Source organism: Musca autumnalis, unplaced genomic scaffold (genome assembly GCF_047663935.1).
Source record: "Musca autumnalis isolate F117 unplaced genomic scaffold, ASM4766393v1 scaffold_2, whole genome shotgun sequence".
Classification (NCBI taxonomy): Eukaryota; Metazoa; Arthropoda; class Insecta; order Diptera; family Muscidae; genus Musca; species Musca autumnalis.
The window spans coordinates 176073427-176145515 of NW_027411755.1; the positions used below are offsets into that span (position 1 = coordinate 176073427).

Below are 72089 nucleotides of genomic sequence, written 5' to 3' on the forward strand. Positions count from 1 at the left end.
TGAAATAGATTAGTGACACCATCAGCTACAGTTAGAATCATGATTTGATTTGAGAATTTGAAAAAATCGACAGGCGTTCGTGGATAGCGGTACTATAAAGGCAAGAAGTGTTAAAAATCTAGGAATTACGGTATCGGAAATATTCCCCCAATGTTATCTTGTCTTATCTGACAACCTGATTGGAATAGAGTGGTGTGAACACCTACATCTTCCAACCAAGTACACGGTGCGCCTGAAGTAACTTTTAATTAAAGGAGCTTATACCTTTAAAGTTTTTTGCGAATTCCTAAACTACAATGTTTATAGATGAGAAAAATCAATAAACAAAAAATCGCAGATGGGATTTTTAAATAAATCGCGGTCAAAGGTCCCTTTTTTAGGTTTTCATGATTTTGCTTGTAAACCGCAAGTCCTATCGAAATGGGTTTAGATAAAATATTGTAGCTGTAAAAATTCTCTACAAGATTAACCCATTCTAGGTTTTACCATTTTTGAGATATGGAAGTTCAAACTGGGGAAATACACTGACTGTATCGCCTCCTTATAAAATAATGTCATTCACCGTGCGGTGCGCCTTAACTATCTGTAAATGAAAAGTGCTTACACCTTAAAAGTTTTTGCGGATTTTGAAACTACAACAGGTATTCAAGTAAAAAAGTATCAGTCGGCTTTGCCGACAGAGATATACCCTCAGCCTATGTGAATTGAAACACTTTGTAGGCATTTGAACTTGCCGACAAAAATGTGGATTAGGATTAAAGTTCAAAAGTGTTGCGGAGGAGATACTTAAAGAAATGGACCGACATGGTGCATTATCTAAGTGGATCTTATTTTGGGAGTCATATCTTTTCGATAGATATGGCGCCCACTAGTCATTTCAGTAGGTCATCGTATAACTTTTGGACCAGAATGCCAGGAAGCATTGACTTGTCCACGGAAAACATAATATCGCTGTAAACAGGACCATATCGAACTTTTGTGGCGGAGGTATCCTAAGGAGAGGACCGATCTTGGCCATTTTAGAAGTTTAACTAAATTTGGACAAAATTTTTTGGTTTTGAAAAAATAAGGCCAAATTTTGGACCAAATCGGTTGATCATTTCGAGAGTTATCGTGCTCTCCAGCCACTACATATGGTGCCATAGGCGTTTTTACACCTTTCGGGCTGTTTTCTCAAGAAGTATGGACTTGCCCATAAAAAAACTTTTACGCCGTAATTGAAGCAGCGAATGCAACTTGCTTCAACAAAAATCAAAGCGATTCGGAAGCAGCACCCACACAAAATGTTGAACATTTGTGTGGGTGGTACCCCAAGGATTGGACAGATAGAGCCAAATTTGAACATAAGCTAAGTTTCGACAATATTAAGGGATCCAAAGTTTGGACCAAATCGGTTGCTATGTCTATGAGATATCGCGCGTACTATTTTAGCGAATATTTTGGAACTTTTGTAGTAAAGGAGGGGACCTACAAGCACCACCTTCGAATTTCATTTAATATTCGAAGAAATATTACAATATCCAAAGTGTGGAGAACGCAGAATTCGATTCGAGCTCTCCAGCAACTACTGTTTTCTCAAGAAGTATGAACTTGCCCCTGAAAAACTTTTACTGTCGTAATTGAGGCAGCAAATGCAAGTTTCTTCAACAAAAATCAATGTGATTCGAGAGCAGGTCTTTAAGTGAATTTATCCAAAATTTTGTGTGGGAGGTACCCGAAGGAGTGGACAAATATAGTTTATATTCGAACCTGACCTATATCTGGTAGATGTATTAGGATCAGTAAAGTATGGACCAAATCAGTCACTCGTATCAAGAGTTATCGTGCGCACAATTTTTCCGAATATTTTTGAACTTTTGTGGGGCAGGTACCTGGAGGAGTGGACCGATATGGCTTATCTTCGACCTTAAACTAAGTTTGCACAAAATTTTGGACCGAATCGCAGATCCGTTCGAGAGATATCTTGCGCTCCAACCACTACACATGGTGTCACGGTGGTTTTTTTTTTTTGCAGCTTTCAGGCTATTTTCTTAGGAAGTATGGACTTGCCCCTGATGAAACTTGTACCGTCGTATGGGGGGCAGTGAATACAAGTTCTTACAACAAAAATCAAAGCGATTCGAGACCATGACCTAAACTGATTTTTTCCGAAATTTTGTGTGGGAGGTACGCCAATGAGTAGACAGATTGAGTCCATATTGGAACTTCATCTAAGTCTGTTAGAAATTTCACGATGTGCAAAGTATGGACCAATTCGGTTACTCCCGAACATTTTCGAACTTTTGTGGGGAAGGTACCGGAAGGAGTGGACCGATAAAACCCATCTTCGAACTTAAACTAAGTTTGTACAAAGCATTGCCAAAGCCAAATTTTGGACCGAATCGGTTGAGCCGTTCCGGAGTTATCGTGCGCCTCTGTCAGCCAGACAAACCAAAGATAGTAAATGTATCTCTTTGCCGCATGGTAAATATCTGTTTAATGGTGAAAAGGCGCACCTCTATGTATGGCCCAATTTTTTCACTCGTCGTTTACACAATACTGCAGAGACTATCTTATAGGTACTGTGACCAATATTTTTTGATGACAAAAGAGTACACATACAAGGGTTACTACATAAGTTTCTGGCCTAGACAACAATACGAGTTGCCAAGCGCCATTTCACATTTCCACTGGAAAGTTTGACACGTTTTAGCATAAACGTACTCAGTATGGTTTGACGTTTATTTGTGAACATTTTCGTCCAATAATTTTTTACACAACTTTCGACGTGGATTGTCCGGGAAAGAGGGTATCGATCAGCGTACGTAAAAAATACTTTAAATAACATTTCCAATCGTTTCGTTTCGTATTTTCCATAGGAACAATACAAAACGAAACATAACCCACGTTGGCCGAGCTCGCTGTTTAGCTTTGTTTTGTTTACATTCGTGAGTGCGAACAAAACGAAAAGCGAAAAGTACTCAACTCCACAAGAGCAGATAGAAAACGGAATAGTACTAAACACATGTGAATAAATCAAAAACGTTTGGTGGTTGATAAAATTCACTGTGGTATGCTGATGCTAACTAATAGGGTTGTTTAGCAATCACATGTGTGTGTGGCTGAGTGTTTCATTGACAATACGCACGGCAAACGTTTCCCAAAAATACTTTTTGTTTCGGTGGTGAATGAAACAACTCGAACTCAAAGCATAGCCGAAGTTACATTTCAGCAATCGTACGGTTTCCATCTTTTTACATTGAAAAGTTTGTGTTTTTGTTTTGGTTGTGAGAATGAAACGATTAAGAGAAGCTGAAAAGTTTGTGGCTTTGTGTGATTGGTATGGGACTCGTTTTGTTTGCTTCCGTTCATTGGTATCGATGAAATTAAACGTTTGGATGGCGATAGAGTAACATGAAGAACTGGTTTAATGAATTCAATCGTGGTCGACGCTCCCTCTACGACGAAGGTAGTGAAGTTCGTTCATAAACTGCGGTTGTGCCAGAAAACATTGAAGGCGTTTCTAAACTGATAATGTCAGATCGCCATGATAGAATCATCCTTAGACATTTATTCCACCAGTTTACATTAGGTATTGCATGAACACCTGGCCGTAAAAAAAGTTTATTCTCGTTGGATTACGTGTCGATTGGTGCAAAAAAATTTAAAATTTCTCTATTCTTCAAAATAATAATAAAAAAACACCTGTTGGAGGTGTTGCAATGCACGATGGGGCCAATGGCAGGTTTTTGAGGCAAAAAGTCATTTTTTCAAGTCAGTTATTGAAATCAAATAATAACACTTTCTTAACACTTTCAAACCTCCAAAACCAAAAAATTACAATCTGGCAACGACCTACGGCAACATACCAAGCTGTCAAAGATGTCATGATTTTTATTCCGTTTATTTCTAGCATTCAGTCGTAATTAAACAATTTAGGTATTTTTGCGTCAAAACCTGATCTGTTGACATTATATATTTTTTTACAAATGGAAAGTACGGGTAATGGTATGTAAATTAATATTATCATTAAATATGTAAATGTAATATTAGATGTGGTTAGCAATTTGTTGTGTCAGTAAGTGATGTTTTTTGATGTATGTAGTCTGTGGTATCGTCCATGTGTTCTTTGGAGTAGAACTTTCGGTATCAAGGCGTATTATCGTAAATATATATATTTGGTGAAAGGTGACGATATCAGCTAAGAGTTTTTGAAATTAAATTTTGCGTATACTTGCGAATTTTAAATTTTGGATATTTTTAATTTTTGGTTGGAAAACCAGCGAAAACCTAACATGTTTTAGACTAGATGCTAATAGAGGTGTCAAAGACAACTACATGACGGGAGTTAAACAACAAATTAATAACATTTGTGTAAGCCTTAACCAAATAATAAACTTCTGGGCGCAGGAAAATACCAAAGTCGGACGGGGCCGACTATGTGATACCCTATCTTATCAACATAACGTTAAATAGGATGAAAATATATAAGGTGGCTATAGTTAACTCTGAACTGAATATATCAACAACAATTGACCGACTCTACTCTTGGCTGTATTCCTTCAGAAGTACCGAATTTAATACTTCGAAGCTGGCGAATATATATATGAGAGCTATATCCAAATCTGAACCGATTTCAGTATAATTTGGCGAACTTTTTTCTAGTGCAAATTCCGTCATACATTCCAAATTTCATTAAAATTGGAAAGACATAGCGTGATTGGTGGACCAAATACCGAAAATCGGGCAAATATATATATGGGAGCTATATCTAATTCTTAACCGATTTCAATATAACTTGGTAAACTTAAATATAACTTGGTAAACTTAATTCTCCACAAGATTGAGCTTTTTGATATTTTCGTAGGTTTTACCGTTTTTGAGATATAGAAGTTCAAATTCAGACAATGCACTGACTGTATCGGCCCTTTATAAAACAATATCATGAAGGGTGCGCCTTAACTAACTTTTAATGAAAAACGCTTACACAGGGGACGTTTTTGTGAATTCTGAAACAGCAATGTTTATAGATGAGAAAAATCCCAAAACTAGAAAAAATTGCTGTAGGGATTTTTAAATAAATCGCGGTCAAAATTCACATTTTTAGGTGTTTTTTATGTTTTCACGATTTTGCTTGGAAACCGCAAGTCCTATCGGAATGGGACATAAGAAAATTTTGTAGCTGTAAAAATTCTCTACAAGACTGACCCTTAGGTCTTTTCGTAGGTTTATCCATTTTTGAGATATAGGCCCATTTATATAAGACTCGCGGTTTCCAAGCAAACTTGTGAAAACCTAAAGAACCCCTAAAAATGTGAACTTAAATCGCGATTTATTTGAAAATCCCTCCGGCGATTATTTTGATTCTTCATATTTCTCATCTATGAGCATTGTAGTTTCAGAATGTGCAAAAACTTCCCAGGTGTAAGCACCTTCCATTTAAAATTAGTTAAGGCGCACCGTGATCATATTTTAATATTCGAGCACTGTTTTTGTAATTTATACCGGTATTTAATAAAACAAAACAGAAGAAGTTGACATTTACGTATGATCTCTTAAAAACTTTAAAAAACATCAGAAAGGTTGTGACTTCTTACAAGGCAAGTAACTCAAAATTGAAAGGATAAAATTATTTTTTTCGAAATGGAAGTTATAGTACAAGGTTTTCTTTTTTACTTTTACATAAAAATTTATACACATTATTCGCATAAAATGTGCTGAAAATCACATTTTTTATAATACTTTTTTGTAGATGTTTTTTCAAGTCCTAAAAATTGAAGTTGAGTTTTACTAACTTCGCCATCCTTCGCCACTCTCCAAATTTGTTGAAGAATGTTCGAAATAGTGTTAAGTTTACAAAAAAAATTGGTTCCAGCTGCATATATTTGCATTTCCGTGTGTGACATTAAAAATACTGACGGTGCCTCTGGTCGTTTCAGTGAATATGCCGTATTACTGTATTCTCAGTTTCTTCTTTGTTTTGTGTTTTAATTGTTTGTTTTGGTTGTTTTCTTTATATATTTAGACATTTTTGTTTTGGGATCTGCTTATGAGTGTATTTTTTACATTTGTATATTTTTGATATATGTATGATGCTACATATAATATGAAAAACAAGTAAACATGTAAAGTTCGGTAGCACCGAACCATGAAATATTCTGACCTCAAATGGAATAATTTGTTTCCTTTCCTGTTCACGATACCAGTCGGAGACGTTTTTTGACCACTAAGAACTCCAAATAGCAAATTACAACCAATTCGAACCGAAAATGTAGATAAAAACCTAAAAATAACTGAAATAGGGAGGTACTGTAATATGAGGGCTATACCGAAACCTGGACCTAAGACCACAATTTTTGCGCAGACGGTTTTTGGTCATTGAGAACCCCAAATTGCAAATTGCAACCAATTCGGGCCGAAAATGTTGATAAAATATTCAAAATACCTGAAATAGGGAGGTATCGTAATATGAGAGCTATACCGAAACCTGGACCTATGACCACAATTTTTGGCGCAGAAGTTTTTTGACCATTGGGAACCCCAAAGTACAGCCAATTAAGGCCGAAAATGTAGATAAAAGCTGCAAAATACCTGAAATCGGGTGGTACTGCTACATGGGGGCTATAGGAAACAAGTAAAAAAGTGTCAGTCGGCTTTGCCGACAGATATATACCCTCAGCCAATGTGAAGTGAAACTTTCTCCTACGGACAGATGGAATGTATTAAGGTCTCTTCAGAATTTTGTGGCTCTTTTCGGACATTTGGACTTGCCATCAAAAATGTGGATTAGGAATTATCTGCACCAAGACACAAATGTTGAACCTTTGTGGGGGAGGTACCCTTAGGGAGGATTTTATCAGAAATTGTGTGTGAGAGGTACCAGAAGGAGTAGACAAATATAGTACATATTTGAACCTGATCTATATCTGGTAGATATATTAGGATGTACAAAGTATGGATTACATCGGTCACTCCCTTCAGAGTTATCGTGCGCACCATTTTTCCGAACTTTTTTGAACTTTTGTGGGGGAAGTACCTGAAGGAGTAGACCGATATGGCTTATCTTCGAATTTAAATTATGTTTGGACAAAATATTACGAAGGCCAAATTTTGGACGGAACCGGCAGATCCGTTCTAGAGTTATCCTCCGCTGCAACCACTACACATGGTGTCATAGGGGCTTTTTGCAACTTTCCGGCCATTTTCTCAGGAAGTATGGACTTACCCCTGATGAAACTTGTACCGTCGTATGGGGGGAAGTGAGTACAAGTTGTTGCAATGAAAATCAAAGCGATTCGCGAGCAGGTCCTAAACTGAACATATCCGAAATTTTGTGTGGGAGGTACCCGAAGGAGTGGGCCGACTGAGTCCATATTGGAACCTCATCTAAGTCTGGTAGAAAATTCACGATGTGCAAAGTATGGACCAAATTGGTTACGCCCTTCAAGAGTTATCATGCCCACAAATTTTCCGAACATTTTGGAACTTTTGTGGGGAGGTACCGGAAGGAGTGGACCGATATTGCTCATCTTCGAACTTAAACTAAGTTTGTACAAAATATTACGAAAGCCAAAATTTGAACGGAATCGGTTCATCCGTTCGAGAGTTATCGTGCGCACCAGCCAGACAGACGGACAGACAGACAGACAGACAGACGGACGGACATTGCTAAATCAACTCCAAATTGTCTGAAACACATTTCGTCCAAACATACTTGGGGTCTAAAACCATTATTTCGATGAGGCACATTTTGCCCGTATGAAAGTCTATATACCCTTTCTAGCCTAAAAGCTGAGGGTATAAAAATGGACGTGTATTGATGATTTTTTGGCTAATGTCTTTTTTACTTATATTTAGCATATACAGAAAAAATCTGATTGATCCGACGATTATAAATATTTTTGTCGCACCTTCCCATACAAGTGGGACCACTGTGCAATGGTATGTATGTAGAAGTGTTGCCCTCGTAAACATTGATGAAAAGTAACAGACCAAAAAGAGGACGGTCATTATACCCTCAGCATTTATGCTATATACACTTTCATACGGGCAAAATGTGCCTCATCGAAGTAATGGCTTTAGACCCCAAGTATGTTTGGACGAAATGTGTTTCAGACAATTTGGAGTTGATTTAGTCATGTCCGTCCGTCGGTGTGCCTGTCTGTCTGGCTGGAGCGCACGATAACTCTCGAACGGATCAACCGATTCGGTCCAAAATTTGGCTTTCGTAATATTTTGTCCAAACTTAGTTTTAGTTCGAAGATGGGTTATGTCGGTCCACTCCTTCCGGTACCTCCTCCACAAAAGTTCGAAAATGTTTGGAAAATTTGTGCGCACGATAACTCTTGAAGGGAGTAACCGATTTGATCCATACTTTGCACATCGTGATGAGTTTCCAATATGGACTCAATCGGTCCACTCCTTCGGGTACCTCCCACACGAAATTTCGGAAAAGTTCAGTTTAGGACCTGCTTTCGGATCGGTTTGATCTTTGTTGCAGCAACTTGTATTCACTGTCCCCCATACGACGGTACAAGTTTCATCAGGGGCAAGTCCATACTTCCTGAGAAAATAGCCTGAAGGTTACAGAAAACCTCTATGACACCGTGTATAGTGGTTGGAATGAAATATTACTCTTCAAACGCACAACATTTTTAAAACCCCCTAAATACATACGTTTTTTAGGAATTTTTTTTTTTTTTTTTCAATATACACAGGCTGTGGGTATATCTCTGTAGGCAAAGCCGACTTATACTTTTTTACTTGTTCTGTAATACATTATCACAAAAAATTCAACAAGTTTTAATGCTTCAATTCTTAAAAGCCTTTCTTCCAAAATTTTAAAGCCCACAGAAAAATTAGTAATTTTAAATCACTTATTCCATTTAAACCAAGATAATTGGTCTGCTCCCGTACTGCAGGAATCCACAAATTTTTACTATTTTTTCAAAATTATAAAGGAAAACGGAACGAACATTATATATTGTTTAATTTCTGTCTAGGATTATCTGGTTTCATTGGATTACCTATGTATTCACATGTATTTGTAAAACAAATCAAAAATAGAGGACATAGAGTACGTGCAATGAAAATAGAGGACAAATGAGGCGCTCAGCGCCAAAACGGCCTAACTCACATAGAAATGGTTCTGAGAAAAACGAAGTTGAAAGAAAACAAGTTTTTAAAATATTTTTATAATTTTTTTATTAATCATAAATACATATTAGTTGTAATATTTGTTTTAGGTTAATCATTAAGTATGGCTTAGGCCGTTTTGGCATCCATTTAAAAAAAAAATATATTGATAGGAACTGAGGGTTAGGCCATTTTGTCTCCATTTATTAAAACAAAAGTTATGCAGATGAATAATAAAAATAACTGTGAGCGTTTTAATTGATACATATTAATAAAAATTATTGGTTTTCTTCCTGGGTATCTTCATCTTCGGCTCTCGAATTTGTTTTTAAATTATTATCAAATGCATGATTTACCCTTTGAGTTTCTGTAAATCCTTAAACTTTGCAGCTTTAATGAATCTTCCTCCCGGATAAAGCGGTTCCAATTCAAAATTTAAGTACTTGCTCGAGTTCCTTTTTGAAATATTAACTTCTTGAAATAAAACATTTATGTTATTTGAATATTTGTATTGAATTATAAATGGCTTCGCATTTTGGAATCGAAGCACTGAATCTTAAGCCATTCAATATTTGAAGTCTTGTCTTCGGAGATTTTTCTGTTTGATACTAGTTTCTCAATTGAGGATATGCTTTTTATTTAATTTGTCGTCATCTTTACCAAGTGACATGGTTCCCTTTTTGCGGTGAGGATTACACGATTCCAAATCATCAGGCGAAAAGTGCCTTATAATATTTTTTTTTCTTTTTCAATGAGACCAAAATCTTGATCGCATGTTAGGCATGAATGGCCAGACACTAAAAATTTATCCGTTCCATCCGTTCCACACAGAAGGCCGAATTATTGACCATGTATGTGCAAATAGTGTTCATTCTTATGTTACGGTTTTGGCCACCACATTGATCGCGATACATTATTAACTTTTTACATTCTACATTGACGCCAGGGCGTAAGTCAACTTTATTACATAACCTTTGGTTTTTACTTACATATTCTTCTCGAAAATTTATGTTTATATTATTTTTCAAATATACTCCTGACTAAAACGTAACATGGGTTTTTGGCCTAACCCACACGCATTTTTTTATTTCCAGTATTCGATTTTGCCTATGTGGCTTAGGCCATTTTGGCGTCCACATTTTTTCAAACTTTCAGTAAAGGAAAAACAGTTTACGGCATGTAGAATAACATAGGTTTAACCTATGCAATTTGGGATTTTTTAGTATATATTACAAAAGGTTCCGGTTCGTCCAGCATAGTCAGTTTGATTTTTTGAAAATGTGGGTTAGGCTGTTTTGGCGCTGAGCGCCTCAAATAGAGTACGTTAAAAAAATAAAGTACGAACACCTAAAATAGAGTACTGTACTCTTTAATAGAGTACGGTTGGTCACCGTACTTATAGGCAATAGGGATCAGACTTATGCGCCTATAATTTGAGAACATATGTAGTATTAGCTATTTTCTATTATCAGCGTGTCGACTATGGTCTTGAAAATGATAAACCATCAACTCATGCGTCCATCATCGTTGGTATTGCTATAGCAACAGTATGGAAAATAACTATTTTATAACCTTAGAACGCTATAGGTATCTGTTACCAGATTACTTTGGTCAATCTCTACAGGAGTTTGTGCCTGTACCAAAACCATAACATTGAGACATCAAAAACCTTTGGTAGATTATTGAGTCTTCATTTTTTTCAGTACCTGCCGATTTTTCACATTCACGCTATTCCACTTTTCTCTCTGTCTATCTGTCAACACAAAATATGTAAAGAATTAAATACATTCTCCGTAAAATCTCGGTACAAGAAAACTGTTGTTGCCTATAATTATCATTGTGATTTTCAACAAAAATAGTTTAGAGCCTATCAGACTAGACAATCATTAAGATATCTTTTTTTGCTGAAAGAGTATCTTTGTTCCTGTCACCAATGCAGCTTCCTTTCTTTAACAAAAAAACCTTTTGTTATTATGTTACATTTACATAGTTGACCACCGGTTCGATGTTCGACGACTTTGTTTATCAGTCGCTGTTAAAGTCAAGGTTAAGGTTCAACATATTTTTGTTGTTTTGTTTTTTTTTTGTTATTAAAATTTCACTACAATCTGTTTTATTGTTGTTATAGTTGCCGGTTTTGTTTATCAACTCAGAGTTGTTGGTGATGGCTTTTGTTTTCGTTTGCTTCGTTGTTTTACGAGATAAACAAGTTAAGGAGGAGGAATTTTACATTAAATGGATGTTATTATCGTTGTTGTTGAATGTACAAGGAGTAGAATATCTTAAAAAAAAGAATGTCGAATACTAGAACATTCGATTTTGCAAGTTCATTATACATATTCACTAAATATGATTACAAAACAATTTTTTGTTCAAGTTAATTTGGTTTCAGGTGAAATAAAACGCAACAAAGAACAATATTTCCACATCCATTGATGAAAATCTACTATTGGTGACTCACAGTGGTTCAGAATCGGTCAAAATTCTGTATATAGAGAATTTTATATAGAGTAGCACAATCAGCTTTCTGGTGAATCGAAAAGATCAAATTCGTTCCAGTAGTTGCAGAGTAATTAATTCAAGGTCAAAATTTAACTTTTGAGTGTTTTTTTATATTTTGCATCAAATATGAGTGTTTTTGTGTTTTGTGTGTTTTCTTATCTATTAACAAGTAAAAAAGTATCAGTCGGCAAAGTCGACAGAGATATACCCTCAGCCTGTGTGAATTGAAACTTTCATCTACGGACAGATCGAATGTATTTAGGGTCGTTTCAAAATTGTGTAGCCCTATTTGAAGATTTGACGACAAAAATGTGGATTAGGATTAAAGTTCAGAAGCATTGCGGAGGAGGTAATTGAAGGAATATTTTGGGAGTCATATATTTTCGATAGATATCGCTCCCACTAGTCATTTCAGTGTGTAACTTTTGGACCAGTATGACAGGAAGCATGAACTTGTCCACGGAAAACATAACATTGCTTTAAACAGGTCCACAACGAACAACATCGGTATACATTTCCAAAGGATCTTCGAATAGACCCTAAACTGCACTTAGACTCAAATGCTGATCTATTGTGGTGGAGGCACTAAGGAGAGGACCGATATGGACCATTTTAGAAGTTAAACTAAATTTGGACAAAATATTTGGAGATCCAAAGTTTGGACCAAACCGTTCAAGAGATATCGTGCATATAATTTTAGTGACATTTTTTTAATATTGAGCGAACTGAAATTAAGTTTGCACAAAATATGACGAAGGCCAAATTTTGGACCAAATCGGTTGATCACTTCGAGAGTTATCGTGCTCTTCAGCCACCACATATGGTGCCATAGGGAGTTTTTTACACCTTCCGGGCTGTATTCTCAAGAAGTATGAACTTGCCCCTGAAAAAACTTTTACCGTCGTAATTGAGGCAGCGAATGCAAGTTGCTTCAGCAGAAATCAAAGTGATTAGTGTTTGTGTGGGAGATACCCGAAGGAGTGGGCAAATATAGTCCATATTCGAACCTGATCTATATCTGGTAGATATATTAGGATGTGCAAAGTATAGATTACACCAGTCACTCCCTTCAAGAGTTATCATGCGCACATTTTTTCCGAAAATTTTTGAACTTTTGTGGGGGAGGTACCTGAAGGAGTGGACCGATATGGCTTATCTTCAAACTTAAACTAAGTTTGGACAAAATATTACGAATGACAAATTTTGGACCTAATCGGCAGATACGTTCGAGATTTATCTTGCGCTCCCACCACTACACATGGTGTCATAGGATTTTTTTGTAACTTTCAGACTATTTTCTCAGGAAGTATGGACTTGCCCCTGATGAAACTTGTACCGTCGTATGGGAGGCAGTAAATACCAGCTGTTACAACAAAAATCAAAGCGATTAGAGAGCAGGTCCTAAACTGATCTTTTCCAAAATTTTGTGTGTGAGGTACCCGAAGGAGTTGACCGATTGAGTCCATATTGAAACCTCATCTAAGTCAGGTAGAAATTTCACGATGTGCAAAGTATGAACCAAATCAGTTACTCTATTCAAGAGTTATCGTGCGCAAAATTTTCCGAAAATTTTTGATTTTTTATGGCGGAGGTACCGCATATTACCCATCTTCAAACAAAAAGTAAGTTTGGACAAATTATTACGAAAGCTAAATTTTGGAGCGAATCGGTTGATCTGTTCGAGAGTTATCATGCGCTCCACTCAGCCAGGCAGTCAAATGGACGGACATTGCTAAATCAACTCCAAATTGTCTGAAACGGTTTTCGTCCAAACATACTTGGGGTCTTAAACCATTATTTCGATGAGGCTAATTTTGCCATTATGAAAGTGTATATACCCTCGTTAGCATAAATGCTGAGGGTATAAAAATGGGTCCATGGTGCATGTTTTTATATAGCCCCCATAAAATGGTATCTCTGATTTGTTCTATGACAATCGAATTATAATTGGAAATTTAACGTCTTTTATATAAGTCTTCTGTCAGAAGATCTACTGGTCTTCTCACAAACGTCTACTGATCTCCTTGATCTTCTGATCTTGTCTTTTGTTAGATGTCATCCTTGTCTTTTATTAAAGGACCTATTGGACTCCTATGAAGGTGGTCGCTATGGGAAATCTTACTGATTACACCATAACATAAAATGGAAGTCAATGTCTGGGGGTAGAAAATTCATGTTGGGAATGAAAACCCATATTGAATATATTAAGAATTCCAAAGGACCCATAGAAGAAGTTTCTGAGTTATGACTAGACATCGGATTTTAGCATGTTTTTTATTTCTTATCCGATTGGACTCAAATTTTTGATCTAGGCGTTTTGAGGGTCAATTTTTCGATATTTGGGGTCATATCAAAAATATGCAAAATATATGCAAAAATATGCTAAATTTGCAAGTGTTTTTTTGACAAAAATCGTCAATTAAATTTGGAAAATCATCAAAAAAGCATTCTAAATTAAGTTTTTTGACGTTTAACATAGTTTTTTGCAGATTATTATGTTATTGAGACTCTCCAGATATTCCGCCACAGCAATAAATCTAGACTAACAAGACTTAAATCCGTTTTCACAAGGTGACAAAATGTCAAATAACCCAGCATTCCTATTACAACATAATTTGCTTCCTATACAAATGTAGATAGATAATGGACAAATTTCAAAAACTCAATCAGAAATGTCATAATCAACATTTCCAAATATGATGATAGTTTCTAATCGGCTAAAATTGTCTAGCAGAAAAACAAAAGAGCTAGAGTTAGTCATCGCTATTTTTGTTTAGATAAAAGCGCAATTTTTTCTAGTTTTTGGAAAAAGGGTTCGTTTTTTAGCGCAAAATGGGAAAAAGTACTAAAGTACCATTTACGATTCCAGGTTCTGGAATATAACTATAATTAGAAGTATACTTTTTGAATATCCACATATTTGATTTGAATATATTTTATAGTGTTTAGTCCTATATTTGTTGTCAAAAAGCTTCTTTGGAAAAACGCTCTAACTGCCGCTTTAATATTGATGACATGGTTTTAGTTTAATGCACTAAAAATACATCATTTTATATGTATATTGTAAGCATACAACCGCTTAATGCAGAATTGGGAAATGTTCACTCCTCGGCGAAAAGTAATGCATTATTTTTAGATTCACTTTTGGCAGTTTTGTTGAGATGTGTATTATTTTATTGTTGTAAAATAATTTCAGCTTAATCTCGGGTTTTGTTGTTTTTAAATTTTAAAAACAACAAGTTTTATTTAAAGTGGGTTGTAGTTAAAATTGATGTGAAGAACTCCAAATGATTAGTGCAAAATGACATCACTCAGAAAAACCACACAATAGCGTGGTAGTGGTAAAATAAGTCAAACCCTTATCTTTAACATGGCAAAACCACTCACATATTTCTGCTAGAAAAGCATTTGGAATGCTAAAAAAAATATAGTTCTTTCATTCCTGCTACAGGAAAACAATTTTGATAACACTGTCGAAAAGAAATTATACAATTAATTAACTTATACCTGACCGTGTACTCGATAATTTGAACTAATTATTACAAATGTCTCGAATTTTGATAGTTTTTTAATGGAGGAGTTGCTGTAAAAATTTTTTCAGCAACATTTAGAAAAAATTATCGAGTACAAGGATATAACACCTTTTATAACACATTAGTCTTGTTGTCTAGGATATAAATAAATATATTAAGAAAAATATTCGCCGCAATATTGTCATTAAAATTTCCAAAGGCACTATACACCTAAAAGGCAAAGATTTCAAGGAATCTTAATTTTCAAAAAAAAAAAAAAATGAAATTTCACACCTGTCCCGTGTTTTGCTTACATCCTGATGTAAACTTTAAAAACGTCATATTTCTAGCTCTACTTTCACAATCTGATTGGCGTTTTCTGTAATTTGGGAAAATTGAGTCTTGTTGCATGGTAAATTGGTAAAAAGTAAGGAAAGAAACAAATACGGGCAATGCCAAAAAAAATGTCCGGATTGTCGTATATTTAACACTTAGAGCACGTAGAGTATTATATAACTACCACGAGTTATTTAATCATATAAAATAATTTATTTTCTTTACTATTCGTTAATCCGGACAATTTGATAATTCGGACACCGCCGAAACCTGTGGTGTAGGGATTATCGAGATTATACTGTATATATGGTGCAATATCCAAATCTGAATCGATTCTTACCAAAATAAACAGTGATCGCCCTAGGGCCAAAAAAAATTTTTGATGCGAATTGGTCTATAATATGACCTGTACTTTGTTTTCAAAAAGACCTGGATAAGTGCGAATCTACACGCAGAGAAAAAATATGATTCATGCCACCATATTATGAAAGAAAAATATATATTATAGATATATGGTAACCTCTATCATATTCTAATAATACAATTTTTGAAATATTTTAAAATGGTGTGGTTGCCTCTAAAAGGTAGTATTTTTATTGGAATTATACTGTACCTTTGTGATTAATTGTCCATTAAAAGATTTTTCAATATGTTTTAAATAAAAGTTTTATTTATTGAAGAACAATTTGGATATAATAGAATAAATAAGTATAATATAGAATACACTTATACTTTAAAATATTAACAAACACTATGGAGTTCCCACTGTTGTCTCCCCGTTTGGTCCATACTTATACCGAAGATATGTTTATGTTGGAGAACAATGTGAAACAACAACAGATGTTTATGTTATACATACATTCTTTTTCTAGTTATTTCGAGCACTTGCATACGATTCCTATTACTTATTAATGACAAAATGAAATAATGCACAAAATTGGCACGAAACATTCGGAGATTCTTTTTATTTAAGAAGTGAAAGAAAATGAAACACAACTCAGGCACTGATATCTTTTCGTCACTTTTTGATTTTTCTTTCTACACATTTTCATATCTTTACACAAATAAATTAAAGTCATTAATCTCGTCAACAAATACTCGAACTATTTCATTTTTTGTTTGCAATCTGTTATTACTAATTTTACACCATTCTTTTAAAATTTAATTAAATGGAAATTAAACAAAATTTACAAACTTTTTGCTCAGCGGTAGAACAATTAATGAGAGAACATTTGTTTTTGGCAGTGAACAGCTGATGTGCGTGCGTCGGCAAGTTTCCTAGTTTTTGACAATTTATATGTCAAACTGAGAAAGTTAAGCAGATTCTGATTGGATTGACCATCAGATAATTATGAAAATATTACCATATATCAAGATTGTTGTTTTATATGGTGAACAGAATCAAAATTGGCAATATACATTATCGCCTTTAAAATAATATGTGCGCCACAAAAATTATTTGGTGCCAGCCAAAATAAAATTTTCCCACTACCAGTTAAAAAAATATTTTTTCTCTGCGTGTATGCAGATAATCAAAAGGAACTGTGGGTCCATTTTGTTTCCTTTTGCATGTTGTAAACTCATTCACTAAGACATAATACCCTTAGGGTATTAAAATATAGTTATCAGTGCAATCATGAATAAAAATTCCGTGCAATTCCGGTGGGTGCCACCGTGGTGCAATGGTATGCACACCCGCCTTGCACGCTAAAGGTCGTGGGTTCGATTCCCCGGCCAGTCAACATCAAACACTTTTCAACGGTGGCAAAATACCCCTTAGTAATGTTGGCGACATTTTCTGAGTATTTCAGCCTTGTACAACTTCTCTACAAGTGGTGTCTTAGACACGCCGTTCGGACTCGGCGATAAACAGTAGGTCCCATATCATTGATCTAATATGAATCGGGGTGCACTCATTGATATGAGAGAAGTCTCCCCTGTCCCGCCTGGGATGTTTGTGAAACAATTATCTATATATATAAAAATGGTGTAAAAAATGTATAGTAATTCATAAAATGAGAACGGCCAGGCCGATTTCTGTAAAATTTTTTGTCAGTTATTCGCATTTTCGAGGAGAAGGTCTTTACGGAAGAAAATTTTGGAAAATCCCTCTGGAAAAGTCGGAAAATTGGAAAAATCGAAAATTGAGTTTTTGTATGAAATCTTATTCCTTAATAGCGAGACGAAGTTCGCCGGGTCCGCTAGTATTATATAATTTGTTTCCTTTCCCAAAATTCACAATTTTTTTTCCATATTTATACCCAAAAAGGGAATATTTTTGTCGATTCGACTAGAATATGCCATCATGAAGCGAATCTAGTAGCTTTCAACTTTTAACAAATATTGATTTTAAAAGAGTTTCACTTTCTAAAATTATTTTCCGTGCGGAAAATTCGGAGGGAAATATTCATGATTGCCCTGTATATGTTTTTATATGTTATATGTTTTTAGTAAAATATGAAAGATTTTATGTAATGTTCACTGTTGTCTTAGTCTTAATTTCTAGCTCATTTGTTATTCTGTCAGACAATTTGGCCGAGCAGAAACTATCAACATATTTGGATACGTTCATTTTGACATTTCTGATTGAGTTTTTGAACAAATTTGTATTAGAAAGCAACTTATGTTGTAATAAGAAGGTTGGGTTATAGGAAATTTTCTAAAACCATGTTTATATTATAGCCTTCTGTAGGGTTAACCTTCTTTATGAGGATTTGTTTGACGTATATGTAATGAAATTGACATTTAAAACCCAGTGGGTTTGTTAAATCCGGTTATATATAAACGTACTATAAGTCTTTTAGTCCAGATTTATTGCTGTGGCGGAATAATAATTAATAACTTAACAAGTAAGAAAAGTCTATAGTCGCACGGAGCCGACCATGGGATACCCTATACCACTTTCCCTGGACAATCGCTCTCCACGGAACTTCTTTTCAATGATTGTGAACATGTAATTATCAAATATCACAGATGTAATATATAATACTTTTGACCAAAACCAAAAAGTTATCTAGCATGACAAAAACATTTTTGTAGCAGGAAAGGAAAATTTAGTTCACACAAACTGAAATGTAATGAAACCCACTTATGTAGCACTACTACTTCCGTTGTTTAACGGCTACGTTATTGAAATTTTTACCAATTTCACACAAAAGTTTCAGTCCATTTAGCCCGCTAAGTATTCTCTGATCTTCACGTTGGTTTGTACGCTTCTTCTTCATCAGAAACTCAAACTTTGTTCAAAATTTTGCGGGTTATCATTTTGACGTACAGAGCCGCTACAAAATTGGTTAAAATTTTGTTTTTGGTCAATTTCATCCCCTGAACATTTCACGATCATCACCAAAAACTAATGATTTCTATTCTGGCCCGAACCCAACCTCCTTAAAAAATTCGTTACAATCGGTGCATAATTGCGGCCTTAAGTTTGTTTACAATTTTTAATGGACGCACACACATCGTTAAATCGCTTTATCTCGGCGAGATATGAATTTTGGCATACCAAATATGGGGTCTAGGACGAATATCTCGCGTTGTTACATAAACTTTTGGAGAGACAATATGTAGCATGAGATAAAAATGTGGTTCTCTACACAGAACCCATTATATATTAGCAGTAGGCCCGTAATCTAGCAAACACTTTATTGCAATTTACATCAGAGGATAGGTCAGTAGTTTTTTCCCATATGTAGGCTACTTTGCGAAATATATACATATATGTCCTCAAGGAATTAAAATATCGACCAAAAATAAAATTTTTATATTTTTCATACAAAAGTAATGGTCCATTTCACCCGCTAAAGAATATCAGATCATCATTCAAAATTGTAAGCATCTTTTTCCACCTATACTCTTACCTGGTGCAAAATTTTGTGACTATTGATGTATAATTGCGACTTCTAGCGAGTTTATTATTACACTACAAACAAATAAAGGAATATATTAGGCTGTAACTCTGTTATCTGATCATGCACACCAATATAATTGGCATCAATTGAAAGGTCAAGCGTTCCACTTTCAAGTATATCTCACTTGTCCGAAATGTCACTTCCAGGAATTAAGATATAAGCTGCATATTTAAAATTTTCACAAATTTCACACAAAAGTTTTGGTCAATTTAACCCTCTAAATATTATCCTATCGTTGTCTCAAATTGCAAGCTTCTCCTTTGTGATATACTCTTACCTTATTTAAAATTACGCGTTGATCGGACTATTATTGAGACCTACAGAGCCGCTAGAAAATTGGATAAATATTATGTTTTTGGTCCATTTCACCCGCTTAATATTTCACGATCATCACCAATAAGAATAGGGATCTATTCTGATCTGAACCCGACCTCCATACAAAATTTCGTGATGATCGGTCCATAATTGCGGCCTGGAGCGTGTTTACAATTTATAATGGACAGACGGACGGACACACATCTCAAAATCGCTTTATCTCGTCGAGATATGAAGATTGGTATACCACATTGGAGGTCTCCGACTAATATTTCGCGGTGTTACATGAATTTTTACCAAAACAAACTTATAATACCCTTTTCCACATTGTGGTATAGGGTATAATAATCTGCTAAGAAATCGACGTTTAACGACAATAAACTTAATTTAGAACACTTTTTGATTACTTTCCAAATTTAATTTGACGATTTTCGTCAAAAAAATTAGTTGCATATTTTGCATATTTTTTGCATATTGTTTGCATATTTTGTGCATATGCAAATAAAAAATATGAGCCTGTCATTGCATTCAGTTTTCTTCAAAACGAATTTTGGTCCAATCAGAATATTCGTATCTTTATTAATAAAAAATATGCAAATATGCAAAATCCGATGTCTAGTTATGACGTAAAGATTGCTTTATTGACCCCCAATAATGCTTGAATAAGTAGCTTTATATCTTTGTTTGGCGATATTGTTTCATAATTTTGAGATGAAATGTTTTCAAATAAACTGAATGAAGAATCCTTTAGTAGATTATTTTGTTCTTTTAGCTCAGTTCCTTCCAAGTCCTTTTTGTTCTTGAATTGAAAAATAAACACAAGATCAGATTTTCTACATGAAAAAAATCTACAGAAATGTTCTTCCGAAAATGTTGGTAAGGACATCGATTTTAAGAGGTTATGTCCACTTACAAAATTGATAAAATCGAACATTTTTTTATTTGTTTATTTTAACTAACAGGTAGAATATGCTATGTTGCAAATTACGAGTCGATCGGACAAAAATTAGCTGAGATATGAGCGTTAGGAAGAGAAAGTTTATTCTGATTTTTATGTAACATGGAAGTTTGAAACGCGGTTTTCTCAAAATGACATTTTGCAATGCAGTGTCCAATGTAGCTCGAAAACGGATGATCCGATCTTCATATGTTTTTGTGGGATTATTATTCATATAAAATGTTTGTAGTTAAGCGAGAGACTTTAAAAAATATGGCGTAAAAACTATCCATTTTTTAGTTAAAATCGAAATGTTGATATTGACAGTTTACAATTTTTTTGAAAAATGAATATTTTTTAAGTCCGTTTCGCTTATGTACAAGTTTATTAAGTTCTTCATAATCCCACAAAAATATATGCTGATCAGTTTATTCGTTTTCGAGCTACAATGGGCACCGCAAAACGCTTTAATAAAAACAGGGTTTCGTAGACGGCCATTTGCACAAAGCTTTTTAATATTTTTCAACAAATTTTCAGTAAGTAGATTAAGTTATGCTCTTTCAGATAAAGGAAAAATCTATCACAAAAGTCTCGCAGTTTTTAGGAAAAAATTATGAAAAAGGGTTTTATTGGGCTTTTTAACTGGGAATCTCTCTCTTAAGGCTCTCGAAGAATTCTAAACTGTTGGCTTATATCCATTTTTAAACCTGGTCATTGCTTATAATGTTTACTGCATGTAGTCCTTATGATTTGTATTGTCCCTTTATTTTCACGAAGGCTTGTGCCAGACTATGAACATTTTCATGAAAATGTTTTGAGCTTATGGGTAAGAAGGGAGAAAGCTAGAGAAAGCCTCTCTCTCTCTCCTAAAAGTTAAAAAATGTTCATGTTATATTTTCAACGTATGTCGCAAGAGTTATTTTCTCACAAAGAAAAGTTCCTCCCAGAATATTCTCGTGCTTGTACTTTGTTGCTATTTTCCAATGTAAGATTCAGTAGAAACAATATAGATATGAATTTTACTTCATATTTATGTTCTGTAGTTACCCCCCATACCATTGCTATCGAAAACGATATCGTTTTCGAATGTTTCTCGAGAGTTTTGCGGATATTTTGTTCGAGAACGACACACGAGAATGAATTAAAAACGATTCACTCGTCGCTCAGTTTGTGGCAGGAAATCCTTCGATTTCGAATATCGTTAATAATATTATTAGCGAATGATTGACGATAGTTTTACGATAGTGGCGAAAAACATTTTTTGTGGAGTTTCTTGATGTTTCTGTTATGTACCTTTTCCGTTTTTATTTCTTTATGTTTGCGACGCGATATTTAACTGTTGATAAACATTGTTGTCTTGTGTTTGGCAACCTACCCATATGTTGTCTTTATCAACACTTATTGTCTATATTATACGTAGCATTTATATCGAAATTATTTGAAAAAAGCAAATGGGAATTTTTTACAAACAACGTAAATTTTTTTTTGAAACAAAAAAATTTTCAAAGTAAAAAATGTTTCTCGAAACAATTTTTCTTGTGAAGAAAAAACATTCGCCAAATGTTCGAAAACGATATCGTTTTTAAACTTTTGACGAACAAAAGAACAACGTGCTTGTGTACACCCGAAAAACAATTGCCAATTCTTCGAATGTGATATCGTTTTCGAAAGTTGTGTCGAACATTCGAATAATATCCGCAATTGGTATGAGGGGTAAGTATTATATTTGAAAGGATGTCTTTTCTAAATAATATGTTCGGAAAACCCAATAGATGAGCCTATATGGGCTCAAATATTCGAAAAAGCTAAAAATTTTTTCATATTTTATTAATGTTTAGCGGCATAGGAATTTACACTCGGAGTCGACCCGGAGTCGGAGCCGGAGTCGTAAAAAAATTGGTCTGGAGTCGGAGTCGACCCAAAAATACCTCGACTCCGAAACCTGAAATATGTAGGTATAGGTCAAGGTCTTCATATAGCTCCCATAGAACGGTACCTCCCGATTTTCGATATTTTGAAGATTGTGGACTCAATATCACACCAAATTGCCAGAAATTTCTTATTTAGTCTTGGTTGGGAGTATAAAACTTTCCGCCTGAAGTTCGTCGATAGGTCCACGTCTTAATAGAGAATCCATAGAACGGTACCTTCCGATTTTCGGTATTTTGAAGGTTGTGTCTTCAATATCCCACCGAAATGACTGAAATTTAGTATTTAGTCTTCGTTAGGGGTATTAAACTTTCCATCTGAAATTTGTCAGCAAAGTTCCACTAGTTGATACAGCCCACATAGAACGGAACCTCCCGATTTTCGGTATTTTGAAGGTTTCAGCCATATTATCTTACCAAAATGGCTGAACGTGGTACTTGGTCTTCATTTGGGCTACAAAATTTCCCCCAGGAATTTATTAGTATAGGATTACGTTTTTGGCTTGACACCTATATAACATTACCTCCCGATTTTCGTTTAGTCTTCTATTGGGCTTTTAGTCTTTTTTTGGGCTACAAAACTTTTCCTTAGAAATTTGTCAGTATTTGTCCACGTTTTGATATTGCCCCACAGAATGTTGCCGACCGATTTTCGGTACTATGAGCGTTTTCGAAGTTTTAGCCACATTTTCCCACCGAAATTACTGAAATTTAGTATTGTTGGGAGACAAATTATTTTCTAGTTTTAAGTGCATTTACAAATAAAACAGGATTTTATTTTAATTTTTAACCCGAATAGGCTATAATTTGGCATTTGGGGTTCCCAATGGTACTGAAACTTTCCCACCAAAAATTGGAGACATAGGTCCAGGTTTTGGTATAGCCCCCAACAACCTAAATATTGATAATATATTTCAGTACATAAAGCAAAATAACATAACTATTTACAAAATTGTTCAACTCTTCCGAATTTATATTGTATATATATATATATATATATATATATATATATAGCTGATGGCCATAATAGCTAATGCTTTTTTACTGCATATAATACTTTTATATTTACTATAAGTTTATAATAATAATAAAATAAATAAAGCACTGAAACTTAATTTTTTTTAATTATCTTTTAATTTTAACTTTTTAGTAAATAATTTTTTGACCACTGAAATTACAGTCAATTTAGGTCGAAAATGTAGATAAAAACTTTAAATTGACTGGGGGCTACACCAAAATCTGACCAATGTCCACAATTTTTTGTGGGGAAGTTTCTGTACAATTGGGAACTCAAAATGGCAAGTTACAGTCAATTCGGACTAAAAATGAAAACAAAATCCTCAAAACACCTTAAATCGTGTGGTACCGCTATATGGGGGCTATAGGAAACAGTGGACCCATATTGGTTTTGGTTTCATATTCGTGTATTGTCATCCAAATCTGAAAAGTGTGCAAAGTTCGATTGGTCAACTGCGACTGGGTTACAAATGATTTACTATATTTGAATTACATCGGGTGGTACCCCTATATGGGGACTAAACTAAACCTTGACCTATGTATGTCCACAATTTTCAGTGGGGAAATTCCTGGACGATTGGGAACTCCAAATGTCAAGTTAGACGTAATTCGGGCAAAAATAAAGACAAAATTCTCAAATTACCTGAAATGGGGTGGTACCGTTATATGGGGCGGTAGGAACAAATGGACTAATATTGGTTTTTATTTCATATTCATGTATTGTAATCCAAATCTCAAAAGTGTGCAAAGTTTTAGTTCGATTGGTGAACTGCAACTGTGTTAAAAATTAATTACCAGATCTGAACCAAACGGACATCAAAGCAAGCTAAATAAAACACTTGAAATCGGGTGGTACCACTATATGGGGGTACCTGTACCTATGTCCATAATTTTTAGTGAGGAAATTTCTGTGTTAAAGGGGGGGTTCCATTGCCAAGTTACAGCCAATTCGGGCTAAACATGAAGATAAAATCCTCAAAAAATGTAGATAAAATCCTCAAAATACCTGAAATCGGGTGGTACCGCTATATGGGGGGCTGTAGGAAAAAATGGACCCATATTCATGTATTGTCATCCAAATCGGAAAAGTGTGCAAAGTTTCAGTTCGATTGGTGAACTGACACTGTGTAGAAAATGAGTAGCCAAATTTGAAAAGCAACCTAACCTATCCTGAATAAAACACCGTTAAAACACTGTAAAAATGGACCAATATTGGTTTTGATTTCATATTCATGTATTGTCATCCAAATCCGAAAAGTATGCAGAGTTTCAGTTCAATTGGTCAACTGTAACTGTGTTAAAAATGAGTTACCAGATTTGAACTAAACGGACACCAAAGCAAGTTAAATAAAACACTGTAAAAAATTTATTTTTTTTTTGGTAAAATGACAAATGTTTCACACTGGTATAAAAGAAAAATTGTATTGACAAATTTTAAGAAATTAAGAAAACATAGTTATTATACAAATCCCATTACCTACCAAATAGGTCTTAAAATTTTTGAAATTAAAATTCAAGAAAATCGTAGAGTGCAATTGTTGATAAAAATATTAAATATTAAATGCTAAAATTGCACCCAATCCCACTGTAAAATTTTTTCTATATTGTTTTTCAAAATAGTCAGGCTTAATTCACTTGCAAACAAAACCAAATCTTTCCCACTGCTATGCGTTCATTGATTCTCAGCGAAAAATACATAACTAATTTGTTGGTATTGCATACTACAGCAATAAACAACATTTCGACGGTGCCCGGTCTCACAATTAGGAGGGTTGGCGTTTCTTATTTGGGATGACGACTTCTATTTTATTTTTCAAAATAGTCAGGCTTGAAAAACAAGAAACAAGGCAACTGATGAAGATCTGTGGCGAGATCTGAAACTATAGTCTTCTCTGCCTTACCCATTGGTAAATATCGCCAATTTTTTCCCACTAATAAATTAAAGTTGTTTTAATAAAATATTAAAACAACGAATATGGGATTAGCCTGACTACTTTGAAAAACAAAATAGATGTCGTCATCCCAAATAAAAGACGCCAACCCTCCTAATTTTTTCTATATTTTAATAGATAGCTGTAGTGCGATTCTCATTTTTTGAATTACCGACAAAAATCGGTAACTTTAAAACGCAACATTATGAATGAAAAGTTCAAATAAAAGTTGACAACATTCTTGCTATCTGTAGAACTTTACGACTACTTTTTATTCGTCGCTAACTTACCAAAATTATAAGCATTTTAATTTTACTGATTTTTCTTGGTAACTCAAAAAATATGTTAGTGAATCGCACTACTGAAAAAATAGAAAAAAATATTTATTTGGACCAATATTGAAGAAGTTATTTTATTTCTTTCTTTTACAGAATTGGACATTTTCAAGGCGCGATATCTCTGGCACCTTTAGTAAAAAAATCCCAAAACACACTAAAATGTTCGCTGAGAAGCAGCATCAGCACAGCAAAAAAATAAAGGAAATAAAAAACCACATTTTTTCACTCAGAATTCCCATATATTTTTGCAAACAGAAACGAATTGATTGCCTAGCTGTCAGAATTTCAGAAAATACTTTAGTTTTTAGGTGTGATACGCCGGCATAGATCCAAATATTCCAATTAAATCCTATTTACTGTATTTAAATCCTATCTACTGTATTGTTTTTGTAGGGGCCCTTAGATTGGTGACTGTTTCAAATTTCGACTTTTTAGTTCATTAAGGCTGTAGTCAATTCACTCCATTTCCAGCCTACATTTCAGTTCCAGCCTACATCTATCGCTCATATTTCGTTGGTTCTTTGAGTAGATCTTTTAATGAATTCATTATTATGAATTGAAATATATAGCGTTAATAAACTAAATTGACTAGTTCCTTTCACCATAAGCACTTTAATACATTGATATGTACATATGTATGTACGATTATATGTTGTATGGTTGCATATCACGGTGGTATTGAATCAAATTTAAATGGAAGGTGCTTACACCTGGGAAGTTTTTGCGGATTCGGAAACTACAAAGTTCATAGATGAGAAAAATCAAAAAACAAAAAAAAAAATCGCCGGAGCGCCTTTTAAATAAATCGCTATTCAACTTGACATTATAGGGGTTGTTTCGGTTTTCACGATTTTGCTTAGAAACCGCAAGTTATATCAAAATGAGATTGACAAAAATGTTGTAGCTATGAAAATTCTCTACAAGAATGACCTGTACGGTATTTTCGTAGGTTTTATCATTTTTTAGATATTGAAGTTCAAATTGGGACAATGCACCACTGACTGTATCGCGCCCTTATAAAACAATGTCATGAAGGGTGCGCCTTAACTAACTTTTAATGAAAACCGCTTACACAGGGGAAGTTTTTGTGAATTCTGAAACAGCAATGTTCATAGGTGAGAAAAATCCAAAAACAAGAAAAAATCGCTGTAGGGATTTTTAAATAAATCGCGGTCAAAATTCACATTTTTAGGTGTTTTTTAGGTTTTCACGATTTTGCTTGGAAACCGCAAGTTCAATCGAAATGGAGCTAAAGAAAATGTTGTAGCTGTAAAAATTCTCTACAGGATTGACGTTTATGATTTGTTCTCAGGCTGTACCATTTTTGAGATAAAGAAGCTCAGTTTACTTTTTTGAAATTTTGCCTTTTAGAGCGAAGGTAATTTTTTTTTAATTATTTTTTGTTAATTTTCTCGTTTAGAGTTAAGCTTGATGATCGGAAATTATTTGCAAGTGAAAAAGGAAAACCAAGGACTCGAACCCATATAGTCACCAAATTACGTTACCTGGTTTCACTGGTGGTAATCTTCGGACGTATCGACTATGTAGTGGCTTCTCTGTCCTAGAACTTTTCGTTTTTCAAATGCAAATGTGTTTTATACATTTACGCGGATATTTGGCCGCTGAAATGTATTTTCTTCACGACAAACGCTTTTTTGCGCTGCCTTTGAAGTTATGAGTTTTGGCTTTGAACGCTAACACGCCGTGACAACATTTTTTGATATGTTTTCAAGGACGTGGGTTCAAATCCCAGCCGGGCTCGGCCTGTTTTTTATTTACATTTTTAGGTTTTTTGTTAGGTTTTCGCGATTTTGCTTGAATACGGCAAGTCTTATCGGCATGGGACCTGAGAAAATCTTATAGCTTTGAAAATTCTCCACAAGACTGGCTTATGTAGTTTTTCCTAGGTTGTACCATTTTTTTTAGATATATACGTTTAAGTTGGGAAATTGCTGTCATGACATTGTTTTATAAGGAGACGATGCAGAATTGAATTGAATTTGAATTGTCCCAATATCAACTTCTATATCTCAAAAGTTGTAAAACCTACGAAAATAGCATTAAGGTCAATCTTGTAGAGAATTGTGATAGCTACAACATTTTCTTTATTCCCATTTTGATAGGATTTGCGGTTTCCAAGCAAAATCGCAAAAACCTAAACAACCCCTAAAAAAGTCAACTTGAATCGCGATTTATTTAAAAAGCACTCCGGTGATTTTTGTTTGTTTTTAGATTTTTCTTATCTATGAACATTGTAGTTTCAAAATCCGCAAAAACATCCCAGGTGTAAGCACCTTCCATTTAAATTTGATCCATATATCACGAAAATGTGTTTGCGTGAATAAATAATTATAGAGTTTTCATTCATTTTCACTGAATATTTTGAAGGGCGTTTAATCGAAACGAAATCAGCCATTATAACAACAATAATAATTACCAACAATAATATTCGACACGAATTGATTGAAAACAATCGTCGTCATTTCTGTTTATTGATTTCTTTCTTTTTTGGCTACTAGGAATAGTTGGTTGGGTATGTAGTTTCATGGAAAATCTACTTATGCGACTAAACATTAAAGGATATATGACATTGAATGTTATTTCAATACGGCAGACATGACTGGAGTTGTCTACATACAACAAAACAAATAATAATTATTTATGGTAATTATTTGAGAGATGTGGTGATAATAATAAGACCCTTGAAGTTATTAGTAGGGGGAAAGGGAATGAGAATGACAATGAAAATGTAATACATACAACACATATGAAGTTTATGGAATGTAATTAGAAGTGTACCCCAGTCAGGTTGAATGTTATTAGAATAAAAAAAATATTTTCAATACATTCCGAAAAAATCTAAACCACATTTGGGTTTATGATATTAGCAACTCATATATTGATTTTTCTGATATTCAAATTAACTATAAATTAAATAAATAAATTCTTGTTACTTATTTACTATAATTTAATAACTATAATTTATTCCTTTTCTTCATCCCCATACACACCTTCTTAAAGAAGTAAAACCGTTCTATCTGGCAACTCTTTGTTTTCTTCCTTTGTTTGATGCCTAAAAGCCTGCTTCAAAAGTTGAAGTTGAGTCAGTCATTTCAATGAAGCCATTCAATTTGTTTTGTTTAGTCGTCAACGTACGTCGTCGTCACTCGGAGAGATGACGTTACGCTGATACCGTTAATTTTATTTGGTTGATTTTCTAGACGGGCGACGACAACAACGCTTTCGATCCATTTGCTTCGGTTGTTGACGGTTAATTTCCATTTTCCAGTTACAAAATTTATTGTGGCATCGTCCATCCATTCATCAACACGGACGCGGTTATCGTGTTTACCATCAATAAGAAAAAATAAAGTTGTGTTGTTTTCGTGCGGGGGTTGTCCGGGGTTGTTTGTTGTTCTTTAAAAGTTTTGTTATTAAAAAAAAGAATAATAAAAAACTTAACAACAACTTTACAGTTGTTATTGTTATTAAACAAAACTTTTGTGTGTTGGTGTACAAAGGACTCCTCTAAAAAAATCCTTGGCAATATGTACATATGTAAACGGATAAATGGATATGTGAAGAATGGAAATAAATAAAAAAACTCACACGATATTAAATACTATAATGAAATTATAAGTAAAATAACGATGTTGCTGAGTAACCTGACCTAAAACCGGAGGCTAAGTAGCCCTACCACCAAAAGCAGTGTAAGATTTATTAAATTAGTAAATAACATGTTGACAAATGACAATTTATAGATGATCAGTTGAGAAAAATCTTTGAACTTGTCAAGATACATAAAACTGTGGACCAAATTATTTTACTGACATACCCAATTAGCACAGTCAGTCTACACCCCAAAATAAATAATCCTTCTTATATTGCAAGAATACCAATTGGTTTGGAATTTTGAAACATTCGGAGAAATATGGGGAATAAAATTATAAACAAGTAAAAAATTATCAGTCGGCTTTGCTATTAGAAGCAATGTCCTAAAAGTCCCCATCAATCCCAGGTGTGCAAAAAACAGTTATTCAGGGTCAAGGTCAAAATTTATGGAATTTTTTAGGCTTTCGGATTTTTTCTTGAAAACGGTGTGTCTAATCAACAAGTGACTAGAGCAAATATTTTAGACAGAAAAATTCTCTATAAGTTCGATCTTAAAAAATTTTTCCTAGAAGGAACCATTCTTGAGATATAGCGGTTCTAAAAAACACATAATTTATATGTACATACTTATAAGGAAAATACGTACATATTCAGATGAAACGGCTAAAATAACCGGAGTAACCGGTTTTGTCTCCCCAAAAACATATGTTTTCTTGAAGAGCGAATCTATACCTATCTTTAAAACAATTAAAAAAGTATCAGTCGGCTTTGCCGACAGAGATATACCCTCAGCCTGTGTATATTGAAATGCGTATGTATTAATAGATTTTTAGAAATTTTGGGCGTTTGAATTGACAAAAATGTTGATTATGATTAAAGATCAAAAGTTTTGCGGAGGAGATACTAAAAGGAATGGATCGACATTGACCGTTATGGAAGTGGATCTCCAGCCACAACATATGGTGCCATAGGGGGTTTTTACACTCTTCGGGCTGTTTACTCAAGAAGTATGGACTTGTCCATAAAAAAACTTTTACCATCGTAATTGAGGCAGTGAATGCAAGTTGCTTCAACAAAAATCAAATTGATTCGATATCAGGTCTTAAAGTGAACTTATCCGACATATTGTGTGGGAGGTACCGGATGGAGTGGACAAATATAGTCCATATTTGAAACTGATCTATATCTGGTAGATATATTAGGATGTGTAAAGTATAGACCAATTCGGCCACTCCCTTCAAGAGTTACCGTACGAACAATTTTTCCGAACATTTTTGAACTTTTGTGGGGGAGTTACCTGAAGGAGTGGACCGATATGGCTTATGTTCAAACTTAAACTATGTTTGGACAAAAGGCCAAATTTTGGACCGAATCGGCAGATCCGTTCGAGAGTTATCTTGCGCTCCAACCACCTCACACGGTGTCATAGGGGTTTTTTACAACTTTCAGGCTATTTTCTCAGGAAATAGGACTTTGCCCCTGATGAAACTTGTACCGCCGTATGGGGGGCCGTGAATACAAGTTGCTAAAACAAAAATCAGAGCGATTCGAGAGATGGTCCTAAACTGCTTTTCCGAACTTTTGTGAAGGAGGTACCGGAAGGAGTGGACTGATATAGCCAATCTTCGAACTTAAACTAAGTTTGGGTAAAATATTACGAAAGCTAAAATTTGAACCGAATCGGTTTATCCGTTCGAGAGTTATCGTGCGCTCCAGCCAACAAGCCAGACAGACAGACGGACGGACATTGCTCAATCGACTCCAAATTGTCTGAAACACATTTCGTCCAAACATACTTGGGGTCTAAAACCATTATTTCGATGAGGCACATTTTGCCCATATGAAAGTGTTAGCATAAATGCTGAAGGTATAAAAAACCTTAAACTTTACATGTTCCAAATTTTGTGTGGGAGATACCTTAAGGAGTGGTACGATGTACGTTCCATATTTGTACGTAATCCAAGTATGTACGCGAGTGTTATGTTAGGCATAACCAAGTTTAGTTAGTGCCGGCAGATTTTTTTGGGCTCCAGGGCCATTATCTCAAAAAGTATGGAGTTGTCCCTGAAAAAGAATACACCGTCAAGGAAAAGAATACAAAGTCAAAATTTCGATTTTTAACAAAAAATGTGCCGTTTATTGACCATTAATCGGTAAAAAAAATTTAAGGAAAATTCTCTTATTTGAAGACAAAACACGGTGCTCTTGAAACAATTTTAAATGGAAGGAGCTTACACCTCGGAAATTTTTGCGGATTCTGAAACTACAATGTTCATAGATGAGAACAATCAAAAAACAAAAAAATCGCCGGAGCGCTTTTTAAATAAATCGCGATTTAAGTTGACATTTTTAGGGGTTGTTTAAGTTTTCCCGATTTTGCTTAGAAACCGCATTTCCTATCAAAATGGGACTAAAACAAATGTTGTAGATATGAAAATTCTCTACAAGATTGACCTTTATGATATTCTCGTCGGTTTTACCGTTTTTGAGATATAGAAGTTCAAATTGGGACAATTCAAATTCAATTCAATTCTGTATCGCCCCCTTATAAAACAATGTCATGACTGCAAATTCCCAACTTAAACTTATATGTCTAAAAAAATGTTACAACTAAGGATAAGTTACTTAAGCCAGTCTTGTAGAGAATATTCACAGCTTTAAGATTTTCTCAGGTCACATGTCGATACGACTTACCGTATTCAAGCAAATTCGCGAAACCCTGAGCTTCCTTATCTCAAAAATGGTACAGCCTGAGAACAAACCATAAAGGTCAATCATGTAGAGAATTTTCACAGCTACAACATTTTCTTTAGCTCCATTTCGATTGGACTTGCGGTTTCCAAGCAAAATCGTAAAAACCTAAAAAACACCTAAAAATGTGAATTTTGACCGCGATTTATTTAAAAAGCCCTACAGCGATTTTTTCTTGTTTTTGGATTTTTCTCATCTATGAACACTGCTGATTCAGATTTCACAAAAACTTTCCCTGTGTAAGCGGTTTTCATCAAAAGTTAGTTAAGGCGCACCCTACATGACATTGTTTTATAAGGGGGCGATACAGTCAGTGCATTGTCCCAAGTTGAACTTCTATATCTCAAAAATTGTAAAAACTACGAAAATGTCATAAAGGTCGATCTTGTAAAGAATTTTAATAGGTATAATATTTGTTTTAGTCCCATTTTGATAGGAAATGCGGTTTCTAAGCAAAATCGCGAAAACCTAAACAACCCCTAAAAATGTCAACTTACACGCAGAGAAAAAAATATGTTTGATCCAACAATATTCCAAGAGCAAAATATGTATTGTTAACATATTGTTGGATTCCTCATGTAGTATTGTAAATCCAAAAATAGTTTGTGTCAACTGAACAATATTTCTCTCTTTTCTTCGAAAATTTGTTTCTCTTCTCTCGCTATTCGATGCCGTGTTGAAAAAACAATTTTGGTGAGTTGTGGTGTGTTTGTATGACATGCTGCCATTACCTTTGTTTTTGTGTGTATGTACTTGTGAGACTCTTGTTTTTATTTGTTTCTGTTTTGTTTCATTCTTCTTTCCTTTTCATGTTTGTTATGGTGTTTAATTATTTCTTATGTTGTGGTGGGTTCTTGTGGCTTTTTGTTTGTCTTTGTTGTCAGCCAATGCAGCAAACCATGTATTGTGTTCATCAATGATTGCAATATTATACGCGACATTTATATCCAAGTTATGCGAAAAGTGTATATGAGAAGTATATGCACTCAAATCAAAAATTTCTGGGCTGGTTTTCTGTATTGACAATACTTTTTGTAAACAAAATTAGATTATGATAGTTCCTACAATCGGTATTGTTAACGATTTTAACAATATTGCGGAAATTCGAAAGTTGTTTTTGTTTTCTATGTTTGGAACAAAAGATGGTATTTTTGGATTTGGATTACAATGTTTGAACAAAACAAATACATTTTTGGAACCAAAACATATATTTTTGTTCCAACAAAAGCGAAAAATATTTTTTCTCTGCGTGTAAATCGCGATTTATTTAAAAAGCGCTCCGGCGATTTTTTTGTTTTTTGATTGTTCTCATCTATGAACATTGTAGTTTCAGAATCCGCAAAAACTTCCGAGGTGTAAGTACCTTCCATTTAAAATTGTTTCAAGAGCACCGTGAAAATGTTTATGTATTCAATAAGCTCTCAAAAATATATGAAGACTGAACACCAAATTTCTGTAATTTTGGGTGGATAATGTGGCTACACCGGGCGACACCGTTCTATTGGAGCTATATCAAAACGTGGACCTATGTACATAATTTTTATCAGAAAAGTTTTTGGGTCCATTGGGTACCCTCAATGCAAAATTTCGGCTTATTTCAGCGTGAAACATATGTAAAATCTTCGAAATTCCTAAAATCGGGGTCTATATCAAAACGTGGACCTATGTCCATAATTTTTATCGGAAAATTTTTTTGTAAAGTGAAAACCCCGCATCTCAAAATTCAACCAATTTTGTTGATAAGTTTAGCTAAATATTCAAAATACCGAAACATTAAGAAGTACCGTTGCATGGGGACTATCCCAAAACCTGGACCGACCTTCCCAATTTTTTGCTCTCGACATTATCAGTAAACTATAAGTATTTATACCAAAATTCATCTGCCAACGCCAACTCCTTTTATAGTTGGCCAACGTTTATTTGAACTCGCGACATAGTGCAGCGTTTTTTTGAGGTTATGCGCCATTATCTCGGAAACTATGGCTTGCCCTCAAAAAAAATTACAATGACGTTACGGGGGCCGCACGAACATCCTGTTACAAAAAAGTTCATAACGATTCGTGAGGTGTCACTAAACTGCACTTAATTCAAATTTTGTGTGGGAGGTACCTGAAGGAGTTGACCGATATAATCCATATTCGAACCTGATGTATGCCTAGAGGTAGTATTACCATATGCAAAGTTTGGTCCAATTCGGTTACTCCCTTCGAGAGTTATCGTGCGGGAGGTACCTGAAGGAGTGGACCCATATGGCCCATCTTCGAACTTAAATCAAAATATTTCGATACCCAAAATTTGAACCGAATCGATTGATCCGTTCGAGAGTTATCGTGCGCACCATCCAGCCAGCCAGACAGACAGGTACCTTGCTAGATCTACTCAAAATTGTCTGAAACGGATATCGGAATTTTATACAAAAATATCCCATTTTTTTAGAAGACTTTTAGGACGTTACTTCTAATGACAAATCCTAGCTTTCCACCAAAATTCAGCTTTGTGGGAATTTTTGATATTCGCCCCTTATAAGCATGTCTATTTTGACAAAAATGTGGATTAGGATAAAAGTTCAAAAGTGGTGCGGAGGGGGTACTTTAAAGAATAGACTGACATAGTTTCTTATGGAAGTGGATCTTATTTCGGGAGTGATATATTTTCCCTTATCTATACCACTAGTTATTTCACTGGGCCATCGTACAATCAGTATGCCAGGAAGCATTGACTTGTCCACGAAAACATAATATCGCTTTATACAGGACCACAACGAACAGTATCGGTATACATTTCCAAAGGATCTTCGAACAGACTGTACTTTTATGGGGGAGGTACCCTAACGAGAGGACCGATATGGGCCATTTTAGATGTTGAACTAAATTTGAAAATTCGGTTAACCGAAAACCGTTAACCGTACAATCATTACATTACGATCTCTAAGGCGTCTGGAGTTTATGATATTTCTTAAAGGTAGAGGTTCCACCGCTTTGTGGAACTTCCTGTACGGGTCTTAAACTTCTTATTTCTGAATTACAAAAGCGTCTGGGGACCATCGCATATAGTTGATTATATCTTCGAACAGCTTGGAATGGTTGATGCTATTGAAGGACTTCGATATTCAAGAGCCACCGACTGATACGTGTGGATATGACTAGTAGTGGTACTAGATATTTTCCGGACTCCATGTTGATGTTAACTGCAACTAGTAAATTGCTTCTCATCATGAGGAGGAGTAGCGTCTCTATAATCTTTACAGGTTTTTGGTACACTTATCATACATATAATAAACTCCGGATTCATCCAGCTGCTGGCATTATCATTTAGATACGGTGTGGACCCAACGCTATGGATTTTACGTTTCGAATGTTGGTGGCACCTCCACGGCTGGGAGGGCTCTTCTTATACGGCGTAGCACATTCCTTATCGCCCTATCAGTCGCGGGGTGCTCTACAAATTGCCGGTTAAGAATAACACGTTAATGTTACGCCATTGATGGTAACAGCCGTTCTATCATCCTTCCGTCTCGGTTCCGATAGTGATTAAATTGTACCAAAAGAATTAAGTTTACGTTAAATTTAATTTGTGATTCCGTTTGTAACATATCGAAATATTCATCGGATACCCTATAAAGAATATATATTCTTGATCAGGGTAAAATTCTACGTCGATATAACCATGTCCGTCGGTCCGTCTGTTAAAGTTAAGATACAGCTTGCAATTTTTAAAATAGAGCTTTGTAATTTGGTATAGAAGTTTCTATTACTCCAAGGATGTTTGGTATTGCAAATGGACAATATCGGTCCACGTTTTGATATAGCCCCCATAGAACGGTACCTCACGATTTTCGGTATTTTGAAGGTTTTAGCCTCGTTGTCACAAGGAAATGGCTGAAATTTTGTACTTACGTCCACGCCTTCATATAGCCCTCATAGAACGGTATTCCCGATTTTCGGTATTTTGAAGGTTGTGGCCACAACAATCCACCGAAATGACTGAAATTTGGGATGTGGTCTTCATTTGGGGTTTAAACGTTCCATATGAAATTTGTCGGTTTAGGTCCACGCCTTCATGTAGCCACCATAGAACGTACCTTCCGATTTTCGGTGTTTTGAAGGTTGTGGCCTCAATATTCCTCAGAAATGGCTGAAATTTGGTATTTAGTCTTTGGTATTTAGTATTAAACCTATAAACCTATACCGACAACTTTCATACGGAACGAAAGTTGTCGGTATAGGTCAACGCCTTCATATAGCCCCATTAAAACGGTACCACCCGATTTTCCGGTATTTTGAATGTTTTAGCCTCATTATCACACCAAAATGGCTTGTACATGGTCTTCGTTGGGGGTATAAAACTTTCTCCTAAAAATTTGAACGGTACCTCCCGATTTTCGGTATTTTGAAGGTTGTGGACACAGCCACCCACCGAAATGGCTGAAATTTGGTATTTAGTCTTCGTTGGAGGTAAAAGCCTTTTTGACTGAAATTCGTCGGTATAGGTCCACGTTTCGATATGGCCCCCATAGAACGGTACCTCCCGATTTTCGTAATTCAGAAGATTGTGACGTCAATATACCACCGACAGACAGAAATTTGTTATTTAGTCTCCCATGCCATGCGATTATAAAATATTATAGAAGAGAATTATCAATATAGGTCCGCGGATTCCCATATCCACCTAGAAGCGTACCTCTTTATTTTCGGTATTTTGTAGGTTTTACCGAAATATCAGACATTTGGTATTTAGTCTTCTTTGAGTCTAAAAACTCTCCCCCAGAAATTTTTAGGTATAGATCGACGTTTTAATATAGCCCCCATGGAACGGTACCTCCCAAATTTCGCTATTTTGAATGTTAGCCACATTGTTTTACCGAATTTACTGACATTTGGTATTTAGTTTTCTTCATAAACGAATGCAAACTAATTGTAACATTTTACTTCAATACAACTCGTGGTTGAGGTATAACAAGTTTAGCCTAGCCGAACTTAACGCCGTTCTTACTTGTTTCCGCTTATGTTTGCCTACTAGCAGTTGACTTCAAAATTAAGTTTCGTAAAACTGAAAAAAAATCCAACGTTTGGGTAAAATTTTGTGTCGTTTTGGCCGTTTTTACACTTTTCGGAATAATGCCGTAACATTCAAATTCATTTGAAATACATGCCGGCAAACATATCAACACTGGACTTTGGTGTCGGCGTCGCCCTGTTGTTGACGTTTTTTTCTCAACGCCCAACACAAAACTTTACTCAAACGTTGGATGTGTTTTCAGCTTAACTCTTGCGTCTAAAAGCTTCGTAGGTCGAAGCCTTCCCGTCGGTTGCGCGGGAAAATTTGGACTGGTTTCGGGTATTCGACCAGCAGGTATGTAGAGAGCGGCTGCAGCAGTGTTGATGTCCCGGAAAATGATCTGAGCTATCCGAGAATCTGAGGGAATGGTCAGCGCTGATTGGTAAATTGAATCGAAGCGGTGATTGGTAAATTCTTCGAACGCTTTTCAATCTGCTTTTCCATGGTTCAGAAAAATGCAAAGGTCAGGATTATAAAGTCGGGTGGTCTGTTTACGAAGACGACGATCGGAAGATGGTCTAACCAAAGGGAAATATGGGGTTGCAAGAATACGTGTATCGGACTCGGTGGAACATTGGTGATGACTGGCGTTGAAACATCTTCGTTCACTGTGCAAACTGTGGAGTTATCAATTTGCTCTGCCAGCGCAATACTCTTCTGCTCATTACCCAGGACGGAATGCCAAAACTCATAATGGGCATTGGAGTCCCCTAGCATCAGACGGTTATTGCCCTCCAAAAGCGAACTAATGACGGTCATGTAAGGCAAGTTCAGGTATTAATCTGGGTATTTACACTTTAATTCTGCCTCCGCAGTTCCACACTTTAATGCTACGCTGCATACATTCCATGTATGGGACACTAGAGTCAAGCACAAGCGAGATAGGCCTGTACTGTACAGATTGGTGTATAAGGAAGTCAGTAATCAGAAATGTAGGCTACATTTAAAACTTCTCTACAAGTGGTGTCTTAAGTCACTCCGTTCGGACTCTGCTATAAATAGTAGGTCCCATATCATTGAGCTAATATGAATCGGGGTGCACTCATTGATATGATAGAAGTCTCCCTTGTCCCTTCTGGGATGTTTGTGGAACAATTATAATTATATTACCATGCGTTTACACATGACAGGACAGTTGAGTACATGTATTGATTGTCAAAAACCCAAAACTTGCTGTGTGACTGATGTGACCGTCGATTTCTTTTTGTTTTCCGTTCACATATTTTGTTTTTGTTCATGTTCTTTTTTCAACACATTTCAATTATTACACTGTTCCACAGCCAAAATTACACATGAACCGTACTATATACGTCTGAAACTATAGGAAAAATTTATTAAAATGACACTTAAGATTTTTCGTTATCTCATCCTGCTGACCTTTTAAAAGACATTCAAATTTCAAAGGAAAACATTTTTCAAACAAAAAAAAAAAAAAACAAAAAAAAAAAAAATAAAATAAATAAAATTATATTATATATGTATACTTGTACTCATTGCACGATGCTGTTGTTGGTGTCATATTTAAGAGAAGAATATTGGATTTACATATATAATAATTTTCATTTATTGCATTCAAGTATAACAAGGACATCAAAAATTGCCTTGAAAAATTAAATACTAAAAAATACTTTGAAAACATCTTGCAATTTTTCAGCATTTATGTTAACGAGGGTATATACACTAGGGTTATGACTTTTTTACAACCTCATATCCCTGTATCATAGCGTGATGAGTTTTGCCATAAGATTACATAAAATCTTAATTATAAGGTGATTCGGTGAAAAAACCTCACGCACAAAATGATTTTAAAATTTGAATTTATCAAAATTATGGACAATTTGTTGAAGTCACTGAAAACAGATATATAATTGAAAATAAAGTTTAGAGCCACATGAGATAATTAAAATGACATAAAATTTATTCCTCACTATTTTTCATCAATTCTGAGAATCGTAAAAATGTCGTAAACGCTTTTATTCAAAAATATAATTTTTTAACAAAAAACAAAAAATTTAAAATTTTTTCAAAGTGACTTTTTTCGCGACTTTTTTAATATTTGAATGAAATAAACGTTATTATAGTTATTAGTAGGCTTATATTTATTCATTAGTGCAACGAAAAATAATTTAAAAAAAAAAATTTCATTTCATATATTTTTTCAAAAAATTATTTTTTTAAAATCGATTTGTGCGTGAACTTTTTTTATATTTCAATGGAATAAACGATAGCATAGTGATTAATAGGCAAAAGTTCATTCATCCCTGCTACAGGAAATCATTTTTGAGGAAAAATGTCAAAAAGTCATAACCCTAATATACACGCTCATACGAGCAAAATGTGTCTCATCGAAATAATGGTTTTAGATCCCAAGTATATTTGGACGAAATCCGTGTCAGACAATTTCGAGTCTGTCTGTCTGGCTAATTGGTGCGCACGATAACTCTCGAACGGTAAACCAATTCGGTCCAAAATTTGGCTTTCGTAATATTTTGTCCAAACTTAGTTTACGAAGATGAGTTATATCGGTCTACTGCTTCCGCAACCTCCCCTACAAAAGTTCGAAAATGTTCGGGAAATTTGTGCTCATGATAACTCTTGAAGGGAGTAACCGATTTGGTCCATACTGTGCATATCGTGAAATTTCTACCAGACTTAGATAAGTTTCCAGTATGGACTCAATCGGTCCACTCTTTCCGATACCTCCCACACAAAATTTAGTATAAGTTCAATTTAGGACCTGTTCGCAAATCGCTTTGATTTTTGTTGTATCAGCTTGTATTCACTGTCCGCATTACGACGGTATAAGTTTTATCAGGGGCAAGTCCATGCTTCCTGAGAAAATAGACGGAAAGGTGGAAAATACCCCTATGGCACCATGTGTAGTGGTTGGAGCGCAAAATAACTCTCGAACGGATTTACCGATTAGGTCCTTCGTAATATTTTGTCCAAATTCAGTTTACATATGTTCGAAGATAAGCCACATCGGTCCACTCTTTTAGGTACCTTCTCTACAAAAGTTCAAAAATGTTCGAAAAAATTGTGCACACGATAATTCTTAATGGGAGTGACGGATTTGGTCCATAATATATCTACCAGATGTAGATCAGATACGAAATTGGACTATATTTGCCCACTCCTTCAGGTACATCCCACACAAAATTTCGGATAAGTTCACTGTAAGACCTGCTCTCGAATCACTTTGATTTTTATTGAAGCAACTTGCATTCGCTGCCTCAATTACTACGGTAAAAGTTTTTTCAGGAACAAGTCCATAATTTCCGACAAAGTAGCCCGAAAATTGTAGCGCACTATAACTCTCGAACTGATCAATCGATTTGGTCCAAATATTGGCCTTCGTATTATTTTGTCCAAACGTAGTTTAAGTTCGAAGATGGGCAATAGCGGTCCACAAATTCCGGTAAATGGTACACGCTATATCTGTTGAAGGATCTTTGGATCTCCTTATATTATGTCTATATTCAAAAAATGCCCATACCGGTCTCTTCCTTAGGGTACCTCCTGTTTACAGCGATATTATGTTTTTCGTGGGCAAGTCCATGCTTCCTAAAATAGTGGTCCAAACGCTCTAAGTTATACGATGTTCAACTGAAATGACTAGTGGGCGTGATGTACATATATCGAAAAGCAATGATACCCAAAATAAGATCCACTTCCAAAATGGACTATGTCGATCAATTCCTTCATGTAACTCCTCCGCAACACTTCTGAGCATTGAACATTAATCCATTTTGTGGGCAAGATGTAATGTCTAACAAGTAAGAAAGTATAAGTCAGCTATGCTGACGGAGATATACCCTCAGCTACTGATAAAAAAACCCCAAACGGTATATAAAATATGTATATTGATTTTGTATCATGAGTTTGCTTTAAAATCTGTAAGTACCGTAATGTGAGGCTTTACCAAATCATTGACATATACCAAACATTTTTTGTAACTAAACATCTTCATAAAGGACTCGAAGTATTAAATTACGTTAAACAAAGTTTGGCAGAAATTTTTGAAAAAGTTTTAGAGTTATCTTGCACAATAGCCATTTTAGTATGTGCGGAAAAAATTGTACCGTTGTAAATGAGGCCTCTAGAACAACCTACTGAAAAAAAGAATCAAAACGATGGGAGAGGAGCTCTTAAAATTTACTTTTTACGAATTTTGTGTGGAAGGTACCCGAAGGAGTGGACCGATATAGTCCATATTCTAACCTGATACATGACTGGATAAAATAATACGGTGTGCAAAGTCTGTACCAGTCAGAAACTCCCTGCGGGAATTATCTTGCGGATTTGCTATTTTGGTTGGTGCCGTGAGGGTTTCATGGAGCTTTTAGGCTAATATCTCAAGAAGTGTGGACTTGCACAAGAAAAAAATTGTACCGTCGTAAAGGGAGCCGCAAGGAAAACCTACTTGAAAAAAATTCAACCCGATCCGAGAGGTGCTCTTAAAATTTACTTTTTCCGAATTTTGTGTGGGAGGTACCCGAAATAATGGACCGATATAGTCCATATTCGAGTCCTATATATATCTGGAAGAAATAATACGATGTGCAAAGTTTGGACGAAATCAATTGCTCCCTTCAACAGGTATTGTTCACAGCAATTTACAGAAAATGTTTGCACTTTTGTGGGGGTGGTACCCCAGGTAGTGAACTGATATGGCCCATCTTCGAATTTAAACTAAGTTTGGACAGTTTGTTTCTTTTGCCATAATCATGTAATTATCGTTTAGTTTGCTACTTCTTGTATTTCTTGCATTTGTTTGTTGTTGTAATTACGTCATTAGTGTGCTTGTCCACTTGTATTGATCTTCGCCCATGTATGTGAGTATGATTGTTCGCTTATTGCGAATGTGCGTCTGTGTGTTCGTTGCACAGATTCGAGGTGTTACCAGATGTTCTGGAGAATACTCGAACAGGGAGATTTTGGTATAAATACAGGTGGAATCAGCAACGGCGAGTTAGTTGTGTTTTAAGCGTTGAACTGAACAGATCGGTTAAGGAATAGCTTCGTGCTAACTAGAGACAAGCTGTGTGCTTAGTAAAAAAGTCGGTTCCGAATAAGTGTAATAAAGTAAATAAAGCATTTTAGAAACGTAATCTGAAACGAACCCTGTTTTATTTGGTACAAATCGTACTGGGGAATAAAACAACGTCTACACGCAGATTAGTTAAATCTAATTCCGTAACAATATATAGGGTGTTTAGTGCAGCAAATACGTGAAATCGGGCGAAAATATATATGGGAGCTATATCCAAATCTGAACCGATTTCGATATAATTTGGCACATTCATTTTTAGACCGAGTTCAGTCACACATTGCAAACTTCATCAAAATCGGACGTATATAGCGTGGTAGGTGCCGCAAATATGTCAAATCGGCCGAAAAAATATATGGGAGCTATATCCAAATCTGAACCGATTTCGATGTAGTTTGGCACATTTATTTTCAGACCGAATTCAGTCACCTATTCCAAATTTCATCAAAATCAGCTGAATCGGACAAAAAATGCGAGCTGCACTTTGCGAACAAAAATACATGGACAGACGGACGGACATGCATAAATCGACTCAGAAAGTGATTATATGTATATCCCCAAAAGGAACTATGGGTCTATTTCGTTTCCTTTTGTATGTTACATACAAATGCACAAATACATAATACCCTTTGCCACAGTGTGGTGTAGGGTATAAAAAATACGAACAAACCATATTCTGATGCTGCGGTGTCAGAATATAGAAGACCAAAAATAAGAAGACACGTGTCCCGTCGTTTTCCCCATCACTTCCACTTTCGCGTTTATGGGCCTCCAAAGGTTTGAGGCCTAGTGGTCAAAAGAGATCATTTTGCCAGGCTCATATTTTCTAAACCGCTAAGAATTTTAATTTGCTCTCGGAGACAAAGTTGTAGCTTTTGTCTTAAAGAACTAATTTTGAACACATAAAATCCACCAAACCACATTTTCAAGGTCAAAATCAGATGATCAATTTTCCTTTATAAGTGGTGTCTCCGTTCGGACTCTGCCATAAACAGTAGGTCCCATATCATTGACCTAATATGATCCAGGGTGCACTCATTGATATGAGAGAAGTCTCCCTTGTCCCGCCTGGGATGTTAGTGGAACAATTGTAATTATTGCTCCGTTCCAAAACCTGCAAGAAGCTACTATTTTTTACTACGATAACATTTTTTCCTTTATGTTATCGGAAAAAATAGTAAAAATTAGTAGATTCTTGCAGTTCTGGAACAGACCATTTAATAAAGAATATTTTTGGTATGAAAATGTCTCATATGTACATATATGCCAATATGTACTTTAGGCAATTTTACTTGCGGAAATTGTCAGTTTGTCGGTGAGAGGGGGTGTTGAGAGGCAAAGGGTTAACATACATATGCCTCACCTCTCTCTCCTTCAAACTGACAATTGCCGCAAGGAAATAGCCTAATATAAATATGGACTATGCTTATTAAAAAAAATTACAATGCAAATATTTTTTTAAAATTATTTTTATTGTTGTTTTTGTTTTTCAGACTGACTGGCGCGATAACATCTTCTTATCCAATGGCAACGGAACACAAACATTCTACAAAGCACAAACAGCAACAACAAGAACAACAACAGCGGAAGAAACAAACTTTCAAAACCAATCACCAGGGTCAGGAAAAACAAAGGCCCGAAGGAAAATCAATAATAACAGCGAATATCAACCGCAATCAAACACCACCAAAGGGTGGTGATGGACACGTGACTAACAGCAGGTCAAAACTATTGAAAAAACAAACACCTGTTGTTGTTTCAAGCGAAGGTGAAGATGCGGTCGGCCAAACACAACAAGACAAAAGGGGAAAAGAACATTTTCTTAGAAAACAAAGCAAAGCGGCTGTTGAAATAGATGAACAGGATGAGGAAGAAGAATTATTTTACGATGACATTTACGATGGGCGGCCACCCGATTATCGCATATATCAAGAGGGTCAGGTGAATGAGTTTTTTGACGCAACAATAACAAACGGCACAGCGTCAAAGGATAATGAACCCAAAACGGTATCCGAAATATGTTTGGTAAATGATCATTATATCTTGGTGAAAATGCCATTACAGCCTGGAATTAGTGACTCAGCTGCTGAGGGTGCCCCAGAATCTCCAAAATCCCCAATGGCGGACCAATCAAATATGGGAAAATTGTGTCATTATTTACGTAAAAAACCCAAGAGAATACAGAAAATTGCACCTATCAATAGCCTGGCGGAGGGGGCGGATCATTTAGATGTCATTGAGGAAGAGAAAGAGGCGGATTTAAATAGTTCCAAATCACTGCATTGCCTTAACGTGAATTCCTGTTGGAGTTCTAAAAGTGATGATGTTGAAATTTATGAAAGCAAAACCACAATACGAAGGACACCCTCCAAGATGAAATCTCAGGGCATAATAATGGTAAAAAGTGAAGAAGAAGAAGTGGAAAAAACGTGTCAAGATAAATCCTCGCAAACACCTCCATGCAAAGTCAGGAACAATAATAATAATTACAACAAAAAAGCAACTGATAATCGAGAACCTAAAGATCTGCAAACCATATCTGGATCCATGCCAATGTCTTCCTCTTTACAAAAGCACATCTTAATACATAACGTAGGATCTCTTATAGCTGATGGTGATGACGACCCCAATCGTTGGAATATTAACAATAGTCGTAAAAATGCGCCAACATATCGTCGAAAACGTTTTCTCTGGTTCTTGCTGCCGTTTCGTAGTAAATATCGCAGGGCTCAGAAGGCGAAACCTAAAATTCAAGCAGTCGTCTATAAAAGCTATTTCGTAAAATGGACCAAACCACCCGAAAGTCTAAATCATGGCTTTGGCGGTGTAAAATCATCGAAATTAGGCGATTTGGGAGCGTCCGTTTTAAGACGTTGTCGTTCGGCAATATTTTGATATTTAACATTTTAAGAAGAAGTGAAAAATAAAAGCAAATATTTTTATAAAATATTTAAAGAAAATTTAAATTTGTGTAGCGAAAAATTAATAACAATTTGGATGCGGTTTTACCACTCAAAATCCAACGCTTATTGTGGGTGCTTAAAAAATATTCTTAAAAAATCCACGCTTATTGTGGGTGCTTAAAAAATATTCTTAAAAAATCCACGCTTATTGTGGGTGCTTAAAAAATATTCTTAAAAAATCCACGCTTATTGTGGGTGCTTAAAAAATATTCTTAAAAAATCCACGCTTATTGTGGGTGCTTAAAAAATATTCTTAAAAAATCCACGCTTATTGTGGGTGCTTAAAAAATATTCTTAAAAAATCCACGCTTATTGTGGGTGCTTAAAAAATATTCTTAAAAAATCCACGCTTATTATGGGTGCTTAAAAAATATTCTTAAAAAATCCACGCTTATTGTGGGTGCTTAAAAAATATTCTTAAAAAATCCACCCTTATTGTGGGTGCTTAAAAAATATTCTTAAAAATCCACACTTATTGTGGGTGCTTGAAAAAATATTCTTAAAAAATCCACGCTTATTGTGGGTGCTTGAAAAAATATTCTTAAAAAATCCACGCTAATTGTGGGTGCTTGAAAAAATATTTTAAAAAAATCCACGCTAATTGTGGGTGCTTGAAAAAATATTCTAAAAAAATCTACGCTAATTGTGGGTGCTTGAAAAAATATTCTAAAAAAATCCACGCTAGATGTGGGTGCTTGAAAAAATATTCTAAAAAAATCCACGCTAATTGTGGGTGCTTGAAAAAATATTTTTTAAAAATCCACGCTTATTGTGGTTGCTTGAAAAAATATTTTTTAAAAATCCACGCTTATTGTGGGAGCTTGAAAAAATATTCTAGAAAAATCCACGCTAATTGTGGGTGCTTGAAAAAATATTCTAAAAAAATCCACGCTAATTGTGGGTGCTTGAAAAAATATTCTAGAAAAATCCACGCTTATTGTGGGTGCTTGAAAAAATATTCGTAAAAAATCCACGCTTATTGTGGGTGCTTGAAAAAATATTCTTAAAAAATCCACGCTTATTGTGGGTGCTTGAAAAAATATTCTTAAAAAATCCACGCTTATTGTGGGTGCTTGAAAAAATATTCTTAAAAAATCCACGTTTATTGTGGGTGCTTGAAAAAATATTCTTAAAAAATCCACGCTTATTGTGGGTGCTTGAAAAAATATTCGTAAAAAATCCACGCTTATTGTGGGTGCTTGAAAAAATATTCTTAAAAAATCCACGCTTATTGTGGGTGCTTGAAAAAATATTCTTAAAAAATCCACGCTTATTGTGGGTGCTTGAAAAAATATTCTTAAAAAATCCACGCTTATTGTGGGTGCTTGAAAAAATATTCTTAAAAAATCCACGCTTATTGTGGGTGCTTGAAAAATTTTCTTAAAAAATCCACGCTTATTGTGGGTGCTTGAAAAAATATTCTTAAAAAATCCACGCTTATTGTGGGTGCTTGAAAAAATATTCTTAAAAAATCCATGCTTATTGTGGGTGCTTGAAAAAATATTCTTAAAAATCCACGCTTATTGTGGGTGCTTGAAAAAATATTCTTAAAAAATCCACGCTTATTGTGGGTGCTTGAAAAAATATTCTTAAAAAATCCACGCTTATTGTGGGTGCTTGAAAAAATATTCTTAAAAAATCCACGCTTATTGTGGGTGCTTGAAAAAATATTCTTAAAAAATCCACGCTTATTGTGGGTGCTTGAAAAAATATTCTTAAAAAATCCACGCTTATTGTGGGTGCTTGAAAAAATATTCTTAAAAAATCCACGCTTATTGTGGGTGCTTGAAAAAATATTCTTAAAAAATCCACGCTTATTGTGGGTGCTTGAAAAAATATTCTTAAAAAATCCACGCTTATTGTGGGTGCTTGAAAAAATATTCTTAAAAAATCCACGCTTATTGTGGGTGCTTGAAAAAATATTCTTAAAAAATCCACGCTTATTGTGGGTGCTTGAAAAATATTCTTAAAAAATCCACGCTTATTGTGGGTGCTTGAAAAAATATTCTTAAAAAATCCACGCTTATTGTGGGTGCTTGAAAAAATATTCTTAAAAAATCCACGCTTATTGTGGGTGCTTGAAAAAATATTCTTAAAAAATCCACGCTTATTGTGGGTGCTTGAAAAAATATTCTTAAAAAATCCACGCTTATTGTGGGTGCTTGAAAAAATATTCTTAAAAAATCCACGCTTATTGTGGGTGCTTGAAAAAATATTCTTAAAAAATCCACGCTTATTGTGGGTGCTTGAAAAAATATTCTTAAAAAATCCACGCTTATTGTGGGTGCTTGAAAAATATTCTTAAAAAATCCACGCTTATTGTGGGTGCTTGAAAAAATATTCTTAAAAAATCCACGCTTATTGTGGGTGCTTGAAAAAATATTCTTAAAAAATCCACGCTTATTGTGGGTGCTTGAAAAAATATTCTTAAAAAATCCACGCTTATTGTGGGTGCTTGAAAAAATATTCTTAACAAATCCACGCTTATTGTGGGTGCTTGAAAAAATATTCTTAAAAAATCCACGCTTATTGTGGGTGCTTGAAAAAATATTCTTAAAAAATCCACGCTTATTGTGGGTGCTTGAAAAAATATTCTTAAAAAATCCACGATTATTATGGGTGCTTGAAAAAATATTCTTAAAAAATCCACGCTTATTGTGGGTGCTTGAAAAAATATTCTAAAAAAAATCCACGATAATTATGGGTGCTTGAAAAAATATTCCTAAAAAATCCACGCTTATTGTGGGTGCTTGAAAAAATATTCTAAAAAAATCCACGATAATTATGGGTGCTTGAAAAATATTCCTAAAAAATCCACGCTTATTGTGGGTGCTTGAAAAAATATTCTAAAAAAATCCACGATAATTATGGGTACTTGAAAAAATATTCCTAAAAAATCCACGCTTATTGTGGGTGCTTGAAAAAATATTCCTAAAAAATCCACGCTTATTGTGGGTGCTTGAAAAAGTATTCTTAAAAAATATATTTTTTATATTGAAAAAGTATTCTTAAAAAATATATTTTTTATAAAATTCCACGCTTATTGTGGGTGCTTGAAAAAATATTCTAAAAAATTCCGCGCTTATTGGGGGTGCTTGAAAAATTTTCTTAAAAAATCCACGCTTAATGTGGGTGCTGGGAAAAATATTCTTAAAAAATCCATTAAATGAAAAACTGTAAAATTTAACAATGTATAATTTCCATAGGTTTGGCTTAGTTGAACCGGATGCCATTTTAGTTCATTTAGTTGCTGTATTTTTTAATCGACAATTAAAAACCGGACTAACACAGTCATTAATTATTTAATTGCAGTAATAAGTCGAAATACATCACACTAACACGCGGTATGGCAGGACAAAAATAAAAAAAACGGGCACTGCAATGCAGTTGAATGAACACCTCCTTGACGTCAACCTTTACTACAAAAACACTTCATCATATTTGACTTGCATTTGATTGTTAGAGTTTGTTCCTTGCTTGGCCCCATAAAAATTGTGGTTTGTGACGTCGTTATTACTATACGAGGTGGTCAAATGGATGGTAAATGTCGGGCAATGTCGTTTGATACATTTTGTTGGCCAACTTGGTGGTGGCTGGCTGGCGATGGTCTACTGGTCAAAAACAAAAAAAGCGCAATTCATATTCAAACATACTTATAACGTGAGAAAAATAAGTACTTATAAGTTAAGTTTCTAATGCATGCAACTTAGTACATGGAACTTAGGGGAACTTAACTCTGTATTACTAGCCTTACCAGGGCGGTTTCATGACATTCACTAATTATGCCGGGTGAAATTGAATTAATGTCGAAATAAAAGTAAAAATGTATGCAATTGGCTTTTTTATTGTTTTTGCTTTTGTTGTTGTTGTTGAAATAAAAGTACTTTCTGGCTCCTGAGGTTGCATGAGGCATAAACGTTAAATGTTATGTGGGTCAAATGGTTGTTTTCCTTTAATGGGTCAAGTAAATGTGTGACATTACAAAGAGCAGAATTAGAAAATTATTTGGAATAATATTACAACTATAATCATGGATTATGTTCCTGATTAATTAGTACTGTTGAAATTAATAAACATTTTGTTGTATAAATAATCTTAGAATAAACATTTAATTTCAGATATAATTTCAAAAATCTCAATAGAATAATATCCCAAAATTTGGATTTTAAAATGTCCAATAATTTCGAGAATCTTTAAAGTTTTCATATCTAAAGTCAACAATTTAAGCAAAGAAGTGAGCATACAAAGCTGCTGCCAATGTCAATAAAGACAAACTAAGGCCAGCAACGGAGTTACATTTGGGTTCTGAACAGGTCTCACAGCTATCCAATTTTGTGGCGCCCGGTGGTGAGATGTTTTCACAAGTAGCTATGCCATTAACTTTTAGGATACAACCTTTCTGGAATTTGGTTTTAGTGCCGCCATCTGTAAGGAGAAGAAAATCAATACAAACGAAAGCGATGAATTAGAGAATCGATTACAAAAAAAATTCTGAAACCAAAACTCACCCTCATAACGCATTGTATAACAAACGTAATTGTCATCAGCGGATCTGCTCATGTAATCCATTAGGTTTTGTGAACGAGTATCAGTTGATTCTGTTGGTGCAGCAGTAGTTTCCGGAACAGCTTCCGTTGTCATTTCATTGTCATAGCAATTGACAATTTTCGTTGTTGCATCATTTTCACATTCATCGCCAACACATTGGAAGCATTCAAATTCACTGCCATTAACTAGAATGAAAATAAAATGTGAATTTTTGGAGGACTTAAATGTGGAGTTTTTAAAGAATTTATAGAGGACCAAAACGTGAATTTTTCAAAGAATTTTTAGGGAAATAATACGTGGATCTTTAAAGAGTTTTTATATGACCAAAACGTTGATTTTTTAAATAGTTTTTAGAGGACCAAAACGTTGATTTTTTAAAGAGTTTTTTGAGCAACAAAACGTGGTGGTTTCAATGAATTTTTTGATGAACAAAACGTGGATTTTTTGAAGAATTTTTAGAGTACTTAATCGTGGATTTTTTAACGAATTTTTAGAGGCATTAATCGTGGATTTTTAAAAAATGTTTACAGGATTTAATTGTGGATTTTTTAAAGAATTTTTAGAGGACTTAATCGTGGATTTTGTAAAGTATTTTTAGAGGAAGCAACCGCGGATTTTTAAAGAATTTTTTAGAGGAAACCACAGACGATTTTTTAAAGAATTTTTAGAGGAAGCAACCGTGGATTTTTTAAAGAATTTTTAAAGGCCTTAATCGTGGGTTTTTTGAAGGATTTTTAGAGTCCTTAATCATGGATTTTTTAAAGAATTTCTGGAGGCCTTAATCGTCGATTTTTAAAGAATTTTTAGAGGCCATAATCGTGGATTTTTTAAAGAATTTTTAGAGGAAGCAACCGCGGATTTTTTAAAGAATTTTTAGGATAAGCCTTAATCGTGGATTTTTTAAAGAATTTTTAGAGGAAGCAACCGCGGATTTTTTAAAGAATTTGTAGAGGTCTTAATCGTAGATTTTTTAAAGAATTTTTAGAGGAAGCAACCGCGGATTTTTTAAAGAATTTCTGTAGGTCTTAATAGTGGATTTTTAAAGAATTGTTAAGGCCTTAATCGTGGATTGTTTAAAGAATTTTTAAAGGTGTTAATCGTGGTTTAAAAAAAATTAAGGAAAAAACGTTGATTTAAAAACAAAAAAAGTTAGAGGAAAAAATTTTGATTTTAAAGATTGTTTAGAGATCTTAATCGTGGATTTTTTACAGAATTTTTACACGTCCTAGTCGTGGATATTTAAAGAATTTTTATGGATTTTATAAAGTATTTTTAGAGGTCTTAGCCGTGCATTTTTTAATGAATTTTTAGAGGACTTTATCGTGGTTTATATAACGAATTTTTAGAAGCTTTAATCGTGGATTGTTTAAAGAATTTTTGAGGCCCTAATCGTGGATTTTTCAAAGGATTTTTGAGGCCCTAATCGTGGATTTTTTAAAGAATTTTTAAGGCCCTAATCGTGGATTTTTTAAAGAATTTTTAAGGCCCTAATCGTGGATTTTTTAAAGAATTTTTGAGGCCCTAATCGTGGATTTTTTAAAGAAGAGGTCTTAGTCTTACTTTTTTTAAAGAATTTTTGAGGCCCTAATCGTGGATTTTTAAAACAATTTTTAGAGGTCTTAATCGCGGATTTTTAAAATGATTTTAGAGGCCTATTGTGGATTCTTTAAAGAATTTTTAAAGGCCTTATTTGTGGATTTTTTTAAAAATTTTTAGATGCCTTAATCGTGGATTTTTTAGAGGCCTTTATCGTGGATTTTTAAAGAATTTTTAGAGGCCTTAATCGTGGATTTTTTAAAGAATTTTTAGAGGCTTTAATCGTGGATTTTTTAAAGAATTTTTAGAAGACTTAATCGTGGATTTTTTAAAGAATTTTTAGAAGACTTAATCGTGGATTTTTTAAAGAATTTTTAGAAACCTTAATCGTGGATTTTTTAAAGAACTTTTAGAAACCTTAATAGTGGAATTTTAAAGAATTTTTAGAGGCCTTAATCGTGGAATTTTAAAGAATTTTTAGAAGACTTAGAAGACTTAATCGTGGATTTTTTAAAGAATTTTTAGAAGACTTAATCGTGGATTTTTTAAAGAATTTTTAGAAGACTTAATCGTGGATATTTTAAAGAATTTTTAGAAGACTTAATCGTGGATTTTTTAAAGAATTTTTAGAAGACTTAATCGTGGATTTTTTAAAGAATTTTTAGAAGACTTAATCGTGGATTTTTTAAAGAATTTTTAGAAGACTTAATCGTGGATTTTTTAAAGAATTTTTAGAAGACTTAATCGTGGATTTTTTAAAGAATTTTTAGAAGACTTAATCGTGGATTTTTTAAAGAATTTTTAGAAGACTTAATCGTGGATTTTTTAAAGAATTTTTAGAAGACTTAATCGTGGATTTTTAAAAGAATTTTTAGAAGACTTAATCGTGGATTTTTTAAAGAATTTTTAGAAGACTTAATCGTGGATTTTTTAAAGAATTTTTAGAAGACTTAATCGTGGATTTTTTAAAGAATTTTTAGAAGACTTAATCGTGGATTTTTTAAAGAATTTTTAGAAGACTTAATCGTGGATTTTTAAAAGAATTTTTAGAAGACTTAATCGTGGATTTTTTAAAGAATTTTTAGAAGACTTAATCGTGGATTTTTTAAAGAATTTTTAGAAGACTTAATCGTGGATTTTTTAAAGAATTTTTAGAAGACTTAATCGTGGATTTTTTAAAGAATTTTTAGAAGACTTAATCGTGGATGTTTTAAAGAATTTTTAGAAGACTTAATCGTGGATTTTTTAAAGAATTTTTAGAAGACTTAATCGTGAATTTTTTAATGAATTTTTAGAAGACTTAATCGTGGATGTTTTAAAGAATTTTTAGAAGACTTAATCGTGGATTTTTTAAAGAATTTTTAGAAGACTTAATCGTGGATTTTTTAAAGAATTTTTAGAAGACTTAATCGTGGATTTTTTAAAGAATTTTTAGAAGACTTAATCGTGGATTTTTTAAAGAATTTTTAGAAGACTTAATCGTGGATTTTTTAAAGAATTTTTAGAAGACTTAATCGTGGATTTTTTAAAGAATTTTTAGAAGACTTAATCGTGGATTTTTTAAAGAATTTTTAGAAGACTTAATCGAGGATTTTTTGAACAATTTAAGAGACCTTAATCGTGGATTTTTTAAAGAATTTTTGGAGACTTTAATCGTGAATTTTTTAAAGAATTTTTAGGGGCCTTAATCGTGGATTTTTAAAGAATTTAAAGAGGCCTTTATCGTGGATATTTAAAGAATTTTTAGAGGTCATAATCGTGGATTTTTTTTGGAATTTTTAGAAGGCTTAATTGTGATTTTTAATGAATTTTTAGAAGACTTAATTGTGGATTTTTTAATGAATTTTAGAGGACATAGGCGTGGATTTTTTAAAGTATTTTTAGATTACATAATCGTGAATTTGTTAAAGAATTTTTAGATGCCTTAATTGCGGATTTTTTAAAGAATCTTTAGATGAAGCAATCGTGGATTTTTAAAGCATTTTTAGAGGACTTATGTAACAAGTGTTTCATATAACTTTTTTTTTATCACATGGCCGGTAATCCTATGACTTATATCCATTAAAATCGATTCTCATGATCGGTTTGCAAATGTCGCTTTACAAATTGAACTATTTTTTTTATTCAAAAAAAGTCCCCTTCATTTCAATAATTTAACTTTCAGTTCCCCGTATTTCACCTTCACTTTTTGCCAACAAAGCGGCCACAAGCACAAACGCGATTATCAGAAATTTCATATTTTTTCTTTGGTAATGCAGCGACGTTCGATACGGTTCACTTTCTTCGTGTTAATCTAAAACAAATGTAATAAAACTATTGTATCAATTATTTGGGAACCTGTATTTATGCATTTTGGTCATTCTGAAACACAATCGAAAAGATAAGGAGGCACCAGTGACATTAAATAAAAAATAATCATATAAAATAATTTGTTGTTTGACGGTAATTAGTTATTTTTGACAATTGAACCTTATTAATTTAAGTATGGACATATATATGTACATACATACATACACTGCACAGTGACCATTTATGTGGGGAAGGGTGAAAAAATTGGTAGATACGACTATTTGAAACACTACAACATACAAATGATTCACACTCGTCATCAGGACATAAGTACTTTGTTTCACTTTGGGTCTTTCCCTTTGAGAGTAGTGGCATGCCTGAAGAATGTAAGGATGTTGTCGAAAGTGACACCTGTGATCTTTGGGGTTTCGAAGGTTAGAATTGTCATTTCTCCGATCTTAATGTTTAACATCCGCCTAACTTTTTTAGTCCACAATGTTAAAAGTGTTGCGGTGAACTTTCGAGTTGAGTGCTGGAGGTTTCGGTCCTGCAATGGTAGGGTATAATGATGTTGGGTCATCCATGATTATATTAGTAATATTAATAATGTTATCGCGTTAAGTTGTTGCATTTATTATTTTGTATTCTACGATTGTGATAATACGACTCAGAATACAAAATCATAGATAACTTGGCAGAATCGCCATTAACAACAATGCATGTGAAAATGTATATGTGGCACAAAAATTTCTTGCAAATCTATTTAGAGCTTAATATTAAAGTCTTTGAGAATTAGTTACCAACGCACCTTTAGATTTTCAATTCCGAATTATATATATAGATACGTGTATATAATTGAGTTGGACAATCTCGTTCAATTGAACGATCCGGATCACTGTCCTCGTTCAATGACGAATGAGTAACATTATAGAAACCAGCGTGTGAAATTAAGTATACGCAGTTTTGTCAAAGAAATTACCGGTGTCCATTGAACGAGATAGTGATCCGTATCGTTCAATTGAACGAGATTGCCCAACTCTAGTATATAAAGAACACAATCAGTAGTCACCTGATTAAATTGGTGAAAGCTACATACATACATATGTATAGATCTACATACAACAAGCTATTGGTCATTACCTTAAATTTTTGATTACAATTAAATTATTTTTCGAAATCTTTTTTTCGCTTGATATTCGTAAAGACATCAATCAAAAGTTAGATATCAAGCAACTGATTTTTATGGTTTGTTAAAAAATGAAAATATGCTGTAAGGCCACTGACCATAGCTGATACCAGATGGGCTGAAAAGTTGTGAACGTCTTTCACTACCTAAAAATGATTGGTACCAACTTCCACAGTTGGTACGAGTTCTGTGGATGCATTGCGCATCGATACCATCAATTTGGTATTGTTGCCGTTTACTGCTAGACCTAATTTAGCAGATTCTCCTTTAACCTTCTTAATGGTATCAGTTACTTCTTTAACTGATCAAACCATGATATTACAGCCAGTTTCTGTATGTCGAAAGAAGAATGTGTGCGAATGAAACACGCCCGAACTTAAGTTTTCGAAATAGTTTTACCTTTGCTTTTGCTTCAAAACAAAAAACACACAAGAGTTTGGACGTGTTTCTTTCGCACACATTCTTCTTTCGACATACAGAAACAGGCTGTTATGTCGTCAGCAAAAACATGTGGCTGTGGTTTTTTTAGGCGGCACCCTTATAAAGTGAGGCCCCTTTGGCACCTGCTAACATATTCCGATTGTGTTCAAACTTTGGCAATCTTAAAATCTAAGAAAACTAAACACATTAGAGGCGCAGCCTACAAAAATCGGACATCGATTTTTTTTTTTTTAAACCGCCCTAATGTGGCTATTGGTGTATATTGTGCCATTTATTTGACGTTTGCATCTCGTATAACCTTTTCCAGCTGAAAGTTCAATAGGTCACTTATCTGAAACTGAATATACATATGAATAAGGCTTGGAATACCTTTGAACGTAAGGGAATGTCGAAGGTTGATCTTTTTGCAGCAGGTTAAATCCGGTTTTCACCATGATACAATGGTAAGCACGTCGCTCTTGCACTTTGTATGCCCGCGAAAGATTCCCAGGCCGGTGTAAGTGTAAGACATGCAGGTCGGCGAAGGTGGATCCCCTATCATTCAGCTAATATAAGTCGGCGTGCACTCATAGAAATGAGAGAAGTCTCCCGCGTTGTTTTGAGGATATATATTGGAACTTATAATTATTTGGTCAATGGTGGACTTGCCAGGTCTAAATCCGCATTGTTTGGACCAATTATTTCGCTATATTCGAATTTTACTGTGTAATTCTTTGTTTTATCTTACTTTTGCATATAAAGCGTTAAAAATGTATAAAAAGCCCATAAGTCCACCGCTATTAATTTTTGCTTCAAAAACAGGCCAAATTACCTATAGTGCTGCGGTATCTTTGTCGTATTCGCTAGTATTGGATATATACCAACAGTTTGGAAAAATGCTCTTATTTTTCTCTAGCCGGTCATCTGTATCAGTTACCAAATTACCTTGCTGGTCTCTACAGGAGGCACATCCTACCAAAGCTATCAGTTTGATGTTTGAGTCTTTGGTAGAATTTTCGGACTTCATTCTGGCTCCTGTACATCTCGATTTTTTTCACACTCCTGCTTTTCCATATCTCTCTTTTTCCTGCGGAAAAGATATTTGTCCTCCCTCCTTTTTTCCCTATACCTCTCTCGTGCGCTACGCGTTGCTACTGATTGTAGAGTAGAAGAATTTTACTTTTGTATTGTAGCAAGTCTTTCATTCGCTGGGGTGAAACTGGTGCAGATCAACATCAGAGGGGTTTATTTTTATACCCTCCACCATAGTATGGAGCGTTCGAAGTAATTGAGATAGAACGCTAATATTTAGCACCCGAATGTATTTTTTCTATAGGCAGGTCAAGTTTGAAGATGGGCTATATAGGTCCACTTTTTGGCATAGCCCCCATATAACGGTACTTCCCGATTTAAGGTATTTTGAGGATTTTAAGTACATTTTCCGTCCAAATTGGCACCAATTTGCCACTTGGAGTTTCAAGAGGTCAAAAAACTTCTGCACCAAAAATGGTGGGATAGGTCCACGTTTTGTTATAGCCCCCACACACATAACGGTACCTCCCGATTTAAAGTATTTTGAGGTTTTAGCTATATTTGTTAACCGAATTAGGTGACATTTGATGTTCTCAATGACCAAAAAACTACTCCACTAAAAATTGCCAATAAGCCTAAGACCTCTGCAGTCATGGCTTCACTTCCTTTATACTTGTAATTTAGTTATAAGTATAAATATGAAATAAATAAATAAATAAAAAAATTGCCAAGGTAGGTTATAGCCCCCATATAACAGTACCTCCCGATTTAAGGTATTTTGAGGCTTTTAGCTACATTTGGACCTAAATTGACTGTAATATGGCTCTTATGGTTTCCAATGATTAAAAGTTATAAACGTAGAAAAAGCTTTAAGGTATACGAAAACGGCCTATACCAAAACGTAGACCTATGACGTTTTGGAATAGCCCGTTTTCGAATCATTTTGATTTTTTGTTGAAGCAACTTGTATTCGCTGCCTCAATTAGCATGGTAAAAGTTTTTTCAGGGGCAATTCCATACTTCTTGAGAAAACAGCCCAAAAGGTGTGAAAAACTCCTATGGCATCATATATACTGGCTGGAGAGCAGGATAACTCTCGAACTGATCACCCAATCACCTGCAGGCCTTTGCATATTTTGTCCAAACTTGGTTTCAGTTCGAAGATCGTCAATACCAGTCTACAACATCCGGTACTTTCCCCCAATATTTAAAAAACATTTTTGTCGGCAAATTAAAATGTCCAAAAATTCTGAAAAGACGCTAAATACATTCGATCTGTCCGTAGATAAAAGTTTCAATTCACATAGGCTGAGGGTATATCTCTGTCGGTAAAGCCGACTGATACTTTTTTACTTGTTCTGATTAAAGATGGTCAAAAAATTTTCCAATAAAAATTTTCAACATACGTTCAAGTTTAGGTATAGCCCCCTATATAACGGTACCTCCGATTTTCCGCATTTTGAGAATTTTTTACCGAAATATCGGTAATTTGACATTTGAGGTTCCCAGTGGTCCCAAGTCTTCTGCATCAAAAATTGTAAAACAGGTCCACGGTTTGGTATAGCCCCCATATAAAGGTACGTCTTGATTTTACGTATTTTGAGGCAAACTGCAGTTTACAGACAAGTGTAGGATCGTTTCGAATGGCTACGGCCACCAACTAAAATGGCTTTTAAAGGAAGTTCTCGATTTGGTCCAATCTTCCATATATTAAATGGGCAATGGATTATATCGGTCCACTTCTTCCAGTACCTCCCACAAGTTCAAATCACTCTGTTGCTTCATACGATGTACATTAGGGTTATAACCCTAACGTGTAAATGGAAAGGCATTTACTTAGTTGAACTTAGTTAGTGAACAAGTAACGTCAAATCAACCACTTCAGACACGTTATTGATCAGATCAAAATATACATTACGAACACTTAGAAGAACCATATGACCGTTGTCCTGCCGATGACATTAAAATTATTCTAGGTGATTTAAATGCCATAATTGGAAAGGAGAATATTTTTGGCGCAACAGTCAGGAAATTCAGTCTCCACAGTGAAACATCTAAGGCTGATAAACAGCGAAAATATATATTGCAGTTAGCAGTATCAGATTTAAGCATTTCGACATTCACAAGGGCACCTGGCTGTCTTCAGAACAAACAAACAGGAAATCAAATTGATAACGCTGTGATAGATGGAAGACATTCATCGAGCATGTTGGATGAATGAATGTTCCGAGGATCAAACATGAACTCGGACCACCACCTTTTTGCATTAAAGGTACGTTTCCGATTAACTGTAGCAAATAAAGTACAAACAGATGCAAAGCCCACACACAATGCCCAGAGTATTGCCCACATAATGCAAATGTTGGGAAACTTTATATAGAAGGTTCCGTTTACGCACCCCTTTCTTCAGAAAAGGTCCAGAGATGCACCCTTTCCTTCAGAAAAGGTCCAGAGATGCACCCTTTCCTTCAGAAAAGGTCGATAGAAGCACCCTTTCCTTCAGAAAAAGTCCAGAGATGCACCCTTTCCTTCAGAAAAGGTCTATAGAAGCAGCCTTTCCTTCAGAAAAGGTCTATAGAAACACCCTTTCCTTCAGAAAAGGTCCATAGATTCTCCCTTTCCTTCAGAAATGTCCATAGATGCACCCTTTCCTTCAGAAAAGGTCCATAAATGCACCCTTTCCTTCAGAAAGGGTCCATAGATGCACCCTTTCCTTCAGAAAAGGTCCATAGACGCACCCTTTCCTTCAGAAAAGGTCCATAGATGCACCCTTTCCTTCAGAAAAGGTACATACATGCACCCTTTCCTTCTGAAAAGGTCTATTGAAGCATTCTTTCCTTCTGAAAAGGTCTATAGAAGCATCCTTTCCTTCAGAAAAGGTCTATAGAAGCACCCTTTCCTTCAGAAAAGGTCTATAGAAGCACCCTTTCCTTCAGAAAAGGACTATGGAAGCACCTATTCCTTCAGAAAAGGACTATAGAAGCAACCTTTCCTTCAGAAAAGGTCTACAGCAGCACCCTTTCCTTCAGAAAAGGTATATAGAAGCACATTTTCCTTCAGAAAAATGTCTATAGAAGCACCCTTTCCTCCAGCGAAGGTCTATAGAAGCTCCCTTTTCTTCAAAAGAGGTCTATTGAAGCACCCTTTCCTTCCGAAAAGGTTCACAGGAAAGGGTGCTTTCCTTCAGAAAAGGTCTATAGAAGCACCCTTTTCTTCAAAAGAGGTCTATAGAAGCACCCTTTCCTTCAGAAAAGGTTTATAGAAGCACACTTTCCTTCAGAAAAGGTATATAGAAGCACCATTTCTTTCAGAAAAGGTCTATAGAATCACCCTTTCCTTCAGAAAAGATCTATAGAAGCACCCTTTCCTTCAGAAAAGGTCTATAGAAGCACCCTATCCTTCAGAAAAGGTCCATAGAAGCACCCTTTCCTTCAGAAAAGGTCTACAGAAGCACCCTTTCCGTCAGAAAAGGTCTATAGAAGCACACTTTCCTTCAGAAAAAGGTCTACAGAAGCACACTTTCCTTCAGAAAAAGGTCTATAGAAGCACACTTTCCTTCAGAAAAAGGTCTATAGAAGTACCCTTTCCTTCTGAAAAGGTCTTTAGAAGGACCCTTTCCTTCAGAAAAGGTCCATAGAAGCACCCTTTCCTTCATAAAAGGTCTATAGAAGCAACCCTTCCTTCAGAAATTGTCTATAGAAGCACCCTTTCCTTCAGAAAAGATACATTGATGCACCCTTTCCATCAGAAAAGGTCAATAGATGCACCCTTTCCTTCAGAAAAGATCCAAACATGCACCCTGTCCTTCAGAAAAGGTCTATAGAAGCACCCTTTCCTTCAGAAAAGGTCTATAGAAGCACCCCTTCCTTCAGAAAAGGTCTATAGAAGCACCCTTTCCTTCAGAAAAGGTCTTTAGAAGGACCCTTTCCTTTAGAAAAGGTCTATAGAAGGACAATTCCTTCAGAAAAGGTCTATAGAAGCACCCTTTCCTTCAGAAAAGGTCTATAGAAGTACCCTTTCCTTCTGAAAAGGTCTATAGAAGCACCCTTTCCTTTAGAAAAGGTCTATAGAAGCACCCTTTCCTTCAGAAAAGGTATATAGAAGCACCCTTTCCTTCAGAAAAGGTCTATAGAAGCACCCTTTCCTTCAGAAAAGGTCTATAGAAGCACCCTTTCCTTCAGAAAAGGTCGACAGAAGCACCCTTTCCTTCAGAAAAGGTCTATAGTAGCACCCTTTCCTTCAGAAAGGGTCTATAGAAGCACCTTTGCTTCAGAAAAGGTCTATAGAAGCACCCTTTCCTACAGAAAAGGTCTGTAGTAGCACCCTTTCCTTCAGAAAAGGTCTATAGAAGCACCCTTTCCTTCAGAAAAGGTCTATAGAAGCACCCTTTCCTTCAGAAAAGGTCTATAGAAGCACCCTTTCCTTCAGAAAAGGTCTATAGAAACACCCTTTCCTTCAGAAAAGGTCTATAGAAGTACCCTTTCCTTCAGAAAAGGTCCATAGATGCACCCTTTCCTTCAGAAAAGGACTATAGAAGCACCCTTTCCTTCAGAAAAGGTCCATAGATGCACCCTTTCCTTCAGAAAAGGACTATAGAAGTACCCTTTCCTTCAGAAAAGGTCTACAGAAGCACCCTTCAAAAAAGGTCTATAGAAGCACACTTTCCTTCAGAAAAAGGTCTATAGAAGCACACTTTCCTTCAGAAAGGGACTATAGAAGCAGCCTTTCCTTCAGAAAAGGTCTATAGAAACACCCTTTCCTTCAGAAATGTCCATAGATGCACCCTTTCCTTCAGAAAGGGTCCATAGATGCACCCTTTCCTTCAGAAAAGGTACATACATACACCCTTTCCTTCAGAAAAGGTCTATAGAAGTACCCTATCCTTCAGAAAAGGTCCATAGATGCACCCTTTCCTTCAGAAAAGGACTATAGAAGCACCCTTTCCTTCAGAAAAGGTCCATAGATGCACCCTTTCCTTCAGAAAAGGTCCATAGATGCACCCTTTCCTTCAGAAAAGGACTATAGAAGCACCCTTTCCTTCAGAAAAGGTCTACAGAAGCACCCTTCAAAAAAGGTCTATAGAAGCACACTTTCCTTCAGAAAAAGGTCTATAGAAGCACACTTTCCTTCAGAAAAGGTCTATAGAAGCACCCTTTCCTTCAGAAAAGGTCTATAGAAGCACCCTTTCCTTCAGAAAAGGTCTATAGAAGCACCCTTTCCTTCAGAAAAGGTCTATAGAAGCACCCTTTCCTTCAGAAAAGGTCTATAGAAGCACCCTTTCCTTCAGAAAAGGTCTATAGAAGCACCCTTTCCTTCAGAAAAGGTCTATAGAAGCACCCTTTCCTTCAGAAAAGGTCTATAGAAGCTCCCTTTCCTTCAGAAAAGGTCTATAGAAGCACCCTTTCCTTCAGAAAAGGTCTATAGAAACACCCTTTCCTTCAGAAAAGGTCTATAGAAACACCCTTTCCTTCAGAAAAGGTCCATAGATGCACCCTTTCCTTCAAAAAAGGACTATAGAAGCACCCTTTCCTTCAGAAAAGGACTATAGAAGCACCCTTTCCTTCAGAAAAGGTCTACAGAAGCACCCTTCAAAAAAGGTCTAAAGAAGCACACTTTCCTTCAGAAAAAGGTCTATAGAAGCACACTTTCCTTCAGAAATGTCCATAGATGCACCCTTTCCTTCAGAAAAGGTCTATAGAAACACCCTTTCCTTCCGAAATGTCCATAGATGCACCCTTTCCTTCAGAAAGGGTCCATAGATGCACCCTTTCCTTCAGAAAAGGTACATACATACACCCTTTCCTTCAGAAAAGGTCTATAGAAGCACCCTTTCCTTCAGAAAAGGTCTATAGAAGCACCCTTTCCTTCAGAAAAGGTCTATAGAAGCACCCTTTCCTTCAGAAAAGGTCTATAGAAGCACCCTTTCCTTCAGAAAAGGTCTATAGAAGCACCCTTTCCTTCAGAAAAGGTCTATAGAAGCACCCTTTCCTTCAGAAAAGGTCTATAGAAGCACCCTTTCCTTCAGAAAAGGTCTATAGAAGCACCCTTTCCTTCAGAAAAGGTCTATAGAAGCACCCTTTCCTTCAGAAAAGGTCTATAGAAGCACCCTTTCCTTCAGAAAAGGTCTATAGAAGCACCCTTTTCTTCAGAAAAGGTCTATAGAAGCACCCTTTCCTTCAGAAAAGGTCTATAGAAGCACCCTTTCCTTCAGAAAAGGTCTATAGAAGCACCCTTTCCTTCAGAAAAGGTCTATAGAAGCACCCTTTCCTTCAGAAAAGGTCTATAGAAGCACCCTTTCCTTCAGAAAAGGTCTATAGAAGCACCCTTTCCTTCAGAAAAGGTCTATAGAAGCACCCTTTCCTTCAGAAAAGGTCTATAGAAGCACCCTTTCCTTCAGAAAAGGTCTATAGAAGCACCCTTTCCTTCAGAAAAGGTCTATAGAAGCACCCTTTCCTTCAGAAAAGGTCTATAGAAGCACCCTTTCCTTCAGAAAAGGTCTATAGAAGCACCCTTTCCTTCAGAAAAGGTCTATAGAAGCACCCTTTCCTTCAGAAAAGGTCTATAGAAGCACCTTTTCCTTCAGAAAAGGTCTATAGAAGCACCCTTTCCTTCAGAAAAGGTCTATAGAAGCACCCTTTCCTTCAGAAAAGTCTATAGAAGCACCCTTTCCTTCAGAAAAGGTCTATAGAAGCACCCTTTCCTTCAGAAAAGGTCTATAGAAGCACCCTTTCCTTCAGAAAAGGTCTATAGAAGCACCCTTTCCTTCAGAAAAGGTCTATAGAAGCACCCTTTCCTTCAGAAAAGGTCTATAGAAGCACCCCTTCCTTCAGAAAAGGTCTATAAAAGCACCCTTTCCTTCAGAAAAGGTCTATAGTAGCACCCTTTCCTTCAGAAAAGGTCTATAGAAGCACCCTTTCCTTCAGAAAAGGTCTATAGAAGGACCCTTTCCTTCAGAAAAGGTCTATAGAAGCACCCTTTCCTTCAGAAAAGATACATTGATGCACCCTTTCCATCAGAAAAGGTCAATAGATGCACCCTTTCCTTCAGAAAAGGTCCAAAAATGCACCCTGTCCTTCAGAAAAGGTCTATAGAAGCACCCTGTCCTTCAGAAAAGGTCAATAAATGCACCCTTTCCTTCAGAAAAGGTCCATAGATGCACCCTTTCCTTCAGAAAAGGTCGACAGAAGCACCCTTTCCTTCAGAAAAGGTCTATAGAAGCGCCCTTTCCTTCAGAAAAGGTCTATAGAAGCACCCTTTCCTGCAGAAAAGGTCTATAGAAGCACCCTTTCCTTCAGAAAAGGTCTATAGAAGTACCCTTTCCTTCAGAAAAGATACATTGATGCACCCTTTCCATCAGAAAAGGTCAATAGATGCACTCTTTCCTTCAGAAAATGTCCAAAAATGCACCCTGTCCTTCAGAAAAGGTCTATAGAAGCACCCTTTTCCTCAGAGAAGGTCTATTGAAGCACCCTTTCCTTCCGAAAATGTTCACAGAAGCACTCTTTCCTTCAGAAAAGGTCTATAGTATCACCCTTTCTTTCAGAAAAGGTCTGTAAAAGCACCCTATCCTTCAAAAAAGGTATATAGAAGCACCCTTTCATTCAGAAAAAGTCTACACCCTTTCCTTCAGAAAAGGTCTATAAAAGCACCCTCTTCTTCAAAAAAGGTCTATAGAAGCACCCTCTTCTTCAGAAAAGGTCTATAGAAGCACCCTTTTCTTCAGAAAAGGTCTATAGAAGCACCATTTTCTTCAGAAAAGGTCTATAGAAGCACCCTTTTCTTCAGAAAAGGTTTATAGAAGCATCCTTTTCTTCAGAAAAGGTCTATAGAAGCACCATTTTCCTTCAGAAAAGGTCTCTAGAAGCACCCTTTCCTTCAGAAAAGGTCTACTGAAGCACCCTTTCCTTCAGAAAAGGTCTACAGAAGCACCCATTCCTTCAGAAAAGATCTACAGAAGCACCCTTTCCATCAGAAAAGGTCTATAGAAGCACCCTTCCCTTCAGAAAAGGTTCATAGAAGCACCCTTTCCTTCAGAAAATGTCTCTAGAAGCACCCTTTCCTTCAGAAAAGGTCTACAGAAGCACCCTTTCCTTCAGAAAAGGTCTACAGAAGCACCCTTTCCTTCAGAATAGGTCTACAGAAGCACCCTTTCCTTCAGAAAAGGTCTATAGAAGCACCCTTTTCCTCAGAGAAGGTCTACGAGGGCAGTTCGGAAACTTTTTAGCCCAGCACAAAAAGCGCTGTATAAACAGAAAAAAGTTCAGTGTTTTGGAAACTTCCATCTCTGTTATGAAAACATGTTAAATTTTGTTTCGATCTGGCAACTCCTTCATATTGAAACAGGTGTTCAAAAAAGACGCATCCGCAATTTTTTTACAATGGAAAAATTAGAAATGCGTGCTGTCATTAAATATTTACATAAAAAAGGGTTATCGGGACAAGAAATTCATAATGATATGATGAATGTGTTAGGTGAAAGTGCTCCTTCATATGCAACAGTAAAAAATTGGGTTGCTGAATTTAAACGTGGTCGTACAAGCAGTGAAGATGAACCACGTAGTGGACGTCCAAAAACAGCAACAACAACAGAAATTGTAGCCAAAGTGCATGATGTAGTATTAAATGATCGACGAATAAGAGTGCGTGAAATTGCTAATATCATGGGCATCTCAAATGATCGAGTCCATTTAATTTTGCATGAAGAACTACAGATGAAAAAGCTTTCTGCAAGATGGGTGCCGAATTTGTTAACAGTCGATCAAAAACGCATAAGAATGAACATTTCTCAAGCCTGTTTGGATCGTTTTAAGCGAAATAAAATGGATTTTAAGCGTCGTTTCATAACTGTTGATGAGACATGGATCCACCACTATACTCCAGAGACAAAAGAACAATCCAAACAATTGACTGAAGCTGGAGGAAGTGCCCCAAAGAAGGCAAAAACAATTCAATCGGCTGGTAAGGTTATGGCAACGGTTTTTTGGGACTTCAAAGGTATTTTATTGATTGACTATCTGCAAAAGGGTAAAACAATAAATTCAGAGTACTATTGCAACCTTTTGGATGAATTAAATGTATAAATTTGAGAAAAACGTCCTGGCTTACAACACAAACAAATAATTTTTCATCAAGACAACGCACCAGCGCACAAGAGTGTTTTAACAATGGCTAAAATCAACGAATTAAAGTACGAGTTGCTTGACCACCCACCTTATTCTCCTGATTTAGCTCCTAGTGAGTTTTACTTGTTCCCAAATCTAAAAAAATTCCTTGCTGGCAAGTGTTTTACCTCAAATGAAGATGCAATTTCGGTTGTAAACCACTATTTTGAAGACCTTTAGGAAAACTATTTTAATCAATGGATAGAATTGCTAGAAAAGCGTTGGACTAGGTGTATTGTTTCAGGAGATTATATTGAAAAATAAAAATATTTTTGAAAAACGAACTATTCTCTTTCATTGATAGGCTAAGAAGTTTCCGAACAGCCCTCGTATTGAAGCACCCTTTCCTTCCGAAAAGGTTCACAGAAGCACTCTTTCCTTCAGAAAAGGTCTATAGTATCACCCTTTCTTTCAGAAAAGGTCTGTAGAAGCACCCTATCCTTCAAAAAAGGTATATAGAAGCACCCTTTCATTCAGAAAAAGTCTACACCATTTCCTTTAGAAAAGGTCTACACCCTTTCCTTCAGAAATGATCTATAAAAGCACCCTTTCCTTCAGAAAAAATCTATAAAAGCACCCTCTTCTTCAGAAAAGGTCTACAGAAGCACCCTTTCCTTCAGAAAAGGTCTATAGAAGCACCCTTTCCTTCAGAAAAGGTCTATAGAAGCACGCTTTCCTTCAGAAAAGGTCTGTAGAAGCACCCTTTCCTTCAGAAAAGGTCTATAGAAGCATCCTTTCATTCAGAAGAATTCTATAGAAGCACCCTCTCCTTCAGAAAAATTCTATAGAAGCACCCTCTCCTTCAGAAGAGGTCTATAGAAGCCCCCTTTCCTTCAAAAAAGTTATATAGAGGCACCCTTTTCTTCAGAAAAGGTCCATAGAAGCACCCATTCCTTCAAAAAAGTTATATAGAGGCACCCTTTTCTTCAGAAAAGGTCCATAGAAGCACCCATTCCTTCATAAAAGGTCTATAGAAGCACCCATTCCTTCAGAAAAGGCACCCTTTCCTTCAGAAAAGTTCTATATAGACACCCTTTCCTTCAGAAAAGTTCTATAGAGGCACCCTTTCCTTCAGAAAAGTTCTATAGAGGCACCCTTTCCTTCAGAAAAGTTCTATAGAGGCACCCTTTCCTTCAGAAAAAGTCTATAGATGCACCCTTTCCTTCAGAAAAAGAGTATAGAAGCACCTTTTCCTTAAGAAAAGGAGTATAGAAGCACCCTTTCCTTCAGAAAAGGTCCATAGAAGCTTCCTTTCTTTCAGGAACGGACTATAGAAGCACCCTTTCCTTCAGAAAAGGAGTATAAAAGCACCCTTTCCTTCAGAAAAAATCTATAGAAGCACCCTTTCCTTCAGAAAAAATCTATAGAAGCACCCTTTCCTTCAGAAAAGGAGTATAGAAGCACCCTTTCGTTCAGAAAAAATCTATAGAAGCACCCTTTCCTTCAGAAAAGGTCTATAGAATCACCCTGTTTTTCAGAAAAGGTTTATAGATGCACCCTTTCCTTCAGAAAAGGTCTATAGAGGGACCAATTCCTTCAAAAAAGGTGTATAGAAGCACCCTTTCCTTCAGAAAAAGTCTGCAGAAGCACCCTTTCCTTTAGAGAAGGTCTATAGAAGCACCCTTGCCTTCAAAAAAAGTTTATAGGAGCACTCTTTCAGAAAAGTTTATAGAAGCACGATTTTGTTCAGAAAATGTATATAGAAGCACCCTTTTCTTCAGAAAAGCACCATTTCTTTCATAAGAGGTCTATAGAAACACCCTTTGCTTCAGAAAAGGTCGATAGACACACCCTTCTCTTCAGAAAAGGTCTATAGAATCACCCTGTTTTTCAGAAAAGGTCTATAGAAGCAACAAGTAGAGATTAATGATTTTTTTCTTAGTTCGGCTTATAGGACAAATGTTCTGTAGAGGGCCAACGAAGTAAGTAATTCTAAATATGTATGTTTATTTGTTAGTGTGCTGGTTGTAAAACATGTAAGATAAGCATGTATATGTATGTATGTTCGTTTTTTTTGTAAATAAATTTTAACAGCATCGCATCACCGCTTAATTCGTATACCAAACGACGGAAAGCATTACAACAAGAAGTCCAACAAATACACTGAGACTTTGGGCACCAGATGATGATTGCCCGATGTTACAATTTGCAGTGTGGCACAGATTGCATTGTTTATTGCTGGCATCAGCGCAGGTGGCCTTAGTTTTGGCATCGGCATCAATATAACAACCACGTATAGCAATGCCATCTAGGGGTGAAAGGGGGCAGAAATATAAATAATTTGTTTCATCTTTAAAACACAAATTAATTTTTCTTCTTATTCTACTTACTCCAAATGCCATGGAAACAACCTTCTTCGGGAGAACTATCAGCTGTTCTACATGTTTTTCCAGTCACCTTGGAGGCATCATTCCAACAATCCTTGTTCTCATCGCTGCGACATACAATGCACGTAAAATTCGAACTTTCGGCACTTCTATTGCAACCATCTTCGTTGCTGCACACCTTACAGGATTCTCCTGCCTTCTCACATTCCTCCTTGATGGCAGCATCATTGTGTAGACAATTACGTTGTATGCTACTGTTGGCTAGTAGCGTATAGCAAGCTTCCGTATCGGAATATAAGATTTTCTTTTCACAATCTTTAGCCTCCGTGGCAGGTTGTTCCTTAAAACAATCGCTACCTTGACATTGAATACATTTGAGTTTTTGCTGTTTCTCATACAAGGCATTATTGCAGTTATCCGTGTTGCAGGTAAGGCAACCCTGTTCCGTGCCACTGCTACATTTGGATGAATCATCCGATTTACAGCCACGTGTAACGGCAGTTGCACTTTCGGCGGTCATATAGCATTCATCATTATCGACATAATTAAGGCAAGGCTTGGACGGAACATTGTTGCTACTTACATCGCTGCAATCGTTAACGGCACACTGGTAACAGTGTACACGTTTGGTTGGGAAGTAACCAGCGTTACTATTGAATCCGGTACTTTTCTTACAGGTGGTTTCATTACTGCATTGATCATCGGCCCCGGCACAACGTCTTTCAACTTTTTTATCCTTGACATTGACAAAACATTGGGTGTCGTAGGCGTCACAAATGTCATTGTATTTCGCAGCAGTAGCATCAGTTTGCGAGCAATCAGCATCCTCAGTGGTACACTTCTTGCATATATTGTGATCATTACAACCATCTTTATCACAGGTTTTACATTTACTGGGATCACATGGCTCATTATCTTTATAACATCCACGGGTTATAACTCCTCCATCTGAAAAAAGCAAAAAAAAAAAAAAAACACAAATATTAATATTAAATGAAAAATTGTTGCGGGTGACGTAGGGAAGATACCAACTTGCGGCCCGGCTTTAGCATGGCAAAGCAAAGAACCAATACCAATACAAATTGGTCCCTATTTCATCTCAGATGGACACTGATTTTACATGCCGAATACGATTTGTGACCCCACAAACGTTTTTATACCCTCCACCATAGGATGGGGGTATATTAAGTTTGTCACTACGTTTGTAACTACTCGAAATAATCATTGTAGACCCCACAAAGTATATATATTCTTGATCAGCGTGCAATTCTACATCGATATAGCCATGTCCGTCCGTCTGTCCGTCTGTCCGTCTGTCCGTCTGTCCGTCTGTCCGTCTGTCCGTCTGTGGAAATCACTCTAGCGTCCGAACGGATTGACGTAGGTTGATGAAACTTTGGGAAAATATATTATATGTACGTAGGACTTTTGGTATTGAAAGCGGGCTATGTAGGTCCACGCTTTCGTATAGCCCCCATACAAAATGACGCGTGACGCGTCGTCGTTTTAAGGAATTTTTAAAATATTTGTCCCATTTTACCACCGAATTGGTTGTAATTTGGTACTTTGTGTCTCCAGGAGCCAAAAAACATTCCTACCAAAGTTGGGTTATATAGGTCCACGTTTTGGTATAGGCCCCATATAAGGCCCCATATAAAGTACGCGTCATTTTAGTATATTTTGAATGTATTTGACCCATTTGACCACCGAATTGGTTGTAATTTGGTACTTTGTGTCTCCAGAGGCCAAAAAACATTCCTACCAAAGTTGGGTTATATAGGTCCACGTTTTGGTATAGCCCCCATATAAGGCTCCATATAAAGTACGCGTCATTTTAATATATTTTGAACGTATTAGACCCATTTGACCGCGGAATTGGTTGTAATTTGGTACTTTGTGTCTTCAGAGGACAGAAAATATTCCTACCAAAGTTGGGTTATATAGGTCCACGTTTTGGTATAGCCCCCACATAAGGCCCCTTATAAAGTACGCGTCATTTTAATATATTTTGAATGTATTAGACCCACTTAACCAAAGAATTGGTTGTAACTTTGTATTTGTGTTTCCAGAGCCTAAGAAACATTTCTACCATAAAATTTTTATATAGGTCCACGTGTTGATATAACCCCCATAATACGATATCTCCCGATTTTCGATATTTTAAAGGTTTTAGCCTCATTATCACACCGAGATGGCTGAAATTTGGTATTTAGTCTTCTTTAGGCTTATAAAACTTTCCCCCAGAAATTTTTAGGTATAGGTCCACGCCATCATATAGCCCCCATAGAACGGTACCTTCCGGAGTTCGGTTTTTTGAAGGTTGTGGTCACATTAATCCACCGAAATGGCTGAAATTTGTGGTGGAGGGTATAAAAAGTTCGCCCCGGCCGAATTTAACGCTTTTCTTACTTGTTTAGGACTATAATCTGCAAATCTGCGCCTGGAACGTTCGGACTCTTTGTAGAGAAAGTGTAGTTTACGCACTAGCAGAGTACAAGGTCGATACTGCTGTCATAGAGGAAAAATGATGGATGGATTGATACACTGTATTACAGCTACTATGTTATAAATCGCGAGTTTGGGTGCTTCTATAGACCCTTACTCAAAGAAAGGATGCTTCTCTACACCTTGTCTAAAACAAAGGATGCTTCTCTAGACCCTGTCTGAAACAAAGGGTGCTTCTATAGGCTCTGTCTGAAACAAAGGGTGCTCCTATAGGCCCTTCCTGAAACAAAGGGTGCTCCTATAGACCCTTTCTGAAGCAAAGGGTGCTTCTATAGACCCTTTCTGAAAACCAAGGGTGCTTCTATAGACCCTTCCTGAAACAAAGGGTGCTTCTATAGACCCTGTCTGAAACAAACGGTGCTCGTATAGACCCTTTCTGAAACAAAGTGTGCTTCTGTAGACCCTGTCTGAAACAAAGGGTGCTTTTATAAACCCTTTCTGAAACAAACGGTGCTCCTTAAGACCCTTTCTGAAACAAAGGGTGTTTCTGTAGGCCCTGTCTGTAACAAAGGGTGCTTCTATAAACCCTTTCTGAAACAAACGGTGCTCCTTAAGACCCTTTCTGAAACAAAGGGTGTTTCTGTAGGCCCTGTCTGTAACAAAGGGTGCTTCTATAAACCCTTTCTGAAACAAAGAGTGCTTCTTTTTTTCTGAAACAAAGGGTGCTTTTATAGACCCTATCTGAAACAAAGGGTGCTTCTATAGGACCTTTCTGAAACAAAGGGTGCTTCTATAGAACCTTTCTGAAACAAAGGGTGCTTCTATAGAACCTTTCTGAAACAAAGGGTGCTTCTATAGAACCTTTCTGAAACAAAGGGTGCTTCTATAGAACCTTTCTGAAACAAAGGGTGCTTCTATAGAACCTTTCTGAAACAAAGGGTGCTTCTATAGAACCTTTCTGAAACAAAGGGTGCTTCTATAGAACCTTTCTGAAACAAAGGGTGCTTCTATAGAACCTTTCTGAAACAAAGGGTGCTTCTATAGAACCTTTCTGAAACAAAGGGTGCTTCTATAGAACCTTTCTGAAACAAAGGGTGCTTCTATAGAACCTTTCTGAAACAAAGGGTGCTTCTATAGAACCTTTCTGAAACAAAGGGTGCTTCTATAGAACCTTTCTGAAACAAAGGGTGCTTCTATAGAACCTTTCTGAAACAAAGGGTGCTTCTATAGAACCTTTCTGAAACAAAGGGTGCTTCTATAGACCCTGTCTGAAACAAACGGTGCTCTTTTAGACCCTTTCTGAAACAAAGGGTGCTTCTATAGAACCTTTCTGAAACAAAGGGTGCTTCTATAGACCCTTTCTGAAACAAAGGGTGCTTCTATAGAACCTTTCTGAAACAAAGGGTGCTTCTATAGAACCTTTCTGAAACAAAGGGTTCCTCTTTAGATTCTGTCTGAAACAAAGGGTTCCTCTTTAGATTCTGTCTGAAACAAAGGGTTCCTCTTTAGATTCTGTCTGAAACAAAGGGTTCCTCTTTAGATTCTGTCTGAAACAAAGGGTTCCTCTTTAGATTCTGTCTGAAACAAAGGGTTCCTCTTTAGATTCTGTCTGAAACAAAGGGTTCCTCTTTAGATTCTGTCTGAAACAAAGGGTGCTACTATAGACCTTTTCTGAAACAAAGATACCCTTTTTGAAACAAAGGGTGCTTCTATAGACCCTTTCTGAAACAAACGGTGCTTCTATAGGCCCTGTCTGAAACAAAGGTTGTTCTCTAGGCCCTTTCTGAAACAAACGGTGCTTCTATAGACCCTGTCTGAAACAAAGGGTGCTTCTCTAGGCCCTTTCTGAAACAAAGGGTGCTCCCATAGA

The 72089-nt window shown here is 35.7% G+C and overlaps 2 protein-coding genes across 4 annotated transcripts in view; one reads left to right on the forward strand and one right to left on the reverse strand.

Moving 5' to 3' along the window:
• The first annotated feature begins 3898 nt into the window (after positions 1–3898).
• LOC141394889 (uncharacterized) lies at positions 3899–45272 on the forward strand. Of its 2 annotated transcripts, none has more exons than XM_073970021.1 (2): positions 3899–3987; positions 43806–45272. In XM_073970021.1, exon 2 carries the CDS (start codon positions 43837–43839, stop codon positions 45205–45207), a length of 1371 nt encoding a protein of 456 aa, XP_073826122.1. In that variant the 5' UTR covers positions 3899–3987; positions 43806–43836; the 3' UTR covers positions 45208–45272. The 2 variants fall into 2 exon arrangements, with proteins under 2 accessions (XP_073826122.1, XP_073826121.1); XM_073970020.1 differs by lacking the exon at positions 3899–3987 and adding an exon at positions 28948–29551.
• Positions 45273–49351: 4079 nt separating this feature from the next.
• The window catches only part of LOC141394892 (uncharacterized), a 29686-nt gene continuing 6948 nt past the window's right edge, over positions 49352–72089 (reverse strand). Inside the window, exons 3-5 of one of the 2 annotated variants that reach the window (XM_073970035.1) lie at positions 67778–68722; positions 49784–50008; positions 49352–49700 (exon numbers count right to left, since the gene is read on the reverse strand). In XM_073970035.1, the coding sequence (XP_073826136.1) occupies positions 49498–49700; positions 49784–50008; positions 67778–68722 (1373 nt within the window). In that variant the 3' untranslated portion in view covers positions 49352–49497. Of the gene's footprint in view, positions 49701–49783; positions 50009–67374; positions 67696–67777; positions 68723–72089 lie in introns of those variants that run through there. The other variant, XM_073970036.1, reaches the window with a different exon arrangement.

What these genes read in the sequence shown, in the direction of transcription:
- LOC141394889 (XM_073970021.1), top strand. Translation starts at nt 43,837, where the DNA reads ATGGCAACGGAACACAAACATTCTACAAAGCACAAACAGCAACAACAA.